We start from the raw sequence: 72,089 nt of genomic DNA on the forward strand, positions 1-72,089 counted from the left end.
CTTGCTCCAGTAGAGCTGCTTCTATCTCGTGTATCTTCAGTTCAGGCACATTCTTTAGTGTTGCTACAATGTTTTCATAATCTCCTTTATCCACACTCTTCAAAAGTACAGCTAATGCTTCATCATCTTCTACCTTTTTGCCAATAGCTGCCAACTGTTGCTTAATGCTTTTATATTTGTTCAAGTGTGTGATTAAGGGTTCACTTTCCTTCATGTCCAATTTGTAAAATTGCATTAATAGATTTATCTTGGAATTTTTTGCTTGTGTACCAAATAATTTATTGAGTTCATCCCATGCATCTTTTGCCCACTGTATCCCTGTGATATGATGGATGATCTCATCATTTAAACTGAGTGCAATAAGCCCCAATGCTTTTTCATTCCTACTCTTCCACTCATTTTCCCCTCTCTCTGGGCATTCATCTCTCCCTTCAACTAATCCCCACAGATTTTTCCTCATCAGCAAATACATGGTTTTTGTTTGCCATGTATAAAACTGTTCTCCATTAAATTTGGCTATTTCCTGTGCTGAATTCATGGTGAAGTGAAGGGGGTCTTACCTCTTGATCCAAATTCAAGATTCAAGGGCAGTGTCTACCCTTTTACAACTCAATCTGGTGTTTAATAGATGATTACAACAATTTTATCAGCATAAAATCACCAGAAATTACATTAAATTGAGAGTAACCAATTTGTACGGGATAGTTGGAGTATCAAACCAACTCCGATTTGCAATCTGAAGCTTTAGGGATCTGTATCAGATACCTAATGGTTAATTTGAATCCTCAATTGCACCAAAGTACAGTGATTAGCACTGATTAATCACTGATTAGCAAATTAATGCTCTGGTTTGTGTGCAGAAAACAGAGTATACGGGGAGCCCAGATCTGATGCCTTCCACTTCAAATGAGCTCAAATGCTTTCAAAGGCATCAATAGCAATGAGTCTAGTAGAGGATTAAGCCAAGAAACACAAGATTTGACCAAATAATGAAAGCTTAATCTCTGTTTTACCAAAGTCACCTGCAGATTTGATGAAGAGCTTGGATCTCTCTGTAGACTTGATAAAATTGATTTCTGTCTTCACCAGCTTGTAGAGCATGCTTGATTACCCTTTGTGCTAAGAGGAATTGAAGACATTTGAACTGAGCAAAGAGCAATCTTCATTCTACTTCAGAAAAACGGCGCCTAGAATTCTGCGAAAATCTGCAGCTGCCGTCGGCGGTTTGATGCGTGGAATAGATAGGCTTGAAGCCAAGGAGCTTAGCTAGCTTAAGCTAGAAGCTCATGACCTAATTTGAACTGTGCTAGATGCTAGAGACCCTCCACTGGCTGGGGGTGAAGGGGAAGAGTGAAAGCTTACTAAAAAATTGATTTTTTGCTAATTATTTTACTAATCCTAATTAATTCACTAATGGGCTCATAAATCTGGTTGATTCTAGGCATGGCTCTGATACCATGTTGAAATTTGAGCTAAATGATGAGCTATGGTGGATCAAACACTAGAATCAGCATAATTAACAAAGTGATTAGCAAGTGATTAAGACGTAATTAGTGAATAATTAGCACATAGATTAATGTAGGCATGGATACTCAAAAACCAGCAAATTCTCATTAGGGCTATGCCTCAATTTATAGTGTTTACATCAAGCATCAAATCCCCTTGATTTCTCCATGATTCACTCCCTGAATATCTCCACCTCTTGCCTGATTCTCTCCACCTCTTCTCTTTTCCCTGAATATCTCCCAGAATATCTCCACACTCCTAAATTCCCTCATGCTACCCATTATTCTCTCCCAGTAGATTCTCCTAACCTTTTCACAGGTTCTTTCACAATTACATCTCCTCTTTTACAGCCTCTATCCAAGAGCTTGTTCCCACACACACCCTTTTCACTTGTATATTTCAACAAGGTGAGCCAGGACTTAGGGTTGATGATTATATCTGCTGTTGAGACTGAATCAAAACTAATTGAAGCAAGAAGTGTTAAGATCTGAAAACGTCCAAAGTAGGGGCTGAAGGATTTAAAGAGTTGTGTGAAACAAAAAGGTAAAGCTGTCAGGATCAAGAGATGTCCGAAGCTGCATTTAAGCAAAGACCATTGAGCAGAAGAGAGGCAATCCAAAGACCTTTAGTGTGTGAGTGTTGTTTGTTGGGTGTTTGGGGGTGGTGTCTTGTATACCTAATCTCATCAAGCCTTCTTATAGTGCTAGCTAGTTATAGATAGTATGGGAGTTGAAAAAGCTCTCATCATCATGAAAAGACTTGATTTGATCCTGATATTTTGACACTTTGGATCTTGCTATTTTGACACTTTGGAAAGCTGAAAAGTTCACTGAATGGTATAACGAGGCAAGGATGTTCAATGTGCAATTTTGTTTGTGTATGCTAGCAGATGTTTTGATGGAGTTATTTGAAGTCTAAAACTACAAGAAGACTTTGTGGACTTAACTTCCATTAGTAGTGCAATTGATGTTACTATTAATAAACTAGCGTGCTCTTTTCTAAGGGGGAAATCGCTAAAGATGCAACATATCTTGCAAAATTCTTGAAATGTGCCACATTTGGATATTTGGAAATCAAAGACAAGGAGGGTCATGTACATCATCATGACTTATGCTCCACAGAGATCCCTAAATTGAGTGAGAAGAAAGATGCAACAAATGAGGGTGATGAAGCCAAAATTGGTAGGCCATACATTAATTGAAGCATTGAGGGTTGCATTGCATTGACCAAGGACTATATTCAAGCACTTTGTGGATGGATTGAATGCTCATTTTCCTTATCTCCCTCTATTTAATGTAGGCAAGCTATTTAGTCCATGTCGTTATGCTCAAGATGAAATGACAAGAGAGGGTAATGCAAAGTGATGGCTTGATAAACTCTTGCAACATCTTTAACCAAGCAAGAAAAACTCTTTTGTGATTGATGAAAAGGCACGTGGACGTGAATTGTACACATTTATTGACACTTTTTATTTAAATTGTGAGGGATTTACTATGCAAGATGCATGGGGAATGTTCTCCAAGATGAGAGATTAGCAGGACAACTTTCCCAATGTGTTGAAACTATGGCAAGCAACCCTTGTTATCCCAACTAGCACAATGGCATGTGAGAGGCCCGGGTTTTCAAAGCAAAACATGTGATGCGAATCAGACTCAAAGTTAAGGCTCTAAATGATCTAATGAGAGTATTATTGATAGGCCCAATGTTGGATGATGTGTAACGGGACAGATAATTATCCTTTTTGCAAGGTACTTCAAGATCTCCATCGATCATAAGCGTAGGTGTGCATTTCATCGATAGCGGACGTGGCTCTAGCACCCTTTCCAAGTATGTTTATAGATTCATGTTCCTGGAGCATGCGAGAGGTGATGAAGATGGCAAAATTGTGAGCATATGTGGCCTTGGATCCGACTTTGCCAGGGTTTATGGAGGTGCTATGGGAGATAGGAGCATTGGAGTGCTGGCACAAGCATGATACCTTCTTGGAGCATCTATCGGATGTGTATCAAATTCTCAAGCTTTGGAGGGCCCTAGACTTTAGCAATGCATAGCAGTGAAGGTATGGTGGCCACCTTCAACACTGAAGGTGTATCTTTGGTCCACTTTCGATATCAAAAGTGTTATTTTGGAAATGGGGGAAGGACACTTTCCCCTATGTTTATTATTTTTTGGTGAGGAATGTGCCAACTCCGCAGCATACTTTATGTATGGTTGTTTTTCCCCCTCACTCACAAACAAGCACAAAAGTCCTATGACTTGACTAATGACATAGAACTCAAATTCAAATGTGGTAATGAATTTATAACGTTTTATCTTACGAGGTACTTTGAGATCTCCGCCAAATACAAGCATAGGCTTGAGGTTCATCAATTGCGGATGTTTCTCTAGAATCCCTTCCAGGTATGCTTTTAAATTCAAGTTTATTCAACCGTTGCAAGATGATGCATGTTCTTTTAAAGCATGTTGAGAATGCATAAGAGCAAGCAATCAAGTGGATAAGGGTACCCAAGAATTCTAGTTCACAAAGCTAGTTCCAAAACTAGTTTCTCGTAGTGCAGATCCACTGCTCTCAAAAAATGGGTCTTCTCCACCGAAGCATGGTCGGAGCTACACCGCTACCACACCGCCGTGCATCACGATCCCATACAAAAAATCTATGACATGCTTCGTCTCCCCTATCTTTCCCACTATCGAGTTGATATTATCTTTTGCCCGCACCACCTTTGTCACCAGCAACGCTACTAACATCCGACACGCATTCATTTGTAACACCTTCACTATAACAAACAGAGGTACAACTTCACAAAGTCTTGCAATATCAACTTCCTCAGTAGCCTCGGAAACCTACTACAGTAATATGGATGAAAGGCACCCTTTATATCCTTCAATCTTGCAATGCTAACATATACCACAAATTCTTATCCATCTTGCAAGACACCACCTCCATCTCATACTCCTCACCTTACATATCATCTCCTTATGCCACACAGGTGGTGGGAAAATCGATGTTGCCACCCCATAAAAGGGTGCATGGATGGAGAGGGAAACGCATCACATCACTTTCGCCCTTCAAAGTTCTCTCCACATACTTAGAGGCCATCACATTGTGCTTCTCCAGCTCAGCTATGGCTTTGTACCTCTTTGTCTCTTAATTATGTAGGAATGAGCTATGGTGAGGACCTACATAAGCAACCACCTAGGGTATCAAGGCTTCATGCCTGAGGCCTTGTTGAAATTAGAGCAATGTGATGAGCTATGGTGGATCAAACACTAGAATCAACATCATTAACAAAGTGATTAGTAAATAATTAAGACATAATTAGTGAGTAACAAATAGCTTAATGTAGGCATGGATAATCAAAAACCAGCAAATTCTCATTAGGCCAATGCCTCAATTTATAGAGTTTATATCCAAGCATCAAATCTCACTGATTTCTCCTTGATTCACTCCACCTCTCCCAGAATATCTCCACCTCTTTTGCTTGATTCTCTCCACCTCTCCACTTTGTTGAAATTTGAGCATAATGATGAGCTATGGTGGATCATGCACTAGAATCAACATCATTAACAAAGTGATTAGCAAATGATTAAGACATAATTAGTGAATAATTAGCACATAGATTAATGTAGGCATGGATACTCAAAAACCAGCAAATTCTCATTAGGGCTATGCCTCAATTTATAGAGTTTACATCAAGCATCAAATCCCATTGATTTCTCCATGATTTACTCCCAGAATATCTCCACCTCTTGCCTGATTCTCTCCACCTCTTCTCTTTTCCCTGATTATCTCCCAGAATAACTCCACACTCCTAAATTCTCTCATGCTACCCTTTATTCTCTCCCAGTAGATTCTTCTCACCTTTTCACAGGTTCTTTCACAATTACATCTCCTCTTTTACAGCCTCTATCCAAGAGCTTGTTCCCACACACACCCTATTCACTTGTATATTTCAACACACTTTTCCCAGAATATCTCTACACTTCCTAAAATCTTCTCATGCTACCCTTTATTTTCTCCCAGTAGATTCTTCTCACCTTTTCACACGTTCTTTCACATTTACACATTCTCTAACCAAGGGCTTGTTCCCACACACACCCTATTCACTTGTATATTTCAACACCTCCCCTCAAGTGAATACTCTCTAGCACACCTGGACCCTATACCAAGTTTCCCTCTTACTTGATAGTCCGCTACCAGTGTCTAGCACACCTCCCCTCTCAAGTTAACTTAGCACACCTGGACCCTGTACCAAGTTTCTCTCTTACTTGATAGCCCGCGACCAGTTCCTCACGTCCCTAAACTCATAGTCCTTGACACTCTCTCTCTCTATGTGTCCAAGGCTTACTATAGTTGCCCGCGACCTTGACTAAAGTGCTCACACATACATCTACCACGTGGCCTACATCATCAGTGGCTCAGAGGTGGTTTTACTTTGTTGGGGCAGGTTACATTGGGTCGTGGGGTCTCTCTTTCTCTCTCTCTCAGAGATTTTCACATGGCTCCTCACTCTTTGGAGCCTCACATCTTCTCTTGTCTTCAGTCTTCTTCTCTCCACGCGTCCGTCTCTTCCTTTTCCTTCAGTCTTCTTGTGGCAGCTTCTCTTCTCGTGTCCATGTCTTCCTTTAGATCTTCTTGTTGTGGATCTTCTTCTTGGAAGGAGATGTTCTTCTTCTTTCATGGCTGGGGCCATGAGCTTGTCCGTCAGCGCTTTTTGCTCCATGTGAGCAACATGTTTAAACATTTTGTTGACAGTTCTTTTGGGCTTTTTCTGTTTATCTTGTGTCATTATGCAATGAAAACCCAAATTTATGCGGGAGGTCTTACCTCTTACCTTATTCTGGACAAGGGCAGTGTCTGTTCCCATATTTACACTGATGTAATGTGCCCAATACATAATGCATATAGCATTCATTCTTATGCACATTCCCAAATGCAACTCTGGCTGTGAATAATCTTGAATTTGAGTGAGATTTACAGGCATTAACCAAGGGTTAAATGCAAAATGATGATTATCACAAATTTATGAGCACAATTTTACCAGAAATTACATTAAATCAAGGGTAACCAATTTGCACGGAATGGTTGGAGTATCAAACCAACTCCGAATTGCAATCTGAAGTTATAGGGATCTGTATCAGATACCTAATGGTTAATTTGAACCCTCAATTACACCAAAATATAGTGATTAGCATTGATTAATCATTGATTAGTAAATTAATCCTCTGTTTTGTGTGCAGAAAACAGAGTATGCGGGGAGTCCAAATCTGGTGCCTTGGACTTTAAATGAGCTCAAATGCTTTCAAATACATCAATAGCAATGAGTCTAGTAGAGGATTAAGCCAAGAAACACAAGATTTGACCAAATATTGAAAGCTTAATCTCTATTTTACCAAAGTCACCTGCTGCTGCTGCAGATTTGATGAAGAGATGGGATCTCACTGTAGACTTGATCAAATTGAATTCTGACTTCACCAGCTTGTAGAGAATGCTTGAAAACCCCCGGGGCTAAGAGGAATTAGACCCACTGTAGCTGAGCAAGGAATTAGACCCACTGTAGAGCTGAGCAAGACAAGATGTCAATTTTCCTCAAAAAAATGGCGCTTGTAAATGTGCGAAAATCGGGAGTTGTAGGCAGCAATTTGCTACGTGGATTCAACTGGCTGGAGCACAAGGATGTTGGTTACCTATGGCTAGAAGGGTTTGGCCTAATGTGACCTATACAAGGAGCTAGAGCTCCTCCACCAACTACGGGTACAGAGGTGAGTTAAAAAAAGAGGAAAATTTATAATTTTTTACTAATCTTAATTAGCAAAATAATTAGCAAGATAATGAGCTCACAAAATGATGGATTCTAGGCATGGCTCTGATACCATGTTGAAATTAGAGCAATGTGATGAGCTATGGTGGATCAAACACTAGAATCAACATCATTAATAAAGTGATTAGCAAATAATTAAGACGTAATTAGTGAGTAATTAGCAAATAATTAAGATGTAATTAGTAATTAGGAAATAGCTTAATGTAGGCATGGATAATCAAAAACCAGCAAATTCTCATTAGGCCAATGCCTCTATTTATAGAGTTTACATCCAAGCATCAAATCCCACTGATTTCTCCTTGATTCACTCCACCTCTCCCAGAATATCTCCACCTCTTTTGCTTGCTTCTCTCCACCTCTCCACTTTTCCCAGAATATCTCCACACTTCCTAAATCTTCTCATGCTACCCTTTATTTTCTCCCAGTAGATTCTTCTCACCTTTTCACACAGGTTCTTTCACATTTACACATTCTCTTTTACAGCCTCTAACCAAGGGCTTGTTCCCGCACACACCCTATTCACTTGTATATTTCAACAGGCCTCTTAGAGGACTTGAGGCCATGAAGATAGAAGGGCTGGCTGAGAATTCCCTACACTTTGCATCTTCTAAATCATCCTTGATGTGGATCACCCACTTCTCCAGTCAGTTGAGAATCCATGGCCAAAAAAGAGCTATTTGATCCCATACTTATAAAGTATCCTTACTAGATGCAAAGGAAAGATTGAGGAAAAATCATGCCAATCTAGATAGTGCCAACAAGAAAGAGATGATAAAAAAGAGAAGGGAGAGAAAATATGATAAAAAAGAGGGAGGAAATGTGCCAAGCTTTATGAAAGTCAATGAAGGAGCCATCATCAAAGGCCTTGATCCATTTATTAGCTTATTAAAAAACAAGGCAACCAAAATAAGTACCACCACCCATTTGTACACTTGCCTCAAATTGCTTACAATGTTAACTTCGAACATTTTAAGAGTGGTTTTCATAAGATCTACCTCACTACCAACCATAAATACCAAATAAATATTTTCCTTCAAGTGAACCGTGATACTTAGCTTCACCACACTGCCACCTTACTTGTCAAATAATAAGCTCTCATATTCTTCAAATCACTCCTCAAGGTAAATGTGACTAGAATGATGAATAATTTAAAGTTTGAAATGGCCTTTTTTAATGCTAAGATTCCGTGGTGTGTGGAGGAATAGTTTTGTTTTGCCTTGGAAAAACTATTCAAAGCAAACATGTAGACAATTTCTTTGCCATTAATTAGCTCACAAAGGATGGCACCCCAAATGTCAAGTGAAGCATCAGTGCAAATGATTAAGGGACCATCTCTTGACAACCTTGAAAAATTTGCATGAATGATCCTTAGGGTCTTTATATATTCTTCTATCCATTTCGGTAGATTTTGTGGCTGACAAGCCTTTGAATAGGTTTCTTAACCTTGGCCAAGCTTGGATAGTCCCCACAGATCCAATTAAGGCAGCCTAGAAATCTTTGTACTTCTACTAAAGTGGTCAGGGGTGGTTTGAATGCTGATATCTTTTGAAGTACATGTTGAAGCCTGATGCTTCCACAAAACAATATTACCCCTAAAACTTAGTTTGATCACGTGCTAACTAGATCTTGGACAATTTTAAACCCACCCTTTTAACAATTTTAAACCCACCCTTTTAACAATTTTCACAAATTCCTTCAAATGTGTAATATGTTCTTCAAAAGAATTGGTCCCTGTCTTATTTAGGTACGACACCCCCCTGGGTAGCTCCGAGAGCTACATATCTCTGATTGAGGAGCTATCTTTGTAGGCTTGGAGGTACCTGTAAGGTGATGTCGTCAATATAGGCAAGAATGAAATTCTAATATTTCCCAAAAATCATGCTAATCTTTTCCTGGAATTCAAAAGGAGCATTTTTCAATCCACAGGGCATACCACACCATTGATATTGGCCTAGTGGAGCCACAAATCCTATTTTATACCTATCTTTTGGGGCAATCTTGAATTACCAAAACCCAGACTTAAGATCACAGATAGTAAACACTCTTGGGTTGATGTACTTTTCTAAGGAAGTCATCCTTATTCAAGATTAGGTGTTTAATATATGTTAGAACTTTATTGAGAGCTTTAAAGTCTATTACTAACCTCTTTTTTTCCCTTTTTTGATCAAAGAATTTTTTGAGTAGATCAACAATTTCATTCTAACAAAGCTTTGTTTATTCAGGTGACATACTCGAGTGTGAAGCCTTTGTTGGATTGGAATGTAGCAACTTAGGTGACATACTCGGGTGTGAAGCCTTTGTTGGATTGGAATGTGGTAACTCTAGGAGCGTAAGTTCGAATTAAAATTGGTTCCAATAGGCCAAGGATGATCATTGCAATTCTCTTTGGGCTCTACTAATATCAAATTCATCTCTCCCTCATACTTTTGCCTTTCTCTTGCAAAACATGTTTTTAATCTCTCATCATCCCTGGGAGGATGATGTGTAGAGAGGACAGAAGAGATGCAAACCTAACCTTAGTGTGTGTGTATTCTAGTTTGTTTCCAAATGACATTCCAATCTGGTCTCATGATCTATTAGAGCTGGATATACATTCTGTAATGTTGATGCTCCCAGGATTATATCATAGCACTACTTGTTATGCTCAAATAGCATGGCTTTAAATGGCTTCTCATTTATTTTTAGCCATATTTAATTGTAGTATCTAGTGAGCTTGGCTTGCTGTCCACACCCATAAGTAATTGGCATTGGTTCCTTTGCTACCTTGCAAAGGTAGGATGGAAAGACTCCCCTTTTAACTAGAGACATGGATGCCCCAATGTCAATCATTGCACATCAACAAAGAATTCTTTAATTCCTTCAAGCTTGCATAAGATGCCAAAATGATGGGGATCTTACCTAAGTCATGGTTTCCATTCATGTATCATAGCACTACTTGTTATGCTCAAATAGCATGGCTTTGAATAACTTCTCATTTATTTTTAGCCATATTTAATTGTATTATCTAATCAGCTTGGCTTGTTGTCCACACCCATAAGTAATTGGCATTGGTTCCTTTGCTACCTTGCAAAGGTAGGATGGAAAGACTCCCCTTTTAATAGAGACATATCAACAAAGAATTCTTTAATTCCTTCAAGCTTGCATAAGATGCCAAAATGATGGGGATCTTACCTAAGTCATGGTTTCCATGCATGTTGTTGCAGCAGCTGGGTTTTGCTAAATCTCCTCCTTTAGAGAATTTGTTAACTGTCGTGGTTAGAGTCTTTAGGGTTTTTTTGAGCTCACGTATTATACTATTAAGATAGTACATCTGGTCTTCAAGACTCTTGATTTTGTTTTCTATCCTACTTGGGACTTGGATTGGTACACTTTCAAAGTATGGGTCGTTGGTTCTTATGGTGGTTGAGGCTCTAGTTTGGGTCTACTTTTGTTTCTTGAGAGGGGTTTATCCTTGGCTAGTTTCTTGTACCTAATTCTCTCTTTTTTGAACTTTGTTTTTAGAAAAACATCTCAAGTTACTGGTAAGGGGTTCCATACGTAGGCAATGTTTCAATATGTTCATTTTTCTTTAAGAAATCCAAAGGGTTGTGAGGCTTACCTTCTCTTTTGAGTAAGTCATCCCAACTTTCTAAGAGTTCTTCTTGAAGTTCCGGCTTGTTCTCCTTCATCGAGTAGGGCTTAAAGACTTCTTCTTTAGTCTTCCTCCATTTTTTCTCATATTCCCTTTGATGTCACTGGATTTCCTTTTCTCTTCTTTGTTCCATGGTTCATGGCTTCTTCTATCTGACCATGATCTCAGGGTTTTCCAATGTAAGAAGGGTAATGGCCTCTTGTTCTTGGGAAGCTTGCTTATGACTTTTTCTGCACTCATCTTCAGTTTCTTCAGAAGGTTTATTCCATCTTCTTCAGTTTCTTCAGAAGGTTTATTCCATCTTCTTCCCCCTCCAATAGAGTGGTGCATGTTTACCTCTCCATGAAATGAGGAAGTGTCTAGGCCAAAATTCAGTGATGTCTAAATCAGAGGAAGAACTTGATAATGACGTTGTGTCTTCAGTTTCCTCGATTAGGTATCCTTTCTATAGTTCATCTGCATTAATGTTAAGTATATCATTAGAGATAGTTTCATCTAACTGAAAAAAATACACTAATCAATATACATCTCTGGTCTAAACGAAGGATCTCACCCATAGCAACCCATTAGTTATTTAGTATCCACATAGGGTAATCTAGAATTAGGATTTCTTATGTTTAGATTGATTTAAATGGTTTATTTAGTATCCACATAGGGTAATCTAGTCTTGGGATTCATCACATTTGCATTATGTTAAGCATTAGGAAGCATTTTAGTGAAAGTTTTACTCTCTTTGGAATTTTTACATAGACTTTAGATGCTAATTTTGCACTTCCAATGAGCTTTTTATGTATTTTGAGTCAATAATATATAATAATAATATAATAGAAGATAAATAGATATGGTTGTAATTTGAAACATTTTCCATCAAACGTAGAGAATACACGTGAACGGTAAAACTCAAATGTCACTTACCATGATGCTACACAACCTTCCAATCAAATAAATAAAGTCTATAACTCGGATTTAATCCCTAGAAACTTAATAAGCCCATATTTGATCCATGAACAGAAAGAAATGTCTCAGAAAGAAAGGAAAAGTGAAACAACATTTTCTTTACATAAAAAACGTGAACGCTTGCATAATAATTGTACACAATTATGATTTCCTGAGACATTCCATCTCGGTTTAATTCTTAATACACTTTTGTGCAAAATTTATGTACATAAAAACCTTCTATTTTGTGCTCTGTCACAGCACGCCCAATTTCTTAACCTTGTGCTGTCCCAAGAGATTATAAAAAAAAAAAGAACAAATCAGCATAGAAGCTCAATTTAAGAAAACATCACCACCTGAATTAATACAATAAACTGCTAAACCCATACATAATTTAAGGCAAATCCATTTGATGGATACCCTTCTTCGACTGCCTTCATGTTCACCATCGCTATCACTCGCACTACTATAATCATCCTCTTCTATACTAATCTTGTTATCTTTTGCAGCTTCAATCTTGTTATCTTTTGCAGCTTCAATCTTGTCCTTGACATCATCAAGCGGGCCTTCATAATTCACTAGGCGCTGGTAATGGCCATAAGGATAAGCTGTCTCGTGGCCAGAAGGGTTGATCTTGAAGCTGTGAGAGGAAGCTCTGGAATTATTATGACTGTTAATCCTACCGCTTCTATAGTGATTATCTTCTTGTTTGAGAAAACCGCCCATCTGAGACTTCTCTTTACAGCTCCGGTACATCAATCTAGCAGCCATGGTGTAGTACACAATGAAAGAAGCGTAGATTTCTACATAAAAGATTAAGAAACGCAAGAATGGAAGTCGGAATACAAAGGGTCTAAAATTAAGAAACGCAAGAATGGAAGTCGGAATACAAAGGGTCTAAAACAATAACAGCACATGCTGATAGAGATTCTAGTGAGTTGATAGAGATTCTAGTGAGTTGCGTGGTGATACGTAGATAATAGTAATCAAAGAAGAAGAAGTGGTGGCAGCATGGCACATATCTCCTCACCCAAATGTGCCATGCAGTTAGCATGCAACGATCCATGCCAACAAAACGAATGAAACAATCCATGTCAACCAAGCAAACGAAACAAACGAAATGAAATGAAATGAATCGAATCGTCAAAAACTCAATTTGAGCGCTCTCATCCTCCAACTTGCCACATTGCTAGAATAGATGTCTCTCGATAGTATGTAGAATAGATGGTAGATCAGAGCACACACTTATGGTCGAGTGATTGTAACACACTTATGTCCGATGATAACACACCCTTATGGTCGAGTGATTGTAAAAAGTTCAAAGTGGGAAGAGTCATGCTTAAATTGGTTAAGACCTCCACATAGCAAAGGAAATCATTAGCCATAGGCCTCCAAATTTCATTTTGTGTAAGTAAGAAATCAAAACAATGAAGCATGTTTTAAGTGCCCACTCTATGGCTCATTACTCTCAAACAACAATCCATGGCAACCAACATGTGGTCACTTGATAGTGATGTCTCACTAATACTTTAACATAGTTGCCAACAAAAAGCTAAAGTGCTCTCTCTCTCTCTCTCTCTCTCTCTCTCTCCACACATATACGCAACAATGAAGATGAAATGTGGACTAAAGAATAAAGAGCTATACCTATAACATAAGTTCTCTCTAGTGCACTTACTGATTTTTCAATCTAGAAAGCCTCTTTTAAAAGGCATGCCTTGTATAAAGGCAAGCCAAACAAGAATACCTTAGAAATGACAAGAAATTCAAAGAGAAAACTTCACCAAAATTAACATGATCATAACAAATACTAATAGACAAGGTTTTGATAATCCAAGAGGATCCACTTTTATACTTCCACTATCTTATTGGCTCTCTTTAACAATTAGTTGACTTCGTCATAGGACTATGCCAATTTTCAAACGAATTTGATAGCCCTGCATTGAGTGTTCCTTATCTATCTAAATTGATTCCACAACATGGATTTCACTTGCTTACAATTAACTTACGTTAAAAAGTAACATGTATTCTTGCATGATATATATATATATATATATATATGTATATATATATATCCTTCCAAGTTAGCAATCAACCTTTGACTTAGCCAAACTAGAAGCTCTCCTATATATTAAAAAAATGACATGTATCCATCTAGCAACCTTGACTTGGCCAAACAATAAAGCCCATTCTGTTACTATAAATACTATTATACCCACTCATGGATTTGGGTACAATTTTCCAAGACCAATAAATTTTTATTACAAAATCAGTGGGCATATCATTATCGAATCATCTAACCAATATAGTTTGATAGGGCACAATCCACGATCAAAACATGGAAACCAAAGTATGAGCTCATGTTCATGACCTTTCATTATCTTAAGCATTGTGTTAAGTTTGAGAAATGTAGCTTTTACATGCTTAAAGGTTTCAAGCCAAATTCCTTTCCATATTTAGCAACTGAAGGAGAGAGCATATTTAGCCAGCAACCTTCAGTTTATTTTACTTGGAAAAGAATCTAAGGGGTATAATGACTTGAAGCCTGACATGGTCCTGAAAATGACAACCCAAAAGCTCCTCCAGTGCAAAGTGAACAGGCACAGAAACCACCACCAGACCTGTGCATTCAGGCAGTCGCCAAGACAATGTCATCAAGACTCATGGGGAGCACCACGAGAGGCCCACAGCTTGACTCTTGTATAGGAAGAGTGTGATCTTCCTCGGACAAAAACTATCACAAAGTCTTCAGAAGAGAAGAAGAGGGGGCCAAAGCCATGGGCTTGCCAATATTGGGCAGCCAGCCATCAATTTTGTCCGGCCGGATCCGCCATCCCACCCACGTCGAGTATTCGAGAAAGGGAAACCTAGGTGCTTCAATGGAGTCCTGGGGTCTCTTCAATGCCGCTTGCACGGGTCACACTGAAGCTGGGCCAGGGCCAGTTCTCTCAAAGCCACAAACACCACGAGGGATCGTCTATGACCTTGCGAGCGGAGCGGTCGATGTGCCATTTTTGCTCATGGAAGTGGAACACTCACACCCACTGTTTTGGGGAAGGGGGCAATCCTCAAATGCATTTTTGTTGTTGTTGTGTGTGTTTTGGTGGTTTGGTATGTGTGTGTGTGTGTGTGTGTGTGTGTGTGTGTTGGGTGTCTGTTATGGGTGACACCGTTCTCTTTGAAATCTTGCTATGGGCCTTCTTTCAGCTTACCCGACAGAGAGCTATAAAGCAAGGCAGGGGGTTCTCTCAAATCTTACCCGTTAGTAAGGTATAAAACACCACAGGACAGACACAGTCCTCAGATGTACGTGCCAAAACCATCTGAGCACATGTACAAAGGTAGACATAGGGAGGAGTAGAGTTAACAGAACACACTGAGCCCTCATTTAGCAGGGATGGGGTCATTGAGTGAACTGTGAGATTAGTCTTTCCACAGGATAGCTTAGGTGCACTCCAAGGATGGGTTAACCAATGCCCAGAGACAACAGGCCTATGAGAATGAGCAGGCCGGGTTCAGAAGGCAAAGGACACAACATCAGCTCTCAATAAAGCAGACTCTAATGCAGAACATCATTAGTTCCAGCTCATGAAGGTAGAGTACACACCCTTCCTTCAGTGAAACCACACCACGTGATTACAGCTTGCCAAGACTGTATTCTCCAATTCTCTATTCAATCATGCACCTCCGATTTGGCTTTCTGCCTGCTTGTAAGTACCAGATCCCTGGGCAAGGACTGATCCACAAATGCCCAGAAGAAAACACGTTACTGCGTTTTCCTACAATGTCCTTTTCCCTTCTTATAATTTACAGATAGCAGGACAATACACTGTGAGGCTTTTCGCCCTGCAAATCATGAGAAGTTTTTCAAGGTGCACTCAGCAAAGTCCAAAGAATAGCTGGACCTTCAAGTAACTGTTCTCTGTATTCCAAAGAGGCAAGATTTGGTGGCGTCAGTCAAGCTCCCATTTTAGGTGTAGGTTCCAAGTTCATCACCGCCGTCAACAGATGCACCATGAAGGATATGTTTTACCTGATTACTTTTGCTTTAACATGGTTTCAATTCAAGGGAAAAAACAATCAGATAAGCGGTCTCACCGCATCAAGGCTCCAAAAGGCTCAAATTAGCCACTAGCCCACCTTCTCTTGCGTGGTGGCCTCTCTTGCCTAGACTCATCCTTGTCCATTAATTGGTGATCTTCGTAATCCAGCTTTTTTAACAACTCTCTGTCTTCAACTGAGACCTTGAAGCGCTCTTTCCTCTTCTCCAGCTTAGCAGCCATATCTGTTCCTGGCAATGCAGGATCGTGCTGATGATATTCCGGAAACTCTACATAGCTTTTGTCTTCTGTGTCAGCATGTAATTCCTTGTTTTGTACAGCAGGATCTCCCTTCTCATCTGTCTCGGGAACCTTCCCATTGACCTGTTCTTCAAACACAGAAGCCTTTGCAGCCTTTCTATCTATTCCAGCCAGCTGTTGGTTCTCCTGATCCGAATCATCATGGGATTTAAAGGAATCATGCCGTTGTTTTTCTTGAGACACTGAACTTTGCCTATGCTTTTGATCCTTTTTAGCCTTGTCATGAAATGGAAGCCTTTCAAAGACATCCAATTTCAAATCCTTGCGACTCGTCCAGCGCTCTAGCTTTGACCGGCCTTTCTGCCATTCATCGTCTTCAGATGACTGTTTTCCTGTTGCTGGGGAGTTTCTTACCTTGTTATTCAGTTTTCCAGTGTTGGAGTCATTTAATTCTTCCTCAGTCTCCTCAGGATGGGCTCTAGTGACAAAAGCCTGACTACCTTTAGCCCTTGATATCAATGGATCTTCCACCCGGTTTCTGATAGCCTGTCAAGCAAAAAGCATCAACATTAGGACTTCATTTCGTCTAAACTACAGGCGTGCACATGCAAAAGCAACTCTCTCTCTCTCTCTCTCTCTCTCTCTCTCTCTCTCTCGTTCACGCATGTATTTACTGAAGCTTCTCGGTCACAGAGAGCTCATGCTTAGGCAGCACTCCATCAGTGAGGCGCCTCCCAGACCTCCATTACATACTTTCAGTCACAGCCATTGACTATCGTGGCCCAACGGGAGCAGCAGGACCAGCCTACACGGACATGTGATCCTCTGGCACCACATACACGGGGTGTCACTACTGAGCATGCGCGGTCATTTCTGACAGCCAGACGCCCCAGATCTCAGAGGCCTCACCCGTCCACCCGGAGCAGATCCAAGATCTCCTTCGATGACATGGTGGGCTCCCATCAGAGACGGGAGAGTTATGGCTGCTTTGCATTCTATTCTGGAGGAGGATGGTATCACTGTATGACCGCACATTGTCACCATGTAGCATCACATGGATACTTTTGCTTATGTAGCTAGTTTCCCAATTTTCATTTACATGGTTCAATATTCATCATGGATACTTTGTACTACCTTTTTGTAAATGCTACGCTTTAACTTGATGTTGCCCAAAACGATGCTGGCCTTCAACCAAATGTTGTCACCTACTGCTAGGGTCCCAGGGCTAGCTGCCGACTGCTGCCCAAGGGCCTGTATGGCTACCGACTGGTAACCTACCTCCTCTAGTACTATAAATGATATTGGTGATGATGTTGTAATGCTACTGCTGACTTAATGCTGACTTTAAAATCAGGAATAATAATGTTCATGCTAAGGTTTAGCCATAGCATGGGTGTGCACATGACATTCCCTTCTCCTAAACTTGATGACGGGGTGGACACTCAGTCATCCTTCCTCCTTGAACTGCTACTGACTTTAAACTGCTATTAACTTAACTTCTACTTAACTGACTTTGACTGATCTTTTTGTCTGAACACCTTCGTTCCTGATCTCCACTTCCAAGTCTTACTAAAGAACCGAGCATCTGTTCACTAATGTCCCCATGCCCGCTTTCCCTCACCCTTGACACAGCGGTGGGTCACCTGCTGGAACTGATCATGCTTGTTGCTAGACCTTTGGAACTGATTCGAGAGCTTCAACCAAATGTTGCCGCCTGCTGTAGGGTCCCAGGGCTGGCTGCCAACTGCTGCCCACGGGCCTGTATGGCTGCCGACTGGTAGCTTACTTCCTCTAGTGTTGTAAATGATATTGGTGATCATGCTCTACTGCTACTGCTAACTTAATGCTGACTTTAACTGATAATTAAATCAGGGATTAATGATGTTCATGCTAAGGTTTAGCCGTGGCACGGACGTGCACGTGACATCTCGGCATTCAATGGTTTAGGGAGTATGCACCCATTCCTGATTGGAGGCAGGACACTTTCACGATTGTTGATGGTGTTCCTGAGCCTATATCTTGATTTACAGGGATATAAGCATTCCCGACATCCCACTCATCTCCCATGTCCAAGCCCAAAGAGCCATCAGAAAAGGAGCCGAATGTGCTTTGATATATGTCCCTAGCAAACACTGTTGTTAAACCAACAACTCTCGTGAAGCAAAGAATAGGTGGTCGCCTCACTTAGTATCAAGATATTATGTTGAAGGATGATCTCCCACTCAGTCATCCTAAGAATCATCGCATTGAGTTGGTCCCTGAGACAAAACCACCCAGTAAGTTTCCCTATCGCCTTTCTAAGACATTGGAGAGCAAACCGGAGCAGCAACTTTTCCAATTACGCCGAGCTAGCTTTATCTGGCCCTCATCCTTGCACCTATTTTGTTTGTGCAAAAGAAAGACGAGTCCGCACGATTATGCATGGACTATAGGGTACTCAATAAACTCACAGTTAAAAACAAGTTTCCAATGCCCAGCATTGAGTATATCCTTGAGCGACTCAATGGTGCTATGTTTTTTTCAAAGATAGATCTCAAAAGTGGCTATCATTAGGTTCGGATCTTTACGGATAACATTCCAAAAACAGCCTTTAGGACTGAACGACGACACTATGAGTTTGTGGTGATGCCATTCGGACTCACCAATGCACCCACCACGTTCAACGAGATGATGTCTAGGGTCTTTGTGGAGCTCATAAGAAAGTTTGTGTTCATCTTTTTAGATGATATACACATCTTTTTTGCCACTATTGAGCAACATGAGCGGAATGTTAAAAAGGTCTTGCAACTATTGTGGGACATTTATCAATTCAAAGAAGAGCAAGTTTGGAGTAGTGGAAATCGATTATCTGGGATATGTCATCAACACAGACAGGATTAGCCTTGATCTTGAAGAGGTACAGGCAATTCTCAAATGGGAAGTTCCCAAGAATGCTCAGAAGATCCGTTGTTTTGTGGGTCTTTGTTAAGCATACAGTTTCCACATGGATTGTAACATGCGGAAGCTTCGCGGGAGATCGGTAACTTCAATACTCAGAAAAAACAGCACACTTGTCGTGACGAAATTAACGCAGGAAACTGAATTTAGATGTGCAAAAAAAAAAATAGAGAGAGAGAGAGGGAGAAGAGGACACAGTATTGGGTCCCGAATACCCTCTATAGGGCCCCCATCACGAATGGTGTATTTGCTTTTATTAGAATGATGCAAAACTAAAATAAAAGACTGAACCTGAACCTTCTTGGCTGAGATAATAGATCTCTGCCATTGACCTTCAATCCTTCACCCCTTCTGTATCATACCAGATACATAGAACCACTGACATCATTCCAGAGGGAGACTCACAACACGGACTGGCACTGTTTCATGTGCAGGACAATGCACACCTGACCTCGGACGACTGGAATGGAACCTTGGCTGACTCGTCCCGGACTGGGCTCACATGGGACCAGTTTTCTATCCCAGGTCCTGTGAAGGAGCTGGGCTGTTAGGGTTAGGGTTTGGAAGGTACTTCAGCAAGAAACGTGAGAAGCAGAGAGAGGAACACGACTGCTCATGTATTCAGTAGTGCTAAAATGAAGTACAATAGCCACATAAAGAAGTGACCTAAAAGATGTGTTCACATGGTCCGGCCATAAAGTGTGCCGGGTGGACCAAATCACTTATAAACTATTATAAGTGAAACTAAGCTAAAACTGGGGGAAAAAACCTCCACTAACTGAAGTAAAAAGTGCCCCAGTAACCTACTGATGATCACTAGCACTCCTCTGGGTGCATACACAACATAAAACCCAACAAACCCCCCTGGAGTGATATGTGATCACTGTACATCATCCACCAAAAGGAAACAAATTCAAAGCAGTGCGGAATGCTTTGAATTTCGGACGTGGTAATGCCTTGGTGAAGATGTCTGCCACATTCTGATCTGTAGGACAGTAGATCAGACTGATATCACCTGCCTAGAGTCTCTCCCGAACAAAATGATAGTGAATCTCAATGTGTTTCGTGCGAGCATGAAACACAGGATTCCTGGCCACGGCAATGGCACTCTGACTATCAGTATAGATAGGTGTAGGCTCCTCCACTGAAATATCCATATCAATCATGAGACGACGCAGCCAGACACACTCAACGGTAGTAGTGTAAGCTGCTCTGTACTCTGCCTCACAAGACGAAGTGGCCACTGTGGTCTGTTTCTTGCTTAGCCAAGAAATACATGAAGAGCCAAGAAAGAAACAATTTCCACTAGTGAAATGTCTGGTATCAAAATCACCAGCCCAATCTGAATCGCTGTAAGCATATAACTGCATGTCACCCCCCTCAGGATAAAGCAATCCAAGAGACAAGGTACCCTGCAAATACCGAAATACACGCTTCACAGCTTGCCAATGTGACAATCGCGGGCTGTGCATGAATCTGCTCAACTGAGATACGGCATACTGAATATCTGGCCGTGTAGTACACAAGTAAATAAGGCACCCAACAGCCTGAGCATATGTAGTGGCATCAAAAGAAATACTGTCATCTTGTAGTGACAGTTTCATCCCAGGCTCCATAAGAGTGCTAATAGGCTTGTAATCCTGAAATTTAAACTTCTCCAGAAGTTTAGCAACATACCGAGATTGCAACAACCCAATGCCTCTGTTATCCTGCACAAACTGTATGCCCAAATAGTAGTGTACAAGCCCCAAATCAGACATGTCAAATGTCTGTTTTGCAGTCTCTCTTTAAAAGCTGCAATTTTGTCATCATTTGATCCCATGAGCAAAGATCATCTACATAAAGACTGATGACCAGCAGATCTTTCTCTTCTTTCTTTACATACAAAGTGGCTTCTGATGGACTGTTCACAAAGCCTTGAGTGAGTAGGAAAGCATCTATTTTTGCATACCAAGCTCGTGGAGCTTGTTTCAAACCATGCAAGGCCTTTTTCAGCCTGCATACTTTCCCTTCATGACCATGTTCTGCAAAACCTATGGGCTGATATACATAAACTTCCTCCTCGAGGTCCCCATGTAGGAAAGCAGTCTTGATGTCCAACTGGTGAACAACCCAACCACGATGTGCAGCCAATGCAATGATACACCTAAGTGTCGACATACGGGATGTAGGAGCAAATGTCTCCTCATAATCAATGCCCTTCTTCTGTGCATAGCCCTTTGCAACTAGACGGGCTTTGTACCTGTCAATGGATCCATCTGCATGTCTTTTCAACTTATAGACCCACTTAGTACCAATGGCTTTCTTGCCTTTGGGCAGATCAACCAAATCCCATGTTTGATTCCTTTTAATAGAATCAAGCTTTCATCCTGCATGGCTTTATTCCAATGCACATTGTCTCGTGCATCCAAAATGAATCAGGCTCATCATCATCCTGTAAACTGGCTGCCATAACCATATTCAAATCCATGATGTGTGCATGCTCATTGGTCCGTGTCTCCCTACGAGTACGACCAGCAAGAGGACCCTCTAGATGGCTGTCCTGTAATGTCCTCAAATACCATCGAGGTATGTGTCTGACTTGTGGAGCCTGCTACTCTCAAGAAAGGAATTCAACATGTGACACATATTCCCCCCCTCGGTCAGAACGGAGAGTCTTAACCTTGCATCCTGACTCTGTTTCAGCAAGTGCTACAAAGGCCAAAAATGCATCATATACCTGTGATTTCTGTGTCAACAGATAGACCCAGCATATACGAGAGAAGTCATCAATAAATGTAGCAAAATAGAAGCAACCTCCTAAAGACTTCGTCTGCATGGGACCACAAAGTTCACTGTGTATAAGCTGCAACTTTGTAGTTGCTCGTAGAGCCTGATTACGTGGAAAGGAAAACCGATGCATTTTTCCCAAAATACATCCTTCACATATGCGATCTGGAGGCTTCTCCATAAGAGGTAGGTCTGTCAACATGTTATGTCGCTGCATAAGCATAAGACTACCAAAATTTACATGCCCCATGCGAGCATGCCATAACTCCGCATCAACCATAGCTGGAGTAAGAGTGAATGCATTATAAGCAGACTGATCCACTGGTTGAAATGCATCCAACTGATAGAGTCCATGACATAATGTACTAGTAAGCATCAAGGTCAAGGCATTAGCTTTGTCATCATCAAAGTGGACTTGCATACCACACTGTGCTAAAGAAGAAATGGACAACAAATTCTTCTTTATCCCTGGTACATATAAGGCATCTGTAAGGCGAAGAATAGAGCCATCAATGGCTGTGAACTGAATCTCCCCAATGCTACGAATTGGATATGAAGCATTATTGGCACACTGAACAGTTTTGCCAACAGGGGCAGGGCCTACATGACAAAACAAATCCCTACGAGATGTAATATGCTTTGAAGCACCACTATCAAAATACCAAGTACATGCATGCTCTGTCACACTAAGTGCCTGTGAAGACCAAGAGGCATCATAGCTGCATGTGTAGAAACAGTAATCCCTGTCCTCAACAAAAGAAGCAGTCTCCGGAGGAGCTTTAGAGGCATCATTTACAGACATCCCAAATTCCTTTGCCTTCTCTTTGGCAATCCTCTTCCTACACTCAATGATGTAGTGACCTGGCTTCTCACAGTAATGGCATTTGCCCTTCTTCTTGGGCTGTCCATCACCTTTCTTGGTATCCTGAGATGAACCACCATCACCTGAATTCTGATTTGAACTCTTTGGCTGAGATTTGCCATAAATGCTTGTTCAGCACTTGTGTTCATATTCATGTTCTTTCTGATTTGCTCTTCTTGTAGCAAGAGAGCAACAAGTTCCTGGTACTTAAGGGGTTCAACAGCATTCCTCATGCTGAGGTTCAAAGAGGTATGAAAAGCCAAGTAAGATCTTGGCAAAGAGTTCAAGATGGTGGACACAAGCTGAGTCTCAGGAATAATCTCATCCACATTGATGAGTTGCTCTCTCAAATCCTGCAGCTTGTTCAAGTGGCTAGACATATCATCTCCTTCATGCATTTTCTGATTTTCCAGCTCTCTTTTCAAAAACGAGATCCGAGCCTCATTACGAGTAGCATACATCTGCACCCATGCATTTCGTGAAGAGCCAGCTGAACGAATATGAGGTATAATAGACCTCTGTACTGACAATGCAATAAGCGACAAGGCTTGTGCATCTCTGGCATCCCATGTCTTCTGAGCATTTGTTCTTTCAACAGGCAATGGCTGACCTAGTGCCTGTACCTGTTGTCCTCGTCCACGAGCACCCCCTTGGGGAGGAGTCTCTGGAGCCAATGGACCTGGACGTGGTTCATCACCACTAACAAAATCCCAAAGACCTTTTGCCACGCGCACATTTCTCAGCATAAAACTCCACAAGGAGTAGTTCATGCCGTCCAACTTGTCTTCCTTAGACAAATACGTGAATACATCACTCTGCTGTTGATTTGCCATTATGCCAATGCACAATGTTGTACCTGTGTATCAAAAAAACCCAAAAGCAACAACCCTGAAAGCAACTGTATTCCACTGAATACAGCTAACCCAAATATGCCTGCACTCTCAATCCTCTGAATGCGCAACACAATGCACCACTGACTGAGTAGAGCAGCAAAAATGGCTTACACAGTGCCAAATTGCCCAAAAATGCCCAAAGTTACTGCACCCAAAACCTTGCAAAAAACCTGTGGAGATTTCTTAAAATGCCCAAATTTCAAAACTTGTAAAGCTTACCACAAATGTGATTTTGCAGGTACAGGCGGCTGTAGACTGTACAGAAGCATGTCGGCTGTACGACGACTGTACGGAGCAGGTACGCGCAGCAGGTGCTGTACGGAAACAGGTACTGTATGCAGTCGACATGTACTCTACGGAGCTGGGCGAGCAGGTACACGACAGCAGGTACTGTACGGAAACATGTACTATATGCAGTTGACTGGTACTGTACGGAGCTGGGCGAGCAGCTGACGGCGAGTGTAGGTCGCCTGCAGGTACTGTACGGGGCTAGGCGACTGTGTGTGCAGTTGACAGGTACAGTACAAAACAGGCTAAGAGCCTGTACGTTTGGTGCAGCTGGAAGACTGCTGTACGGAGCCGTGTACGGAGCAGAAGCGGTTGCTCGTCGACTGCAGGTTGTACAGAACAGCAGTACGGAAACAGTCGGCGCCTGCTACACGGAAACAGTCGGCTGGCTGCGCAGGACTGTACGAGCAGTTGACGGCGAGGGCAGCTGGTGGCATGGAACAGTACGGGCAAGGCAGGCCAACCTGGAGGCTCTGATACCAAATGAAGGAGCTGGGCTGCTAGGGTTAGGGTTTGGAAGGTACTTCAACAAGAAACGTGAGAAGCAGAGAGAGGAACACGACTGCTCATGTATTCAGTAGTGCTAAAATGAAGTACAATAGCCACATAAAGAAGTGACCTAAAAGATGTGTTCACATGGTCCGGCCATAAAGTGTGCCATGTGGACCAAATCACTTATAAACTATTATAAGTGAAACTAAGCTAAAACTGGGGAAAAAAACCTCCACTAACTGAAGTAAAAAGTGCCCCAGTAACCTACTGATGATCACTAGCACTCCTTTGGCTGCATACACAGCATAAAACCCAACATCCTGCACCTTCTTGTACAGATATGTCTACGTCGCATCCAAGTGCAGGATGCACCTGACATCCCCTTCTGCTTAACTTGACGGAAGCTGCATAGCCTCCAAATAATCTGTCAATAACATCGGATAGTCGTCGTTAAAAACTTTTTGTCAAGCCATACCGCTTCGTGGGTCCCTCGGTCCTGACATGTTGTGAGAAACTATCTTTGTCTTCGGCCTAAGCCATGCTTGAAGCGGTGCAAAAGGATCTTTTTTGGAACCATAACTTCAGCTTCATCAATAATATCTGGTTCCGCCTCGTCTTGCATATGGCTTTAACCACCTGACGTGAAACACATCGTGCATACTTGGAGGTAGCTTCAACTTCATTGAAACCTTGTTAATCTTTCTCTGGATGGGAAAAAGTCCGAAGCTCCTGAAAGACAACTTTGGGCTTCCCTTGCCCACCTGCTTCAACCTTTGCTTTATAATCCGAAGATAAACCCAATCCCCTTTCGAAAACTTCATATCCCTTCGGTCTTTATTGGCCTATCGAGTGTAGGCCTCTTCCGCTTTAGCCAACATGTCCTTTACTGACTCCAAAATCTCCTGGTAAGAATTCGTCAATCTGTTCACTTCAGGTACTGAAGACGAAGTCCTGGTCAATAGTGACTGGAATGGTCTTCCAAACGCTGCCTCATATGGAGTCCTACCAATAGCTGAAGAAAAAGAATCATTCAAAACAGCTTGAACTAAAGGCAAATATGATTCCCACTTACCTTGCTGATCGTGGACATAACACTTCAGCACATCAAAGGCCAACTGGTTGTAAATCTCTGTCTGGCCGTCCGTCTATGGGTGAAATGCACTGGAAAAGTTCAATTTAGTACCAAAGTTATCAAACAATGCCCTCCAAAAATGAGGGGTAACCTTGGCGTCTCGGTCTGACACTACGGTCCTAGGAATCCCACCAATCGGGTACCAATGCCAAATGAACAACTGGGCAACATCCTCGATGATCACATTGGCCCTGCATGGAATAAGCATAACAAATTTTCTAAATCTATCGACTATAATTAAGCACTAAGTATTACGCTTACACGGACTGGGAGGCAGATTTGTGACAAAGTCCATCGAAATATCTTGGAAAGGTCCCTCAAGAATTGGCAAGGGCTGTAATAACCCTATCTTCTTTCCACGAGGAGCTTTCACCTTTTGACAAATATCACAGTGTTGTACATATGAAAACACATCTCGCCTCATCTTTGGCCAATAATATTGCCGTTTCAATTTCTCCAGAGTCGAATTCATCCCCTTGTGACCACCAATAATAGCGTCATGGGCGTCATGGAGAAGAGCTGCCCTAAACGACTTCATGACACATAATCGGCCTTTGTAGAAAAGCCAACCATCATGTATCAAAAAGTGGCATGGTCCTATGGCATCCAATGCCTATTCCCACTGTGTACCGAATTCCTCGGAATCCGCGTACGTGTGCTTCATGTCGTCTAGTCCCGTCCCAACAAGGTCGAGTCTAGTAGTCTAAATCAAAGTCACTTCTCCCTTCCTGCTCAAAGCATCAACCACTGGATTGGCCTTTCCTGGAAGGTACTCAATCATACCACCAAATTGCTGGAATATCTAGCTCCAACGGTGCTGTCGGTCACTCCACTGTGCACTTGGCATTGTATGAATCTAGCGTAATGCCTAATGGTTAGTGCGAACCTCAAAGTCACGGCCATAAAGAAAATGTTTCCAATGTTTCAAGGCCTGTATAACTGCAAGGAGTTCACGATCATAGACTGAGTAATTCTTCTGTGCGGGCAAAAACTTACGAGACATGTAAGCTACCAGATGACCATTTTGTTATAATACACCGCCAATTGCGATGTTACTCACATCGGTGATCACCTGAAATGACTCATTCCATGAGGCAAGTGCTAAACAAGGCGCTTCTGATTAAAGTCACCTTGAGGTCCTTGAATGCCTCCAACGCTCGTGGAGTCATTCGAATCCGTTGCCTTCTTGTCTTGACACTCTCTAGCAGATAAAACCGGAAAGGAACCCGGAGCAATGGACAGACACTTCAAATGCCCAACATAGATATAAAAAAACGCAGTGGAAATGACCATAAACTATGCTAAAAGAAACACAATACTGAGCCGGAACGGACGGCCCCCCTTAGGAACTTCTTTATTGATTGAGAAGCTTTACAAAATACCAAGGTGCCAGCGTGAACAACACCATATCTTTCCACAAACTTCCTCAGCAAACACTTGCACAGGAATCAAAGCACAATCTTGTTTCTCCAAAAAGAGTCCCTAATTGGCCCAGCTGCTGTACCACTGTACAACCTGAGCAAAAAGGAAAAGAAGTCCTGCCTGGCCACTGTACCACTGTACGGCCGGCCACAATACTTCGATAAGTCCACGATCTAGAAAGATCCTCCCAAGATCTATGCAAAGGTAGTTCAAAAACAGCCCTCAAAATCTGGTCCAAATCTGCCCTCAAGGCTGGTCGGTTACGCTTCACATGTGCGGCATGTACTATCCCTGTACGATTGTACGGACAGGCCCTGTTGGCAGCTAGATTTCTGTACGACCAGTGTAAAGGGAGAGTGCAGAGCTGTAGACGGTACGCTTCTTCCTGCTGCCCCCTGTGCGGTCAGCAAACAGATTAGCCTACAGCCCTCAGTACGGCCAGCAAACTGACGAGAAAAAGGGGGGAAAACTGCCGCCTGCTGAAGACTGGGTGAAGAGGAGCAAACAGGGCTCGTACGGCCAGCGCGCAGATAAAAGGAGAGGGAACAGGCTGCCCGACTGTTGCACCTGTACGGCCTCCAAAGAGAGAGACAGAGAGAGAGAGAGAGAAAGAGAAAGAGCGCCTGCAGCTGAAGGTCCTGTACGGCCAGCAAACCCTGAGAAAAGCACTGCTGTCCCCTTCTCTATGGATGCGCATACCCCATAGAGATAGAAAAGAGAGAAGCAAAACTGTCCGACTGCTGCTTCTCCTGCACATCACTTGCCCCTTCATAAAGTCGACCCCCTCCTCTATTTCCAGCCTATCTTTGCTTTTCCAACGTTAAAAGTGGCAGACCCTCCAAAAATACCATAAACCTCTCTTTTTGGGAGATAAAAGAGGCGTCCACTTAAAGTGTTCACACTTGTTAAAAAGATTTGGTCCACCTTATATATATATATATATTCTTTGACCAAAACCCCCCATGTCCACCCACTTATAAGTGTGAACATGTATCCTTATAAACCATAAAAGTGAGTAAAATCCTGTAAACTCATGTCCTATAAACCGCCTTCAAATAGAAATATTCCAGATAAGCCGTCACACATGTTCTATGATAAAACTTGGCTTTACACAGGCATCTTCCATTCTGTGGTTTTGCTGCTCCTGTGGAAAAATCCCCATTCACACCTTGGTTCTACCTGGTGTATGAAACACTGATCGAGACGGCAGCCAGAGCAGAAATCAGTTAGATCATTCATAATTCACAAAGGGCTATTGCATTTCAAGGGCCTGGACAGCCAACGTGAGTGCTCCGGCCAAGGTGAAGAGTGCAGGTCAACAACCAGTCTTTATTTACAGATTTACATCATTCTAATAAAACAAATACACCATTTGTGGTGGGGGACCTACAAAGGGTATTCGGGACCCAATACTATGTCCTCTTCTCTCTCTCTCTCTCTCTCTGCATCCCCTGCACACCCAGATGAGCTCCATCCCCTGCACACCCAGATTCAGCTTTTTTTTGTTCAGTACTTTTTCATTTTGTTGGGATGACAGAGGATACCCCATACAGGTACTCCGATTTGTCTCATAGGCCGAGTTCGGTCTTTTGGAAGACGTTAATAAAATCTCTCTCTCTCTCTCTCTCTCTCTCTCTCTCTCTCTCTCTCTCTCTCTCTCTCTCTCTCTCTCTCTCTCTCTTGCTGCACATCTTTCTCTATGTTGTGCGTTATCTTCGTCGTGAACAATTGCTGAATTCTAAGCTTTGCAGTTACCAATTCTTCCATTGAGCTTCCGCATGCTACATTAAACATGATTAAGACAGAGGAGAGAGAAGAAGAGAGAGATCGGTGTCAGGGTTTTCTTGTATTTTAATATTGTACAAAAAGGTTACTAATGAATGTACATGGCTTGGTCCCTTGGTCAGCCCCAAAGGGGTTGACCTCTGGCGTTACATATGCTTAACTGGATGACTAGACTTATAACTGAATGACTGAACTGATGATTACTAAATTATGGACTGAATGCTTATATATATGCTTGGGATGCAGGTTGGCCAGCTACAACTGCTGTCGGCCTGTTGTGTGGACAAATATCCACATAAAATGCTGAACATGCTGTGCTTTTGCCTTCTTGTCTTGCCAAACCTGCTGCCCACTGTATGAGCACCTAGTCGCCTGCAAGACAACAGGCTCTGCTGCCAGTTGACAGGGCATTCCCTGTGCCTTCCCATTGATGCTTAAGATGGTGATGACGATGACGGTGTGCTGCTGAAGCTGATGATGATGCTGCTACTGATGATGATGTTGATGCTAACACTTGATGCTAATGATGTTGATGAGGCTACTGATGCCTGATGCTGACTTAAGTAATACTTAACCACAGATTAAGACTGTTCATGCAAAGGATTAGCCATGGCACGGGCATGCACATGACAACTGCTTTGTGGATTTTTTGATTCAGTCCTTCGATCCCAGCTCATTAGACGCTTGCAAGAGCTCTAGCAACCACATGATGCAATTTGGGTTGTGATGTCACTTTATTAGGTAGTAATGGGCCGAGTTCGCGCAGCTGGCAGTCTCTCGGAAGAGATATGTAGCACTACTGACATTAAGCACGGCTGTCTGCTCTCACTGACACTATTTGGGCTCTGTATTGATGAGATTGCATCCTTTGTAGACAGGTGTGGAGGTGGAGGATCACCTTTGGCCCAAAGAATGGTTCCCATATTGCTATACGCTGATGACATTGTCCTCATCTCAGATTCAGAGGAGGGATTGTAAAAACACCTAGATGCTTTGGACAGATTCTACAAGGACAGAGACCTTACGGTAAATTTGGGCAAAGCCAAATTGATGTTATTTAACACCAACCGCCCAACCACCTCACGGCTATCCTTCCTATTCAGAGGGGTGCGAGTGGAGATCGTGCCAAGATATGTATACCTTGGAGTCACATTTACAGGCCCCGTGTTCAATATGACTACTGCTCCCACCCACAGATTAGCACCAGGGCATGCCTCCCTAGCCCGTTTGGAGAGACAATGCTTCCATACACATTTTCAGGAACCCCACACTAAGTGTTGGCTCTTTGACACCTTAGTGTGCCCAGCAGCTACGTATGGAGCAGCCGTTTGTGGACTAGGATTGCGGGAGGAGTATTGGGGGGCTTCAAGACTCAAGTGCTGATGTTGTCACCCATGGTCAGAAGTAAGTTATCAGTGCCCCATAACATAATACATGCCGATTTTGGGGTAGCCCCACTAGTCACAAATGCTCTCTTCTGGACCATTACTTACATTCCGCATGTATACTACCTGGACAGAGACTGTCTCCCTCACCTAGCACTAGAGTCTTCTATGCAGTTGTATCACGAGAGGGAGAGGGAGCAGAAGAGACAGCCCAGACTGCCCCCCGGATGAAGACAGTGGTGCACAGTGGCGGAAAGCAGCTGGATGCTGCTACATAGGTCTAGACTGTATGCTAGAGGAAGCTAGGAAACAGCAGACAATGAAGGTGGATAACTGGTTAGCGAATGAGTTTGAGCCTGACTCTCTAAATAGGCTCTTTAGACTAGGTTCAGTCCTAAGAACCCTCCATAATCACCATGTGTTGGGTCAATATGACCAATCCACATCCATTTGCCAATAATGAAAGGCATAGGGAATGTTTGACCTTGGTGCAGCTTTTGGGCACATCTCGGAGCCCATTAAGAGCTGCCCTAGCCCCACAATCTGAGGGCACAGTGTCCTGGAGTGAGGTCCATCAACCCCATGTATCAGGCCATACAAACATGTTGCATATTTGACAGTATGCCCAGCCTTCCTAAGTTGTCTACAAGCCATCACCCCCATATACAGGAGTGCCAGATGTCTCGCCTGCACCACCACGGCTGCTCCTCATTGTGGGGGCCTTACACACATGAGCTAGCATGTGCCCAGACATTACAATAAGGGGGGGAAGAGCACTCACTCATATTTCAACATTGCCTGTTTCAAAAAATGAGAGTCCCCATTGAAACTTATGTACATTGACTAACAACTGGAGCAAGATAAAAAGTCCACTGCAAGGGTGGGACTGAGAAGAATGCTTTCAAAGCAAAGCGAGTGCTTTCAAAACGAGTGCTTTCAACAAGTCAGGGTTACCACAACTTATCATTATCAGCAAACATAGATGTCAGGATCTCCAAGATATGAGGAAAATAAAGCAATGCAACAGCTATTGATTAGGGTAAAAATGCACCAAAGCCTGTTGCTTAATGAATACTCTAGGAAAACTAGACATACTTTTTAATAGTGAAGGCTTGAAAGACCCAACTAAATCAACCTCGTCCTGAAAAAAAAAAGGTGAAATTGTATGTATAAAATGCAGCTCATCAAACTCCATCAAGCACAGCCGGGACTAGATACTAGAATATCGAAATATCTTTATCTGCACACTTTAACATGCCCGCAGATTTATTTTTCTTTTGATGCATCCAATGAAACCTACAAAACGCTTGAAAAAAAAGGAAACAAATCGTAAACCTTCAGAAAATATATGCATGATTAAATATTACTAAGCATGCCTTACACCATGTATAGATAGAAAAAGCCTTTCATGAATGCAATCGCTAAGCACACTTTTAACTCCCAGCTCAAACAAATCGTAAACCTTCAGAAAATATATGCATGATTAAATATTACTAAGCATGCCTTACACCATGTATAGATAGAAAAAGCCTTTCATGAATGCAATCGCTAAGCACACTTTTAACTCCCAGCTCAGCCACCCATCACCACCATCCATGTGAGGCATGCACTCTGTGCACATAGAATTGTGGCATAATCATAGTCACCAAAAAACTTGTTTCTAGCTTTCAAAACCTCGAAACTTCGAAACGGTTTTTAAAAACCTCGAAACCTTAGTTTCGTTCTCTCTCTCTCAGTTTCAGGAGCTGAGGACGAAGCTTTCGCTATTTGATACTCTAGTTACACCTGCACTACTGCATGGTGCCCCCATCTGGGGTCCCAGCTTATACCACAGGAGGAGACAAAGGAGAGAGCCGGCTGAGACAAATACAGAGGAGGTATACCGTATATGATGGGTGGAAGCCAATGGAGAGGCCCCTAGTGGCGATGATCTTGCGCATGATTAGGAGTAAGCCATCGCATGATTAGGAGTAAGCCATCAGTGCCACATGAGATTGTGCGAGAAGAGATGGGGGCTACATCAATAGAGACGGGGGCTGCACCGATAGTGACAGAGGCTCTATTCCAGACAGTGACATACTGGCACAGGCTATGGGAGCTTCCACTAGATAGATACCCCCGGCTAGCCCTGGAGTCCTGGAGACAACTGACACTCGAGGGAGATACAGAGTGCTGGTATGCACAGGTCGGCACTTGGTTTGGCATGCACAAGCATGCAGATGGAGGCACTCCCCCCGTTCCAGTACAGCATAGAGGCTCCATCTTTTGCTCTCAGCCGCACAGAGCGGAACAGGGTTATCAGGAAGGACATTGTCAGACTAGATACTCAAAGGACATGGAGTTCACCTAGTCGTCCACTAGGGCCTTCTACAAAGATCGCCTCCTATGTCTGACATAGGATGGCTTCATCATCCGACCACGCTACATGGACACACACCTATCTTTTGGGGTGAGACGTGCGATCAGCCAGATCTGCACCTCGTCCCACCAGCTGAGAGTGGAGACTGCCAAATATAGACCCAAGGCGGCCGCACCAGAGGACAGGATATGCCAGCTCTACCACACAGAGCCCGAGACAGAGGATTATTACATATATGCTGATGCCCTGTATACTATGAGATTCGGGGGAGGTTCCGCTGCCTCTTTCGAGCTGGGTTCGAACCACTTTCCAGGATCATGGACTTCCCAGATCAGAGATGCCTGGGACCTTTTCTTCTAGAGCTCCGCAGACACACGGAGTCCTTAGTGAGATCCAGATCAGCTGTACTTGCTCGAGGACCAGCGCAGAGAGCTCTCACCGACTTCTTCCAGACCAGTGCTCTAGGGGCCAATCCACCCACCATACCCAGACCACAAGCTAGTGCAAGAGCTCGGCCGAGAGGTGTGACACTCGACAGAGCCACTAAGTTATGCAGAGCTTGACGCCTCAGACCCCATGGCCCTCGCCCATGCCCACGCCACCACAGGAGGATCTAGGCCATCATCTCCCATCATCGCAAGACCATCTCGCGCCGGCTCAGTTTTACCACCTTGAGCACCATGTCACAGCAGCCCATGAGGTATGTATTAGGGTGATATGAGAGCTCTCTGCTCATGTACCTAGATCAGATTTTATAGTTCTAGATTTTTGTTATCTTTCTTTATTACTATTTTGTACCCAGGATGATGTACCTCATGGATATGATGTAACCTTTTGGTCTCATAGGTAATTTTGGCCTTTTGAAGTTGAAGACGTTAATACAGCTTTCTCTCGTTATTTATAACGGGATGACTCAATGGCCAGATTCAGGTGGGTTGACTTGCTTTCCAGTGGGAGGCGGCAGTAGTACAGTGGATTATGTGATGGGATCCCGGGAGGCAGCAGATATGGTGTCCCACTTCACCGTACCACCATGCCCCATTGGGGCGGATCATACATACCTATCCCTCACTTTCAGGAGCTTATCGGAGACCCACCCACCCATCATACAGCCACCACGCACTATTTTTCACTTCACTCGGGACCTAGCCGAGGTGTACGACTATCATGTTCATGATCAGCTATTTGCCTTAGATCCATCGGCACCCATGGCCATGCTCACCTCCCAGCTCTCACATGTACTGCACTCCGCAGCCGCGAGGAGTTTCCCATACCACATATAGACAGGACGGCCACCTACATCTGGGAGCATGCCCCAGAACCGATGGTATGATGATGAGTGCAGAAACCTTTACCGCAGTCTCCGAGTGCAGAGGGCTCGCGGGGAGATCACCCAGAGGCACGCAGGCAGGAGGATGCATGCTCTCACCCGCCGTAAGCGGCGAGCTTATGAGGAGGCTCAGTACTTGGACACATATCACATGCTCATGAGCAGAGATGCTGCTGCTGCTTGGAGGAGACTCAGAGAGCCCCGTCCTCCCACACCTATTGCCAATCCTCAGACGTGGCAGACATATGCAGAGAGACTTTATGATGTGCCTGCACAGCCTCCTATACCACAGCCCACAGAGCCATGCTCCACAGTCTCCACCTTCTTCACCCCACCCATGGTTAGGAGGGCCATATGCCGACTCCAACATGGACAGGCGACAGATCATACAGGATTACAGGGAGAGCATCTCATCTATGCTATTGATACATTGGCACCATTTTTTGCTCATCTCTTCAACAGAGCTCTGTCAGAGGGGTTTCCGGTTGAGTGGACGATGCACACTATTGTGCCGATCCATAAAGCGGGAGATGTACTAGACCCCGGGAACTTCAGGACCATCATGATTGGCCATATATTGGCCAAACTATACAGGGCAGTTTTGGAGGCAGAGCTGAGCACTCATGCAGAGGTTGGGGGATTGAGAGCAGAAGGCCAGGCAGGCTTCCGTCGAGCCTTCTCGACCATCGACCACATTTTTACATTGAGGTGCCTGATTGATCAGGCCAAGGCACGGAGGCAACGGCTCTATTGTTGCTTTGTGGATTTCCGCAAGGCATTTGATACTGTGCCCAGAGAGCGCCTCTTTCGGCGACTACAGACACTAGGCATACCTTCAAACATGATGTGGGGCATATACAGGCTATATGAGCAGGTCTTTGGGAGAGTCCGATGCCCAGGAGGCTTGTCCGACACAGTTGCTAGCACCATTGGTGTGAAGCAGGGGTGCCCGCTCTCCCCCACGCTCTTTGGGCTCTATATTGATGAGGTGGTCGATTACATCACACAGGGAGGAGGCTCTGGGGTTGAGCTATCAGGTATTACTGTCCATGTTATGCTTTATGCTGATGACATCGTCTTGGTATCCGACACGCAGGTTGGGCTTCAAAGACACCTTGTGGCTCTTGATGACTTCTGCGCACAGCAGGGGCTCACAGTGAACCTTGGGAAAACCAAGGTTATGATCTTCCACACTTCACCTGCAATCAAGAGCCACACTACTCTCACATTAGCAGGAGGGCGGGTCGAGGTGGTGAGCTCTTATGTTTACCTTGGCATCACATTTACTAGCTCAGCTGGACACTTCTCCATGGCTCAGGCAGTCCGAGACAGAGTGACCCGGGGGTATGTAGCTCTTGCTGGCCTTGAGCGTCAGTGTCATCAGACACATTTTCAGGAACCCCGCACGAAGCGGTGGCTCTTTGATACATTAGTGACACCAGCCTTGACGTATGCAGCAGCGGTTTGGGCACCAGGGCTTGCAGCCTCCACATGGGTACAGCTGGAGAGACCACCGATCTTGATGCTCTCGAGGATGATACGCAGCAAACCATCCGTCCCGCACGACATTGTTCGAGCTGAGTTTGATGCACCACCTATGGTAGTGGAGGCATTGTTCCAGACAATCTCCTTTATATACAGGATGAGGGAGATGCCCACGGAGAGATTATCCCGCCGAGCTTTTGAGGCATCCAGACAGCTGGCCGAGGCTGGACACACTGGATCTTGGTATGCACAGATGCTACAGTGGTTCTCACATCATGGGATAGACATTCAGCGGTTGCCACCTTTTCAGTATGATCAGTCTGCTCCACGGGGTTCTCTCTCTCTCAATGAGAGGAACAGAGTGATGAGACAGGACATATGGCAGCACTACATACAGGAGACATGGACAGCACCAGAGAGCCCACTACCACCGAAGATGCTGTATTACAGAGACCACTTTATGAGCATCTCAGGGGATGGGTTTATACATCGACCGCGGTACATGGATGTATACATGCCACACAACTCTCGCATTGCTATTGGACAGCTACGAGTCTCATCACATCAGCTAGAGATAAGAGGCTGGGAGAGCGGCACGGGTTCCCAGAGCTGAGCGGATATGCAGATTGTGCCGCGAGGAGGTGGAGACTGAGGATCATTTTGTATGTAGATGTAGAGCCCACCAAGGGGTCAGAGATAGATATGCAGGATTGTTTGAGGAGCACTCTTCACTACATCAGTTGATGGAGGCCTCGGACCAGCGACAGCTTGGCAGACTACTACGAGAGCTTCATAGTTCTCGAGAGAGACTCCTCCAGACACCCGCTCCCACTAGGGGTGGGAGACAGTCCCAGCTCACAGATTTCTTCCAGAGAGCTATGCCAGTGCCAACTTGTACCACGTGGGGTGACCGCACATAGAGCAGAGGAATTGAGAGCCAGGAGGAGACCTAGACAGACTGGACATAGAGCACCCCGACTCCGTCACCGAGAGATAGCAGCTATCCGAATGAGACAACAGATGGAGACACAGGAGAGGCTAGCTCGCTTTCATTCAGCTCGCTTTCATTCAGACTCAGGGTACATGTTCATGCCATTCACAGCCTCAGCATCGGCGATGTATGATATCTTATATCCCTCTTATAGCACTGGATGGAGTTAGACATAGATCTGCATAGCATGCTTGTACTACCCCTTCAGCATATAGAGATGCATCTTGCCTTAGCACTCCATCCACATCCCCACCCCCCTTATATTGTTTGTATATGGGCTCCACCGATTCATGATGATTCACAGTTGTATCCAGACACATGCACACTTTTTCTTTTGTTTCTTTTCTTCCGATGACCGGAAGAACACAGTTGTATTATTTTTTGTCTCATAGGCCGACTTTGGCCTCTCGTAGACGTTAATATATCTTTCTTTCTTTCTTTCTTTCTCTCTCTCTCCCCCTCGGCGCCCCAATTTTTTTGGGATTTTTTTATTTTTGTTTTCCTTCCATATCCTCCTCATCACCCTCCTTCCTCTTCTTCCCCTGCCCCCCTCCTTCCCTTTCCATCTTCTTCTACTTCTTTGACCTCTACTCCTCCTTCCTTCATTCTCTTCTTCTTCCTTTCTCTTCTTCTCTCCTCCTCTTCTCCGTTGCTTTTCTTCTCCTTTTCTCTTCTTTTCCCTTTTCTTCATACACCATCCTTCAATGTCTTAAATCTTTCCCAATTTCTACCTTCTCTTCTTCAATTTCTTACAAATCCTTGATTGAACCACTTGTGGCATCTAATCAAGCAAAATTGCCATAATGCCTCACCAAAATAAGGATGGTTTCCCGAGATGTGTGAGAAGACACCATTTATTCACCAGTACACTATGTTTTTAGATGGGTACTATAATTTAAGTATTTATACTTTATAAAATTATTGATTTTTTGAAACCTCGCGGTTTCTTAGCTGAGGGACGAAACCTTTCGAAACAAAACTCGAAACGTTTCTTGTGACTATGGGTGTAATGAAAACAATTTTTCCACCAAAGCCATGCTATCACCACCTTTTACCCATGCCAACCTGTGCCACCACTTTAGTCATAAACTTATGGCTTGCCCTTCAGCAAGCCATAGTCCACTCCTGCTGCACAAGAACCGCCATTGCACCATGGGGTAGAGTTGGTGTATCAAGGCTGTCCTTAAGCAGAACTAGCTGATATACGCTACATACTTCAAAAGAGGTCTAACCGCCGTAACCCTGCTTTCCACATGTTTGGCTTCCTGCAGCAAGTGGAAGTCGGCTTTGCAAACTTGAGGGAGGGAAGCCCACTCAATCATGGCAATTCTGGGGACTCGGGTAGTGGAGTTGTCTCCTAAACTTGCCGAGCATTGTAGATAATCCTAATCAATTATGTAGATGATCATCTTCCTAGAACAAAGGTGTAATTCTTTCAGCTTTGCTCAATGTCATTAGATCATTGAAGATCTCGATATTGATTGACTGCTTTAGGGCTTTTTCATAGAGGGTGAGCCTTGCACAGGCAAAGACATGGAAGGAAAACAGGAGAGTAAAATCGCTTCTTGACTGTTACATAGAATCAGCGATCGCTACAATTACATCTCGATGGTTGTAGGTTTCAAGCCATTGTTAGCCTGTTAAGCTCCGGATGGTAAGGTCCATGGAGATAGCAGCAAGAATGTTGAGGATCGCCATGATCCTAAGTCCTACTGCCAAGGGAAGCAAGAAGATGGTGCTTCAAAAAAGGAGATCTTACGTTGTTAACAGTAATTGCAACAAAGAAGGAACGCGTAAGCTCTAAGGCAGAAGATGTTGCATCATGGAGGGATCTAGATCAAAAGGCTTGTGACCTTGTTCACACATATTTAGCATCCCAACTAGCTTTGTCTAGAAAGCCACTGCCCATGCTTTACCACCACAAGAAAGGCTGCTGAAGCTTGCCTTAGTGAGGACCCTGCTTATTCATGTCAAGTGCCCAACGCCATGTAAGTGTCCAAGGGCACACCACCTTTATCCTAAGTAGTGCTACTATATAGCAAGACATTCACCAGGTCAGTACACAAGACAAAACTCCATAAATGCATGCATTCAGGTATGCAAAACATTTGTAAAGCAATCCTCCACATAGCTCTGCTTCAAAACCTTTCACCACCACATACAGCTCAAGGAAAAATAAATACAAGCTCAACAGCCTCAAACAAGGACCACGACAGTTTATTTTCTTTTCTTTCTTTTTCCAACTGGCCTTGGGCCCAAGATCCTCCCGTAGTTACCATTTTCCACCGCCCATAGGCGCTTTTTTATCGGCCCGTAGGCAATGCCGCCGAGGAAGCACCATGTGGGGTTTTGAACCCAGGACCTCCTGGTCCTAGACAAACACCTCTACCACCCGAGCAATCACAGTTTATTTTCATCTCCTTACAGGTGTCATTTGTAGAACTTGACCGAAGAATTTGTTTACAAGCATAACCTTGCTCCATACTACATTGTGCAATGCAAACCCCAACCCCCCCCCCCCCCTCCCCTCCTCAAAAAAAAAAACCACCAAAGAAAAGACAACGGCTGCCAAAAAGCATACCAAAACCAAAAAGCAGAGAGCGCACCGATAAACCCAGTTATCACCCTAACTCCTAGAACTCAAGCCTCACCATCTCGATCTTGTCACTTGCAGCTTTCCTCTTCCTGCTCGCATCTGAATAAGCTGAGTCATTTGTCTCTTTATCAGATTCTTTGCTTCTTTTGGCATCAGATCTATGCTTATCTGAGTGCAACCTTCTTTCAGATGTCCTAGGGTCATCAGAAAGCCTACCATGCTTGCCAGAATCTCTATCACGATTCTCCAAGAAATGCAAACCTTCTCGATCAGATACAGACCTGGCCCTCCCTTCCTGTGATGACCGGCTTTGGCTGTTGCCATAATCTTTCCTTTTATCTTTTGCATTATTTCGAAGTTCTGAAGACCTTGTGCCCTCACTCACATGACTCTCATCTCTTCCACGCCAAGACCTATCGTCATAATGCCGCCTGCTGCTCCTTCCAACTTGTGCAGCTCTTTCCTCATCCTTGTGGACTATTCCATGCATGTCTTGATACTCTCCATTCCGGTGCCATGAGTCTTCTTTGTCTCTTGATGAATCGTCACGTGCCTTGAATCTGCGATTATCGTCAAGCCTCTCCCTCTTCCAGGATTCCTCCTCCTTTCTCCGGGAATGTTGATCCAAATCACGGCCATGCTTCTCTTTTTCTTTCTTATCATGACCTCCTCCCTCATCCCTTCTCCTGTACTCTTCCTCCCGCTTTCTTCTCTCTAAACTACGCCAATTCAAGGACTCGACTTCTTTCTCCCTGTGCTGATAACCTATATCAAGCCTGTCTCTCCTATCCTCTTCATCCCTCTTTCTCGAATCTTGCCTGCCCCTTCTATCTTCCTCCTCTCTCTTCCTTGATTCTGGTCTATTTCCTCCTCTGTCTCTGTGATATGCTGCCTCTTTCTCTTCTTCATCTTTCTTCCTTGATTCTGGTCGATTTCCTGCTTTTTCCTTGCAATGTACTCCCTCTTTGGCTGAATATTCCCTCCTCCCTGTCTCCTCCTCTTTCTTCTTACTCTGAGCATAAGCGTCTCTTTCTCTGTCTTTCCAGTGACTTGATAACTCTTTCACTGTATCTCTCTCCGTGTTGCCCTGCTTTGATCTCCTTCCAGTTTCCTGTGAATTATCGACATGAGAGTGAATTTCATTTTTGAGGTCATGCCCACTAAGCGTTGAAGCTTTCTTCTTACGGTAGGACTCAGAACCCTCTCTAGAATCCCTGTGCTGTTCCCTCCTGCTCATATCAAAGTAGCTCTTATGCTTCTTCCTGTACTGTGAACCATCTTCCTGCCCATCTCGTGCAGAATCTCCACTGTACCTTGACTCCTTTTTGGACGCAACACTTCTAGTTGATTTTTGTGGGTCATAATCATCCCATGAAGCTGTGTGAGAGCCTTCTGGTGAAACCAATCTCTGTCTTTTTGATGAGCATCCAGGACTATCAGCTTGAACCTCCTCAGGGACATTGCTCTGGATTAAAACCTCCCTTGATGTAGTTGTTTTGACAGCATTCACTCGTTGACCTGTAAAGCGGTCGTTCTGAAGTTTGTCAGGACTAATGCCGTCCCCCACATGACTGCCTTCTTGGCTTTGTAGCTGATCCTCCTTACCTGTGTGATTTTTGACATGGGATTCACCATCATCATTGAGGCTCTTTGGATTGCTTTCAGCATCCTGACAAAGACTGCCGCTCTGGCTAGGAATTCGATCCCAATCTTTTCTTTCCTGTTCTAGCAGTTTGGATGCAGTTTGTGGCCTTGAAGATGTCTCTCTGAAAGTTGCCCACCAAAAAACCAGTTAGCCACATGTTTCATCTTTGATGACATTACAAACTAACTACAATGAAGACTTCCGGCAGAAAACAAAAAGGACATTGCACCCATGCCAGCTAAAGCTAATATACATTGACTGAAAGTTCAATAGGTTACTACATGCAATCTTAACCTCACAAGAACTTTCCCATTTTACATACACCCCTTGAGAGTTTCCCAGGATTGTAAAAGATAAGTATAGGCCTAATAGTAAGCACAACTACCATATCCACTTGTCAATGCCTTGGGTCGATGCATCATGGAGCTATAAATTGACATGCTCACAAGCATCAGAGATCTTTGACCATGTGCATAAGGCACCCTTTTAGTTGGACAAAAAAGATTGCCCATCCATCATGCATGGGCCGGCCCCTGCTGACAGGTGCACCAATGTCTGCAAACAGCCTTAGTAAACCACAAAGGATGCTCTTTTGTGCATTTCTGGAGCCTTCAGATAAAGGTTTGCATTTGATAAACATGGTAATTGATCCTAGCTATTTCATTCATGTGTCATCCAGCACATTGTCAGATTCCCAAAAAGAACCTGCATACCTATGAGTAGCAGAGATAGATTCCCCTGAAAATTTCCCTGATTCAGTAGCAACAACAGGTTTGCTGGTTAGGGGATGTTCTTGAATGTATCCAACAGTAGAAAAGGAACCAGGATCAAACCCAGTTCTAAATCTCCGTTCGATCACTTTCTGAGAGCTCTCCATGGGCACTTCGTTTGCTCCTTTAGGCATATGATTTTTTGAATCAAACACCCGCTCTTCATGCCAGATATGTTGCTGTGACCTTGCCTTAGAGGTGTTCCTAGCATCCACCACCTCTTGTTCTTCCTCCTCTTCCTCCTCCTGTTCCTCCTCCTCCTCCTCCTCCATTTCCTCCTCTTTATCTGCCTCGCCACCTGGTCCCCCTATATTTTCATCTTGTAGTCTTTGACTTTCCAATTCTTCCTCCTCCATCAGATCGATCAGAATTATCTGCTCACCACAAAAGAACTCAATTACTCCAACATAGCATATATTAACTAGCAGCACGTTTAAGATGTCAACTAATCAAAATAGGTTTCAGGCAAGGGATGATACTCTATCAGAGTCACGAATGCGCTGCTTTCTTAGATCTGAAGATGGCCGTCGGTCTCCGAGTCCGCCTTCAACCTGTATAGGCCGCCCTGAAGGCTGCAACAAAAATTAGTGGCCAAATGTCAATGGCAAATGTACTTAAAGGGTCCTAAATTCAGCCTAGAATACCCTAGTTTCTGACAGAAGAAGGCCAAACCGCAAAGAAGATAAGAGCATGCATAGAAACAAGCCTATATAAAGCACGTGATAATAAGCTATAACAGACTAGAGTGTAGCCTCAAACTTACAATCATTGGAGTGTAACCTCGATGTCCCATTGCTGAGGCTGTGGCTTCAGATTCAACCAAACGATGCTGGTTCCTGTCACCTACTTCATGCAAGCCTGCAGCCGCAGCTAGTTCTGGGGGTAGGTCTGGATCATACTCCTAAGGGGAGCTTAGAGTAAGCATTAAAGAGAAGACCACTGTAGACAAGGTGACAAAGTCAAAAATAAATTTTGATGATTCCACACCTGCTCAGACCGCCCACTTTCATACACTCTTATCTTGCTCTGCATGGTAGACTCTAGTCGTAGCTGAGCCTGTCCAAGAAGACTCTTTATATCATATAACCAAACGGCCAGAACTTAAGATTTGAGTTCACAATAGCTATGATCAAACACCTTCTGACTTCTCAAATGATGAAAGAGCAGAAAGACAAAAAGCTACCAACTGCTTGCAGTAATACTTCCAGCTGGTCTCATCAAAGCCAAAGTTGAAAAAATCAGTGACATCGATGGCAGATTGTCGCCAAGGCTTTTCATCAAAAGCTTCCAGGTCAATATCAAACACTGTCCTGCATAGGAGAGCTACGTGAATGTTTTTCAATGACACTAAGCGAACAGCTGCATACAAACCATATAAAGGCAATACGCTCACATTGAAGGTGGGAGAGAATATTCGTAACCAGATTGTGTGGCCCACAATGACAATTGTGATGCAGCTTGAGGGCCGAATAATCCCCTGCCAGATCCCCGCCAATCACCTCTACCATTGACACCTTTCAAGAGACTGACTCTATTGCCTGGAGCCTGCCCCACAGCAGGGGTGACCCCTGTTCCGTACAAAGGAGCAGCACCTGGCCTCACATACTGCATACACACAAAGCAAGCAAAAGAAAAGAGTTAAGACACCTCTAATAAGATATTTCTCGTCATGGCACCATCAGAAAGCGTGTTCATGAGATGAAGACTGAGGAGCATGCCAAGCATACTATGAAATTTGAAGGTATTATCAATCTCTCTCAAGGGAAGGATTTGATCCCTTCTGCAGAGTCATTGTGTATAGAGAACAAAGTTGTGTAGTTCTCAATTTGCATAAAATCAGCAAACATACAATGACAACACAGTAGCAGATATGCAATACAGTCCCCATTAAGACAATATCAGGGCTTTCACGAAGGGAAGCTGCTTAGCTGGCCACACTTTGACTGATTATGACCAGCCCTAAGCTTCCCCTTTGATGCCATTCAGCTTTTGCTCATTAAAACAAAAACTGTTTATAGTGTGATCTCTCTCTCTCTCTCTCTCTGCACTCCATAAGAGCAATTATACTTCATCCCTGTTGTGAGCCTATTCTCAATTTTTCTTTAGGTGGTGAGTGATCATGAGGTACTGTATATTGATTTCGGAGCTTGGACAGCCAGGTATAGAATAAAGAACCTTGGCTGGTGTAACATGGGTGCTTGCAGAAGCATGTTTATGATTGATTGATTGCGGTTAGTGCCTAATCAGAGATTTAAACCAATGCAACAAAATGCTCCTTCTTCATGCTCAATACACAATAGAGTGAGAGAAACTGATCGACCATGTATTATCAACATACAATAGCCCTTACAAACACATGAACCTTGGCCACATACTCGACCTCTAAGTTGACCGATGGGTAGAAGAATTCCATGTCACACTCGGGAGAGTGTGCATGTAACATCCCATCTTGCTTAGCTTGGAGCACCAGTACAAATGATGCTCCACCGCCCCAAACCGGTACGGATCTTCTAGCGAACTCGCGCCCTGCTCCACACACTGGTCCGGACTCCAATAACATGACTACTCGGCCTGTTATCTCCCATGATGTCTCCGCCACTGCCTCCTTGGGAACTACGGGCACTGGAGCTAACCCCTCTGTGTCTAGATGCTCAACTAGGTGGTAGACACCACTACAGAATCACTCTCGTTGTCCTCCACCTGAGACCAGGAGCGTCATTTAGAATGCCGCTCATTGAGACACTCATATGCACAAATTGCTCCACCTATTGCTCAGGGTCGTCCTCCGCAAGCCAAAAATGGCAAGCAGCAATTGAGGCAAAGGCTTGCACCCCAGCTGGACCACAGCTAACTAAGTAAAAACTTCTTGTCTTAGCTCTTGCCAAAGAGTTGCCATCACCACTGCCATATGCTCCGACAGCATTGGGAAAAAGCAGCTATCATATCATCTATAGCCATGGTGAAGGCTTAAAAGCTTGGAAATAAACGTAACTTCCCCCAAATCCTAACTATGCTCTCTTGATTCTATAGTCTAATCCCTAATCAGGAAGACAACACACACAGAATGCTGGAAAATAAAATTTTGCATGATCCCTAGGCTCTGACACCGATTGGTACTATGAAATTGCTAACAAAGAAAGAAATGTGGTGGAAGACTTGCAAGAGCACGATCGTACACAAGTAATCTTCTCTAACTTGTACTAACTCCAAGAGCCCGAGTCCAAATATACGACAAATAGAGGTACATAGGGTTGTTTGGAAGTTGCAAAAGATCAACACTCAGGTGGAAGCCCAGAAAGATGGACACGTTGGCTCCTCCTATCTGATTAATGGCTTGTCAACACACTCTTCTGCAAAGACATAGCAGAAGAGTTTCCCACAAAACAAAAAACTGATGTAATCTAAAATGATAACAACTAAATTACTTCTTGTTGAGATGTATGAAAGAAAACTTAGAAGCTTCAATGTCAAACAGCATAACTCATGCATGCTTACATGAAAAGTGACTGAGAACTAAGAAAAAGATAACAATACAAATGGGCAGAAAACACACATCTTGTTGACTGCTCGATGTTGTATGTTGCAGTAAAAAACACCAGCATTAGTTTAAAATTTACCAAAAAGTGGACAAAAAGGGGGTCAAACAAGGATACGGACCTTATATGGAGAATTATAGTTGTGATAACCATAGCCAACTCGTGAAACAGGTTGACTTAGGGCGGCAACACCTGGTACCACCTTGTCTTGTTGTCCTTTCTCATCTCCACCCCCTGCTTGCTTGTCTCCTGCAGGATGAATGGATCCATCGCCTGGCACTGCTTGAACATCTATGGGCTGAAAGGACTGTTCATCGCCCTCGTCAACAGGGTCCTCCCCAGCAACAATAATCAGATCCTCATCATCTTCATCCTCACTGCCCCCTTCATATATGCCCACCCTCGCCTTGCCACCAGTTGGATAGTGGGGGTACTCAGAATTCAGCACAATCCGCAGGTCATCTTCACTGTCTGTATCCCAATCCTCTGCCCCTTCTGCAGCCACAGCTCTCTCTGTTCCCATATGTGTCTTTCCGCCATTTCTCTGTTCCCAAACATCTTCACCCACATCCCCGTTATCTCCCAAATCAAAAAGAGGGGCATTCATGGTGGTGGAAAGACCTGGAATGGCCAGGGTGTGGTTGGTAAGGTCACCAACATCCGGACTTCCACTGGGATCATCCAAAGGGTTATAAGCTCCTAAATCAGTATCTTCTTTTGGCATATCACCAGGTATGTGTGCTGCTACGGCTCTGCTAGAGCCTGCAGGTGGAGAAATGGCTCCATTCTCAGTGATATTCTGAACCCTAACTGGTTCTGCTAGCTCCAAAAACCCTTCCTGGAGGTTGTCAAGCTCTGCCACCTGTAGGTTGTTGGCGGCCACCATGGGAATTTGTGTTCTGCTGCTTGCCAAACTCGACTTGCAATTGTATCCAAGCAGAAGCATATCATCATCCTCATCAGAATCCCTTTCTGCAAGCCGATTAGGGCGTAGCTGGGCTTTAGGAAGCTTGGATGGGTCATGGGGGTTGGATGGGCCATGAGGCGGACGGCTATGGACAGCAGGAATGACACCAAAACCCTCGTCGTCGTCGTCATCATCATAGAAGGCATAGCCAGAATACGTTTTCTGCAAGCTTCCAGCTCCAATTGACAAAACGCCAGGTGCTTGGTCACCGTAAAGGTCCCCAAAATCGTCTTCCTCCATAGCCAAGTTCTCTCTCTCTCTCTCTCTCTCTCTCTCTCTCTCTCTCTCTGTGTGTGTGTGTGTGTGTGTGCGCGTGTGTGTGCGCGTGCGCGCGCACAGATCAGTGCAATCTCCGGAGCAGTGTCAGAAAAGTACCTTGCGGTGAAATCCTTGAAAAAATACCTCTGTAGAGCAGTTATGGTGGAGAAGTACCTCTGCAGAAGCAGAAACCGCAGCTATCGCGGAGAGAGAGTCTACCACAGGAAAATCCTCGTTAAGAGGCAAGACCTTACGTTGATGGTGTTGGCATTGGCCCTGTTGCTCTACGCTGGATTGATTTGGACAAGGAAAGAGTAAAAGTAGCGAAACTGGGATAAAAGAGTAATGTCTGTTGGGAAACGCGCTTGGGAAAAAGGAAGTGGATTCATAAGGAAAAATGGCCTTGAAGGTTTTTGATGCCTCTAGATGGTGAAATCAACACGACCTTACTAACATGGCCAAAGATTCCCTCAAGAAAAAATGGCCTTGAAGGTTTTTAATGTGTTTTTGGTTTTTAGCAACATATCTAATTATACAGAAACTAAGACGTGACATCTCTTCTTGTCTCTCGCACTCAGCACTTCTCTTTCTCTCTACCTCTCTTGCAGAAAAACAGGCCGAATCTCTTTTATACCAGATGCAAACTCTCTCTTTGCCTTGAAGGTTTTTAATGTGAAATTCTTATATTTTATTTTTAGCAGCATATCTGATTATATAGAAACTAAGACGTGACATCTCATCCTGCCTCTCTCACTCACAGCACTTCTCTTTCTCTCTACCTCTCTTGCAATACTAGATGCAGAAAAACAAGCCGAATCTCTTTTGGTACTAAATGCAAACTCTCTCTCTCTCTCTCTCTCTCTCTCTCTCTCTCTCTCTCTTAGTTGCATGGCACTTTTTGGAGGAACGAAAGGCACCCATACCCATCACTCACCCTCTCATATGGGAGACCTACATAAGCCACCTATATGACATCCCGAATTAGACCCCCTTGGTTTATCCCACATCCCCCACCCTACCTCTGCTAACCTTTTCACCACTACCAATTTTACCAAAGCACTATGAAGCTACACAATGGTAGAACCAACATGACCTCCACACCGATGGATCCACCAAAGCACTATTGAAGCTACAAAATGGTAGAGCCAAGGACCATGAGAACCTGTGCACCGTTGTGTGCACATGGATCTACCATCTTGGCACCTATATTTATGCATATCTTTATACGAAGGCCTTCCCCCCTCTTGGACCACAAACACCATTATCCCAATCCATAAGGTACGGGACCCTATGGACCCCAATAAATAACGGGACTATCTTGATTGGCCACACCTTGGCCAAGATCTACAGGGTTGTATTGGAGGTAGAGGTTGGTACTTTGGTAAAGAGGTAGAGGCAAAGAGCACCGAGTTTAGGAGGAACTATTTGACATTGGATCCCTCAAGGCTCGTTCTTCGCATGCTGTAAGTTTACATAGGCATCCTAGGGAAGTGTGAATTCAAACTAATTTTTTTTTTTAATCATGGATTTTCTACACAGTAGGAGCAGCATTTGGTGTGCATATATGCCCGTCGTGATCTTTAATAAAATGAGCATTATTCCTCATATTCGCTCATGTAAACTGTAAAGCATGCTTGGGATGCATTTAATACGTTTTACCGAGTACGTAACAAGGCATGAGTGGCCTATTTGTAAAGCAATTAGAGTCCAAGCATAAGAATAAAGGAGATTTAATAGATGAGTTCCTCAAAGGGATTGAAGATCTCAGGGAGGAGGTTGCATGTATTGATGAGGCATATCCGGATAATTCTTTGGCATCTACTGTTCTCACAGCTCTATCGAATTCATACCAAGGTTTTGCATCTACACTTTGGCTCATGATTGAAGGGTAACCCCAATGCCCTTACTTTTGATGAATTGGTTGCATTGCTTTTGGAATAAGAAGAGCAATCTTGGCAAAACCAAACTAGTATGCATGTGGAAGATTGGAAATTTGCTACCAGTCAAAAAGGTAAATGCAAAGCCTTTTCTTAGGGTGACAATAAGCAAAAGGCAAAATCAGTCTAGTCTTTTGGAAAGGATGTCGAGAAGGGGGGTAATAAGCCTAAGAAGAAAGATAAATGCAACTATTATCAGAAACTAGGCAATTACATCAATGAATGCAAAAAAAAGGCTGGAGAAGGAGAAGAAGAAAGATCTTATCTTATCTTTTGTCCTTTGTTGACAATTGACAATTACTTGGAAAACATGGAGCTACAGCTCCACCTCAAAACTGCACCACATTTACGACCCTTTGCCCAATGATGACACTTTACCGAGGTAATCAAAACACTAAGCGATCAAAACCCAACGAGACTAAAAACCAAGAAACTATGGGAGAAATTTATAGCTTTGTTACATGAAAGTCTCTTTCCAAGGAAGTCTTTCCTCTGGAACTCTTACTCTTTTCCTTACTCTTATCCAGAACAATTATTTCTCTCTTTAACCTTGGGAATTTTGTACAATATGATGGAAACCTTGGCTTGCAAGAAAGCCTCTTGGACATTTTCATTACATGGACCCAAACTAACTTAAAACCATGGATGTATATACATAGATTACAAAGAATTTAAAAAAGCCACTTGTGACGATAGGAAAAGACCCCACTATCAAGCAATAAAGTTTAATTAGAGTGAATTAAAATGCAATAGCCAGCCATTTCCTATAGTCCATAGGTCACAAAGACTAGGAGTTGCAACACTATGGTGAAGTGAGCTTCGCATGCCACGTATCCATAAAAGAATGTTTTATTTGATCAATGGCAAAGAGTGAAACAACTTAGTATTACTTGTCTAGCAAGGAAGCACATTACTTTTAAAGATCCTAATCCTATCAATAAATAGTGAACATTTTAAACTTCATGGCCTCGTAAGCTATCTTATTTTGGGCAATTTGTAACTATGTTGTGGCAGCAAAGGTAGGTAGTAGAGAAAATGCACCGATAAAGTCTTTGCCTCCCCCCTTGTAAGCCAAAAGTTGATACCAAGAATTGTAAATGAGGTCGTAACTAGGGGATGGTAGTATGTCCCCCCCATAGTTTGTATCAGTATAGTGTGTAACTGTCATACACATGAAACTCCCAAAAGATATAATTTTCATCTATTTTTTCTCATCATCGCTTAGATCTATGCCATTGAACCCTTTCCAATAGTGATGGGACATTCTCACCACTTCTACCCAGTCACGTAGTGGTTCCGAGAGCAATGGAGCTAGAAGGTGAGGGATGGTGCAGGTGCAGTTCCCAAACTACAAAACTCGCAAAACTATGCCACAGCTAGAAGCACCCATCCATTGTGTTTGAGAAGGATGTGCCCATTTTTAAAGTAACAGAATCTTCTCATTCCTAATGTAACAAGATGTGCATAAAATTGACTCCATTCATCCAAGTCAACACTGTAGGCAAACACTATGCGCATATCATCCATGTACTGAAGCAAGTCTACCCTTTACCAGGGAAGTAACATCATTGGGATTGCAGAAAGACACGATAAGAGCTACAGGTGACATGAGAGTGTTTGAGGTGAGGGTGAGAGGTTGTGGGAGTAGGTGGAGGAGGTTAAGGATGAGTATTGAAGTTGTGGCCGTTAGGGTCTCCAAGGTGTTTGACCAAGTGGTGGTACTAAAGGGGATGTGCAAGAAGAAAATGAGGCCTCTTGCACCATTGTCCAGCCAATGAGTTCAGGCAGGCAATGAAGGTCCAAGTTCCTAAAAGGATTGGCTAGACAGTAGAAGGAGGCCCCCCCCCCAATCGACAGGAGAGATAGGAGTCACGATGTGAGGAAAGGAAGCAAGATCTAGGTGCCCATGGTGGGTAGCATCGTAGGCAATCAACTCTCGAGTTGCATGACACCTTTCTCACCATCACCAGCCTTCCATCGTTGTCATCTCGTCTAAGTAGTAGAAGACCAAGATTAAAGAAATGACGAGTGCAATAGGGAGTTCCAAGAATTTCCCATGCATAGCTCACATAGCTTGCGGAAAGTCAACCACCTCTACATCTACATTCACATCTCTTCAACCACCTCTACATCTACATTCACATCTCTTCAACCACCTCTACATCTACATTCACATCTCTTCAACCACCTCTGCCCCCTCTTCTTCATCCCTTGTGAAATTTCCATTCACAAAAGAGAGCAAGAAAGTCTTTTTCTTGGAAAGAGGACGCATCAACGTGGGTCTCTTAGGCATTTTTTAATTTGATCAAATTTAAGGTCACTCGATTTTTTCCTCGCTCTAAAAAGTTTGCTCGGAGAACGGGAGGACTCATATGTGTCATGCTCCTCCAAGTCTGTTTGCTGCATCCTTTGCCTTTACAGAGTCTACCCAGTGTACTGTCTCACAGAGATAAATTCAAATCTATGATTGCAATTAGCAGCATTTTCCTCTTCTCCTTGGTGAAGAGGTATCTTTTCTCGAATAGTCTTCTGCTCCCTCTTAAATTGAATCCTATCTATAAACATTAGAGTTCCCATGGTGAAGAAGTGGCAAGTGACAAGCTAGTCTTCTGTGCCACCTAAACAAAGTCTTATCTATTACATTTAAAGATCAAATCCACTACTAATGTATTTTCCCTCCATGAAAGCTAGTTGTTGAGCATATTGCAAGATTGCATCAATCATATCGATGACACAAGCATCATAGAGGTAAATTTTGTGCTTATAACCCTCTCTTGGTAGCCAAATCCCATGCTTTGATTTAGATAGATTAGTCCTAGGCACCAACGCATTAATTGTGGGATGCTGACCTTGCACACACACATGACTCTTAGGTCTTGACACAATCTTATTTTGAGAAGAAAACAAAAAACAAAGAACCTTTATGCACCTGTGCAAGGAAGTATCCCTAGTGGCTTGTTGTAAAATGCCACAAACTGAGCCGTAATCAAGTTTTGCAATGCTTTTCATCTTCTTCCTTGAATTCACATGTGGGTATTGTGTGAACGTGATAAAGCAAATCCAAGAGTGTTACAAATAACTAGTGTTGTCAGCATCCATTCGATCCACAATGTCCACCCTTAAGCCTAGACTTATTGTTGACATCTTGAATATGAAACATCTTTCATGTGAGTTCTAAGATTGTAAGGGGAAACGACTAGCATGGAAGAACTCAAAACGACTTTTTCTCTACAATTTCAACATTGCTTCTATCCCTTCACCCTCTATGGTGGTCGATTAACCTTTTGACTCTACGTGACCATTTTATTTAGTCTGCACAAATGTTTATATCCATAAACATCAAATTTTGAAATATCTTACTACACTACATAGAAGTACTAGGAATCACTTTGTAATAAAGCAACACCTTTAGTTTAGGTCTAGAACTGTTATGGGCTACCACACCTCCAAGAGGGAACTCAATGCATTCACCTAAAGGATGAGCAATAGATCACAACCATCATGGGGTACTTACTAATGCTTCGAACTTGAGTCCCTTGAGGCCTCCAAGCTCACTTGTTAAGCTCTAAACCTCCAAGCTCCACCTCCATGTTGTCACCGTAGAGTCGCTCGCACTGTCGCATCAGGCAATCACTCTCTCTCACTCCCCCACATAAGCATGAATCATAAAAGCATAGAAGAAGCACAATGCTAGAATGCTCTCTCTCTCTCTCTCAATCTCTCTCAAGACAAAGAAGAGCTTTCTATAGCACAAAAGGGGATTGTGTCTTTTCATTTTATGAGAAAATGTCTTATATACATTTGGCCCTTATTCACACTTGGGCGCCAAAAACTTACTTAACTAGGCCTTGGGTGGCCAATATCTCATAATGTATAACTTTTATAGTGCTGTTTCATGACACTTATTAATGTCCTCAATTGGAGATGCGACTCATCTGTGTGACAATGGTGGCATAGCCGCCTCTTGTGTGTGTACGGGTGAGTCTTCCTCCACCTGCGGAAGCAGTAGTTGAGCATGAAGGTGATGATCCTGATTTCCAGCATGTCAGCTAATTGGGGATTGGCCAATTTTGTGTGCTTTTCCACATTTGCCCATACTGTGCCCTCTCCAACCAAGGGAAGTAATTCTTCTAAATCAGGGTGAGGTGCTCATAGAGGGTATGGCACACATAGTGCTGCTTTGTTGGTGTGACCTCGGTGCATGCTGCTCAAGAGAGTGATGAAGTTCTTCCCTAACAATACATAAAGAATCTACAACCCATTGAGCATGAGGATGTTTTTCGTGCTCTTTCTGTAAGGCAGCCAGTCTACGTCTAATAGTCCTTTCTAAATCCAAGGCCTCTTGCCTCTTAGACATGGCACATGTATGATAAAAGTCACTAATATCACAGAGAGCAGAGGCCAGGCTTTGAGAGGCTCGTGAGAAATCATGAGGTCTCCAAATATCAAGCATACAATGTGATAGCTCTGCATTTGGAAACAAACGATCAGGGATGCATACATGGGGTGCCGATCCATGGCAATTCGCATCTCTAATACATAAAACCACTAGGCAATGATCCGATTTAGAGGTCAAGAATGCATACATGGGGTGCCGATCCATGGCAATTCGCATCTCTAATACATAAAACCACTAGGCAATGATCCGATTTAGAGGTGCCTGTAGCAATAAAAGTATGCCCGCTCTGTCAAGCACCTAATCATCCACATAAAATCTGTCTAACCATGCCTAAATACATCTTGCATCCCTTCTCCTATTAGACCATGAATAAAGAAGAGTGGATGGTCTCCTTGAAATGTCATCCTCATGCCAACAATCCTTGCCATGAATGGAGAGTATAAACCTCTCCCAAGACGCTCTTTCAAGAGGATGCACCAAGCCCTCATGTCCACCTCTTTTATCCATTGGCATCTCAACCATGTTAAAATCCCCACCAATAATCCAATGGTCGGCAAGAGGCATCAGTGTAGTGAGAGATTTCCAAAAGACAATCCTCTCACCTCTATGGTTAGGAGCATAGAGGTTGAGAATACCAATGCGTGCAGTACCCTGCATAAGAAGGATCCACTGTGCTCTCACAGCAAAATGACACCATGTCCAATGATGCAAGGCAAGATCAGTAGGCTTCTGGGGCATAATCCGTTGAGTTGGCTTAAATGGAGTTTCTTGCATGAGCACCTTGAACATCAACTTAGGCTTTAAGAGAGGATTGGCAGCAGGAATGAAGCCCTCGTATTCTACACCAGATAATGATTCCAAAATTGTGTAGTCAATGAAGGATTCAATATTGTCATGGGGAATAGGATAGCGTACCTCTTGAGGGTGCCGTTGTTGGGGAGACAGGTGAGGTGCCAGTAGGGCGAGAGGGTTAGTGGGAAAATCTATCTGCTGAGGAGTGAAAGTAGAGAATATGCAGTCGGCCTAAGATGTGTTAGTAGGTGGTGTATTAGGATAGGGGTTAAGGAGCTTACTGATGACATTAGAATAGACGGGGTTAGTGGACTTTGAAGATGAAGACAAGGTTTCTTCCTGACCATGACCTATGCTAGGGGGTGGGTGGCTAGGCTTGTGAGATTTTATAAACTCTTGTAAGTCAGGGATTTTATAAACTCTTGTAAGTAAGGGATTTCCTCGGGATTTATAGTAGGATATTCAATATGGGTGGCATCAAAATTGTAATGTACATTGGTTAACATGGATTCTAAGTGTTTGTAGATATTAGAGTATAGCTTTAGAATTCCAAAAGGATGATACAAAGTAGACTCACATAAGTTAAGATGTTGATGAGTATTATAAACTTCGAGCCACCCATGACTTATAATCCACTGATAGCTATGTGCTACTACCTCATTGGCTAGTGTCTTGGGAATGTCATTTGGAACAAACAGATCTCATTTTTCGGCACTGTTGTCTATAATTTCAAAATTTTGGAGCTCCCGACACCAACTACGAAGGTTTAACACAATAGGATGTAATGGGTAAAAGAAGATATCTTATAGATTAGTTAAGACTATGTCCCCCTATAAAATTCCCATTAAAATTGTAGGGTCAGCATCGCGTTCAGTATTCTGCTTAATAAGGGTTAGTTCACCTAGGCCTAGGTCTTCAGATAGATTTATATCATACTGAAGTAAAGAGAGGGTTAGTGTAGACAAAAATAGAGTGAGTGTTGAGGCGGGGCCCGAGGAGTTACTGGCAAACTGACCCAACTCCGAGGCACGCTCAAGGAGTAGGTGTAGGTCATTTGTAGGCTCTGGCTGCTGACTTCTGTCTTGGATCGCCAATTGGCATTCTAGCTCTTATAAGCGAGAGTCATTGTTGTTGAGGAGGTTTGATATTGCAGTTTCATGAACCATCCTTGTAACATCCAATTCCTCGAATCTCCGGGTTGCTTCCTCTTGGGCACACCTGGTTGTTTCTTTGCTTTCTTGAGCTTATGTGATTCTTTGGAGCCTCTGACTATCTTGTAGTTACTGTGTAAGTTGTGCCATTGCTTCTTGGTGGGCCAATTCTTTCCTTTTCATTTCAACTTGACTTGCACTTATGGTGTCGTTAAGTGTTCTTATTTTTTCTGCATGTGCCTTGTTCCATTGTTCTCTCTCTTGCTGCTGTAAGTGAGTGGCTTTGTCCTCCGCTGCTTTTAGATTGGAGGATAGTTGTTGGATCTGTCATTGCAGCTCCATTTCTTTGGCCTCGAAATTGTGTTGGAGCTCTTGTACTTGTTGGTGGGCATGAAGTGTTGTGGCTCATGGGTGTGGGTGACCTCCTTTTGAAGTTACTCTTTAGCTTGTTCTAACTTTGCCTTCTTGCGGTCTGTATTTTCTTTGATCCTTTGTACAATGGTTTGGCTTTCCACATTATTGCTCTCTAGCACTTTATATATGTTCTCTTTCTCCTCTGTGGCCTTCGAGCTTATTATGACATCCCTATGTGTGGCTTCAGCTGCTGCCAAGTGGTCCTTTAAGGTTTGCACTTGTGTGTTTGACTTGTTAACTTGCGCAGCGTTATGATCATGGAGCATGTGTGTTGTGAGAGGAGGTGGCAATGCTAGACTTTTTGCTCCTGCTCCCATAGTGCACTTGTGCTTCCACCTTCTTTGATTCCAGCCTATGGTTGGTTCAACAACTCATCCAAACCTTCCATTGTTTCTTGCATGAATTGTTGATAGTCGACTTTTTGTAGTGAGGCCAGCTGGGCTATTCTTTCCTCATCTTCCAAACTCCTTCTTTTGCTTGGGCTTGATGGTTTTGCACTTCTTGGTCTTTTTCTTGTATCATTATGGGTTGCTGGTTCATGCACTTGAGCTGTTGTTGCCTCAATACCTTGTGTTTTCTCGGCCTATACTGGAATTGATGCTGCTTGTTCGGGCTCTATCTCTGTCGGTGTGTCTACCAAAGCTGAATCCTTAAGTGGGGATAGGTCCGTGAAAATCAGCTGTGTTGGGCTTGTCGGGGGAGTAACTTGCTGCATGGGCTCTTGTGTGTGGTGCAGCTGACTGTGGCCTCTTGCATTGTCAATGCAAGAGGCCACAGTCAATGTTGGGCTTGTCGGGGGAGTAACTTGCTGCATGGGCTCTTGTGTGTGGTGTAGCTGACTGTGGCCTCTTGCATTGTCAATCCTTAAGTGGGGATAGGTCCGTGAAAATCAGCTGTGTTGGGCTTGTCGGGGGAGTAACTTGCTGCATGGGCTCTTGTGTGTGGTGTAGCTGACTGTGGCCTCTTGCATTGTCAATGCTTCTTGGTATGTTCTGATTTCCTATGCCACCTCAGCCTCTAGTCTTTGTGATTCTGGAGCTATGTTTGGGATGATGCCCCTCATTTTCTTTTTTGTCTTCTTCTTTCTCCCTTTCTTTATCTCCTTCATAATGGCCTGGGTCTCCACTAGGACAGCTTGCCCCTCTTGCATTTCTTTAGCTCTGTTAGTGTTGGTTGCTCTAGCAGCAGTGCCAGTTGTAGTTGCTCTGCTGGTTCGGGCTCTAGGAGAGGCCTTTTTGCCACATGATTAAGGAGTTGGGTTAGCAGCTATGGGTTGCAAATTTTTGACCTGTGAGCCTTCAGATAGTTCTCCATCTCTCTATGAATATAATAGGCCCAGTCCTCCTCCTTCTCTTTATGTACCTTAGCGATTTTGTTCAAAGGCACCCTATTGTATCTATCCACCGGCTTGACTTGCATTATCACTGACATGGCCCTGTATGCTTTCTCTGTAGCCTCACCCCAGATATTCTCGTACTCTGCCCAATTGGAGTTATGAGAACTCTTCTTTAGCATTGCGTCCAGAGGCATTTTGTCGAATGCATGGGCATGGAATGGTGGGAGCTATAGGAGCATCATGTATGAGTTCTTTCGTGATCAGGAGCTGCTCTGTAGTGCCGTCAGCCTTCGAAATAGTGCCCCGTTTGGTGCCTTTGTCATAGGTCTTTATATATTTGGCACAGAGCTCCGTGTCGATGCTCCTTGGAAGTATTTGTGCCATTCTCCCCAAGCCCACCTTCTCTAGCTTCGCCTTGACTTTTGCCTCTTCCAGAACTTGGAGGCACTCTTGGCTGTGGTAATTTACGCAAGCTTTCCATGGTTCGTAAGGGCTTCTTTGCTGATGATGGCCCCATGGAAGGCTTGGGCATATGGGCCCAAAAAAATTAGTTTGGGTACCCGCACTGGTTTCTTCTTTTGACTTGCTGGGGAGCCTGTAGCGCTGGCTTGAGTGGCAGCTGGGTTCTCTATAGCTTCTGATTCCGAGGTCGACATCTGTACATGAAAAGTACATTAGTCTCTTGACTGGTGGGGTAGGTACCATTTCTCTTTTAAAAAATAAATAAATTTGGTTAATGGTTTAACTAGTTAGTTGAAATGAGAAATGTGTTAGTGTAGAAGTAATCACACGGTGTGTTAATTGATAGGTGAAAGCTGTGGCGTGAAGGTGTAGGGTCCGAGTAGTTTCGTGAACCTGTAGGTCGTGGGAAGTTGTCCCATGAAAGGTGGTTTCGTGAGATGAGATTTCGTGAAAAGTGGTAATGTGAAAGGTGGTTTCGTGAAAAGTGGTTATGTGAACTGAGGTTCCGTGAAAAGAGGTGAGATTAGGTTCCGTGAAACTATAGTTATACAGTTACGTGAAGTGAGGTTCCGTGAACTCAAGTTCCGTGAAACTATAGTTACGTGAATTGTGGTTTTGTGAGTTCAGGTTTCGTGAGCATAAGTCCCATGAAAATGTGGTTACATGAGATCAGGTTCCGTGAACTCAGGATCCGTGAAACTATAGTTATGTGAAATGAGGTTCTGTGAACTCAGGTTCCGTGAAACTATAGTTAAGTGAAGTGAGGTTCTGTGAACTCAGGTTTTGTGAAACTATAGTTACGTGAACTGTGGTTTCGTGAGATCAGGTTTCGTGAACTGGAGTCCCGTGAAAGTGAGATCAGGTTTTGTGAGACTATAGTTTCGTGAACTTAGGTTCTGTGAACACTGAAGTCCGGTGAACTGAAGTCCCATGATGAGACTATAGTTACGTGAACTCAGGTTCTGTGAGACTACAGGTATGGTAGTCTCATGAAACTTTAGTGAAGCGTGAAGGTGTAGATTATTGTTATTGTATCGGTTTTCCATTTTTTCATTATTAAAGATTGTGATGCATGCAAGTGATGATACCGCAAGGAAATGGTAAGAATAACCACCGAATCGGGTGTTATTTATGTACAACAATTGTTATCAAGAAGATATTAATCATAAACATGAAAATCAAAATAAAAAAGGAAAAAGAATATAAAAAGGAAGTGGATTAAGTTCCCACCTTAATAGATGACAGTCGATTATAGCTGGAAAATCTGGGAAGGACGATGCACGATGATCGAAAGCGGGAGCTCAAGCGAGTAGTGATGGACACGATGCAAAATGACGAGAAAGGAAAGAATTTTGATTTTATAATGCAGCCATCGGCGGATAGAGCGGCTGCCTTAATGAAGAAAGCCACGTGGCGTCTTTCGATTGGCCTGTGAGAAATGACCGTTTCATGGTGTGAACCTTTTTGAACCAATTCACAGCATTAACTTTTTAGGGTTGGCTCTCACGACGTGAACCTTTTTGAACTAGTTCATAGCGTGAACATTTTTGGATCAGTTCATGGCGTGAACTTTTTTGGATCAGTTCACGACGTGAACATTTTTTGGATCAGTTCACGGCGTGAACTTTTTTGGATTATGAATGCGCAAGATTGATACCTTCTATTTTTTTTCTTCATGCTCAGTCATCCAAACACGCACATAATCAGTGAATGATACCCAGTTTACCTTGTACCCATTGTGCAACAATTGGATACCTTCATTTTTTATTGCCATGAAAACCAAGGTGAGACCTTGGCACTTCTGGGTAGTTGTTGATTCAATCGTTTTAGCTCCATGTGGGAGTTTTTGATCCTTCCTTCCACCCAACTGAACAATGTTGTTACTGGGTCCTGTGGTTGGGAGCTTTTATCCATGTCCCTTTGCTGAACTTCTTTGTTTCTACCTTTAGGGTCCTTGTTCAGTTCTGTGACCAAAGTGGTTACTGACTTTGCTTTGGCAATTCCCAACCCATTTTGTTGAGTTGTCTTTTTCCTCCACACCAAGGTTGGCGCAGTTCCCGCATTGGTTGGGAGTTGATGCTGTATGCTTTTACTACTCTTTCCTTTGTTACCAAAACTGCTTGTGGTGGTGGCCACTACATGGGGTTTGGGTATCCATATTGCCCATACTGCCTTGGTAGTATCCTTGTGCTCATAGTAAGTCTTTTCGGACTAATTGCTTATGGAAACATTGTATGGCCTTTAGCTGTGTAGTAAGTGTTAAAATGCAAGTAAAGTGATGAGCTATGGTGGATCAAATGCAAGAATCAACATCATTAGCAAGTGATTAGATGATGATTAAGATGAGATTAGTGAGAGCAATTAACTGACAGCTTAATGTAGGCATAGATACTGAAAAACAAGCAAATACTCATTAGGCCAATGCCTCAAGTTATAGTGTTTACATCCACAAGAGGGCAAGCATCTAATCCCACTGATCTCTCCTTGATTTGTGCCACCTACCCTACATGTGGGGGGACACCTTTTGCTTGATTCTCTCCACCTCTTCTTTTTTCCTAGAATATCTCCACACGTCCTAAATCTTCTCATGCTACCCTTTATTCTCTCACAGTAGATTTCCCAGTAGATTCCACTCACCTTTTTACTGTTACTCACTCATTTACAGACTCTCTTTTACAGCCTCTTGCTAAGGGCTTGTTTTCGCACACACCCATTCACTTGTATATTTTAACACTAAGTTCCACCTTGAGTTGTGCTGGCCCAATGTTCAATTCTTCTTCGTCCGAGAGAGTCAAGGAGGCCATGTTGACATGTAACAGTGTCTTCTTAGAGTAATTATTTAGCTTTGGCCTCCCTTGCCTTAGCCTCTTCTTGAGCTTGTTGGATTTTTTCCTTTGCGAGCTGTTTTTGTTGTTTTAGGAGAAGTTCTTGCAAGAGCATCTCTTGGGTCAGTGGTCCAAAATATTTTTTGAGTTTGCTTCCATTGACATAACCCTCCATCTGTATGCCATCAATTATCTCAATTCTAACTGACCCCTAAGGTGTGATCTCAGACACTCGGAAGGGTCCTAGGCCTCTGTATTTGAGTTTCTTTTTCCTAGTGCTTCCTACACCATACATGAGGACAAGGTCCCCCGTTTCCAATTTTTTTTGTTTCAAATTTTTGTCGAACCAATGCTTCCTATGTAGTTTCTCGACCATGAGTCCATGCGATGCCATTAGCCTGGTCTCATCAAGCTTCTCTAAGTCAATTAGCCTTTCAACTAATGCAGTCTTCATAAGACGTTCTTGCACTACAATCCTTAAGCTCGGAACTAGGTATTCCATAGGCATTATTGCCTCAACACCATAAGCTAGACGGAAGGGAGTGTATCCCATCACTACCTTATATGATGTTTGATATGCCCATAGGGGCTGCTGTTAGCTTATGTTCCTAGTCCATTCGACTTGCTTCCAAGGTTTTTGTCAAGATAGTACACAAAATTTTGTTTGTACTCTCTGCTTGACCATTAGCCTATGGATAATAAGGTGATGATTTTCGATGGGCCACTAAGAATCCCGCAAATGATCAATCACCTCATTAATAAAATGTAAGCCGCGATCACTAACTAATTCTAATGGGCAGCCGAACCTCGAGATAATTTGCTCGTATAAGAATTTTTCTATTGTTCGTGCATCAACTCGCTTCAAGGCTCTGGCTTCTACCCATTTTATGAAGTAGTCCGTGGCCACACGATCACATATCGAGCTTGTGATGGATGTGCCACGAGACTAATAGGTTCAACAAAATCTACTCCCCATTTTTTGAAGGGTTGTCTTACAATAATAGGGGTGAGCAGCATCTTGTCCTTTTGTTGTGGGATAGAGAAACACTGACATTCTTCGCACCTTTTGACAAATTCTATGGTGTCTCCAAATAATGTAGGCCACCATAATCCTGCTTGAAGTACCTTGCGAGCCGTGATCTCTCTAGCAAAATGCCGGCCTGTTATCCTCCCTGAATGAGCTCCATCCAATATCGTGATGAATTCATCTTCTCTCACACATCTTCTTAGCACATTATCTTTTCCTAGCTTATATAGTTCTCCGTAGTCAGTTGTTGATAATGTACACTATGCTTGATACGCTACCGCATTTTATCTTTGTTCAAAGGTATTTCTTGCGAAAAACCATGAGCTAGATAATCCAATATTTCCTCGCTCCATTTCGATACCATGTCCAGTTTGAACAAACAAGCATCAGGGAGATCATCTTTGACACCAGTTTACTTGTTTCCCATTTGGAATTCTTTGCATATGATCGGCTAACATATGCTGTATTTCTTTTCTTACCATGATTGTAAAGTCGAATTCCAACAATAGTAGCAACCATCGTGTGATTCTTCCCGTGGTGCAAGGCTTACACTAAGTCCAATAAGGCTTGATGGTCCACAAAGAATTCGAATTTGTTAGCCAATAGGTAATGTCGATACTTCTTGACAATGTAAACCATGGGCGATCCTTCTCTCTTTGTGGTGGTGTAGTTCACCTCTACATTATTTAAACGACTAGCAAAGCAGACTGGATAGTCCAATTTGATCTCACCAGGCTGGGCTAGTACGCATCCAATAGCAAATTTTGATGCATCAATATGCACATGAAATATGAGGTCCCAATTTGGGGGTCGTAGAATTGGCACACTAGCTAATGCCTGCTTTAGTTGATCATATGCTTCCTGACATTCCTCAGTCCATTGAAAGACAATGAGTAGCTTGTATAATGGCCTGGCGATTTCACCATAGAAAATTATGAAGCAACGGTAACACCCTACATGGCCCATAAATCTTTGCACACCTTTGTAATTAGTGGGTGGTGGCAGCTCCAATATCAACTTGACCTTGCTATCATCCATGGATATACCGTTCTTTGAGACAATGTGTCCCAATATCACACCATGTTTGACCTAAAATTGACACTTTAAAGGGTTCAAGGATATACAATATCACACCATGTTTGACCTAAAATTGACACTTTAAAGGGTTCAGGGATATACAATATAATCGACATCGCTGCTCGAACACTTTTCTTAAGCAAGCCAAATGGTCCGCCCATCGAGAGTGTACACACAGATCATCAATGAATACCTCTAATCACTTCTGTAAGTAGTCTTTGAAGGCTATGCACATCAATTGTTGGAATGTTGCTGGGGCATTGGTGAGACCGAAGGGCTATCTTATGTTGGTCTTCTGTGTTGAAATTTGAGCAAAATGATGAGCTATGGTGGATCATACACTAGAATCAACATGATTAACAAAGTGATTAGCAAGTGATTAAGATGTAATTAGTGAATAATTAGCACATAGATTAATGTAGGCATGGATACTCAAAAAAACCAGCAAATTCTCATTAGGGCTATGCCTCAATTTATAGAGTTTACATCAAGTATCAAATCCCATTGATTTCTCCATGATTCACTCCCAGAATATCTCCACCTTTTGCCTGATTCTCTCCACCTCTTCTCTTTTCCCTGAATATCTCCCAGAATATCTCCACACTCCTAAATTCCCTCATGCTACCCATTATTCTCTCCCAGTAGATTCTCCTAACCTTTTCACAGGTTCTTTCACAATTACATCTCCTCTTTTACAGCCTCTATCCAAGAGCTTGTTCCCACACACACCTTATTCACTTGTATTTTTCAACACCTCCCCTCAAGTGAATAATCCTAGTACACCTAGACCCTATACCAAGTTTGCCTCCCCTTACTTGGTAGTCCACGACCAGTGTCGACTCCTCCCCTCAAGTTATCTCAGCACACCTAGACCCTGTATCAAGTTTCTTTCTTACTTGACAGTCCGCGACCAGTGCCTCAAGTCCCTAAACTCCATAGTCCTTGACACTCTCTCTCTCTATGTGTCCAAGGCTACTATAAGTGCCCGCGACCTTGACTAAAGTGCTCACACATACAACTACCACGTGGCCTACATCATCGGTGGCTCAGAGGTGGTTTTACTTTATTGGGGCAGGTTACATTGGGTTGTGGGCTCTCTCTCTCTCTCTCTCTCAGAGATTTTCACATGGCTCCTCACTCTTTGGAGCCTCACATCTTCTCTTTTCTTCAGTCTTCTTCTCGTGGGGCAGCATCTCTCCACGCGTCCGTCTCTTCTTCCAGTCTTCTCGGGGTAGCTTCTCTTCTTGTGGCAGCTTCTCTTCTCGTGTCCATGTCTTCCTTCAGGTCTTCTTCTCAGTGTGGATCCTCTTCTTGGGAAGAGATATTCTTCTGCTTCCATGGCTGGGGCCATGAGCTCGTCCGTCAGGTCATTTTGCTCCATGTGAGCAACATGTTTCAATGTTTTGCTGACAGTTCCTTTGGGCTTTTTACGTTTATTTTGTATCATTATGCAATGCAAACCCAAATTTATGCGGGAGGTCTTACCTCTTGCCTTAATCTGGACAAGGGCAGTGTCTGTTCCCATTTTTACACTGATAAAATGTGCCCAATACATAATGCGTATAGCATTCATTCTCATGCACATTCCAAATGCAACTCTGGCTGTGAATAATCTTGTATTTGAATGAGATTTACAGGCATTAACCAAGGGTTAAATGTAAAATGATGATTTTCACAATTTTATCAGCACAATTTTACCAGAAATTACATTAAATTAAGGGTAACCAATTTGTACGGGATGGTTGGAGTATCAAACCAACTCCGATTTGAAATCTGAAGTTATAGGGATCTGTATCAGATACCTAATGGTTAATTTGAACCCTCAATTGCACCAAAGTACAGTGATTAGCACTGATTAATCACTGATTAGCAAATTAATGCTCTGGTTTGTGTGCAAAAAATAGAGTATGCGGGGAGCCCAGATCTGGTGCCTTCCACTTCAAATGAGCTCAAATGCTTTCAAAGGCATCAATAGCAATGAGTCTAGTAGAGGATTAAGCCAAGAAACACAAGATTTGACCAAATAATGAAAGCTTAATATCTATTTTACCAAAGTCACCTGCAGATTTGATGAAGAGCTTGGATCTCAATGTAGACTTGATGAAACTCAATTCTGTCTTCACCAGCTTGTAGAGCATGCTTGATTACCCCTTGGGCTAGAATTAGCTCAATTTGATTTGATGAGCTCAAGATCTGCAAATTACTCAGAAAATTCAGCGCTGGAAAAAACGTGAAGATCTCCTGAACCCGCCGGCGGTTTGCTGCGTTTTCTTGATGGGCTTGAAGCCAAGGAGCTTAGCTAGCTATGGTTAGAAGCTTTTGCCCTAATTTGATGTGTGCTAGATGCTAGAGACCCTCCACTGGCTGGGGGTGAAGGGGAAGATGAAAAACTCACTAAAAACTGATTTTTTTTTGCTAATTACTTACTAATCCTGATAAATTCACTAATGGGCTCATAAATCTGGTTGATTCTAGGCATGGCTCTGATACCATGTTGAAATTTGAGCAAAATGATGAGCTATGGTGGATCATACACTAGAATCAACATGATTAACAAAGTGATTAGCAAGTGATTAAGACATAATTAGTGAATAATTAGCACATAGATTAATGTAGGCATGGATACTCAAAAAACCAGCAAATTCTCATTAGGGCTATGCCTCAATTTATAGAGTTTACATCAAGTATCAAATCCCATTGATTTCTCCATGATTCACTCCCAGAATATCTCCACCTTTTGCCTGATTCTCTCCACCTCTTCTCTTTTCCCTGAATATCTCCCAGAATATCTCCACACTCCTAAATTCCCTCATGCTACCCATTATTCTCTCCCAGTAGATTCTCCTAACCTTTTCACAGGTTCTTTCACAATTACATCTCCTCTTTTACAGCCTCTATCCAAGAGCTTGTTCCCACACACACCCTATTCACTTGTATTTTTCAACATTCTGGTACTATAGACACCTGATGGTAGCCGGAGAATCCATCCAAGAAGTTGTAAGCTTCTTCACCAACCACTCTCTCCACCAAAACATGTTCCGTATATAAGATAATGGATAATGGTCTTTCCTAGTAGTAGCTACATTGACCTTTTTAAGATCTACACATACCCTAAGTTTTCCATTCTTTTTTGGCACTATTATGATTGGTGACAACCAATCCATATGTTCTATCTCATAGATGAAATCCCCAACAATGAGCTTGTCTATTTCCTCCTTTACAATTGCCACATACTTAGATTCATCTGGTATGGTTTCTGCTTGGTTGGCCTTGACCCTTCCATGATTGGAATCGTATGCTGCACTACCTCAGGTGGTACCCCCTTCATCTCCTTGTAATTCCAAGCGAAATAGTCCTTAAATTTCTTAAGGAGGGCAACGAGCTAATCTTCTTCAGCCAAAGTCAAGTTCTTAGCAATGTATATAGGTCTAGCTTCCTCCCTTGGTCCCGCAATATCAACTTTCTTGACTTCCATCGGGCCATCGTATGATGTGGATAGCCCATCCTCCTTAACCCTTGTTGCCATCAGTCGTGGAACACTTTTTGTTCGTCATCACAAACAGTGTAGGTTTTAAAGTGGTCGAGTAGTGAGAGCAAGTTTGGTTTGTCCTCATTTTCACTTTTTGTTTTAGTCATGATCTTTCTAGCCTCATGTTCTGCTTCTGCCAAAGCTTTATTGTGTTTTCGACGCCCAGCTTTTGTGTACCTTAGTGGCTTGGGTTCGCCCCAGGTGTGTGTCTCGCATTCATCCATAGGGAAGGAATGGATGGACTCACCCAGCACATTTTCCTCAAACATTCTAGACATTGTGTTTGCTTGAGATCCATCTTCTGTTTCTTCTAGAATTGGAGTAGGTGCATCCAATTCCCTTTCCCTTGTTGGCTCGTTTTGTGGATACATTGTATCCCTGACCCAGTTAGCCCTTAGCTTGGCTTCATGAAGCCGTTGGAATTCTTCTACTAAGGCCTTGGTGTCTTCGAGCTTTCATATTTCCTCATTGGCATTGGGGTACTCAGCGACTCCTTTAGCATTGGGGTACTCAGCGACTCCTTTAGGAGTTGTTGGTTACTCCATTTGCTCCTCTAGGTCCGGCCCTTTGTGGTTGATCCTTTGATCCCTCTCTTCTCTCGATTGGGTGGATCCGATGTCGATCGTATCTTCTTCGGATCCATCTTGGATTGTGACCCTTGTGTCACCCTTACTCACTTTTTTCACTCTTCTCCTGTGGCCAATTCTAGAAATAGTCGCATCTGCTCGGTTCTTTCCCTTGTCTCCTAATTGAGCTTGGGCTTGTGTTAGGACATTGAGTGGTGTGATATTTCCAGGCTGCACACTAATGGTTCGATTTGCTGGCTTGATTAGCAGTGGAAGTCAAACCCTTTGTTTGGTATGGACGATCCTTAATCAAATGATCAATACCACATTTAGTACAAGTGAGTACTGGCATGCCATTGGGGGTGTAGTAGTCACTTGTTGGGGTTGGTGCATATGAACCATATTCTTATTTGGGCACTCAACAATTCGATGCGGCCCTCCACCATAGCTAAAAAATTGTAGTGGTCCTCTCCTCATGTTTGAGTTCGTCCTTGCACTTCCACTGTACTGTTGAAATATGCAAGTGAATGGGTGTGTGCGGGAACAAGCCCTTAGCAAGAGGCTGTAAAAGAGAGTATGTAATTGAGTGGGTAGCAGTGAAAAGGTGAGAGGTATCTACTGATGATGAGAGAATCAAGGGTAGCATGAGTGAATATAGGGGTATGGAAAGATTCTAGGAAAAAGGTGCTCCCAAATGTAGGGGAGGTGGCACAAATCAAGGAGAAATCAATGGGATTAGATGCTTGGCATCTTGTGGATGTAAACCCTATAAATTGAGGCATTGGCCTAATGAGTATTTGCTGGTTTTTGAGTATCCATGCCTACATTATTGTATTAGATTCATTGCTCACTAACTTCATCTTAATCTTCATCTTAATCATCATCTTAATTACATGCTAATGATGTTAATTCTTGTATTTGATCCACCATAGCTCATCACATTGCTGCAAATTTAACATGTACCATGGTTTGAAACACAGGTAGTACTGGCATGCTATTTTATAGGATGTAGAATTCAGGCGTGAACTTCGCAATTTCCTCATAGTACTCTCCGCTAAGTTCTACTTCACGTACCACATCAACATCTTCAGACGGCTCTTCAATCAATACTTGGTTGATTTTAGCCTACGGTGGTTGTGGTGGTAGATTTGGTGGTGGTAGAGGTGAAGCGTCTTGTTCCCGGAACATCCCCCTAGGTAAATAGGAAGAGCTGGGTTGTCCTGCACAACAGCAGTGATCTATCCAGGTGGTGCTGGTAAAGCCAATGGAGCTCTAGGTGCCAGCAATTGTGCAACATTTTGGAATCTTGGATATCTGCACACTGAAGTGTCATGATTCCCTAATTTTACATAGTGTGCACAATAGAGTAATGGCCTTGCTCTTAATTGTGGACATTCGGTGGTAGTGTGATTCAATCTGCACATAGAGTACCACACCAATTCCTTGTAAGGGTAAAGATGGTTATGCCTATGCCTAGATGTTTCTCTTCCCTCCTTTATCTTCAATTTCTCTAGTATTACATTACTAAGCTCCTCCACAGTCATGTTTTCGACTTGCTTGCTCTGAGTTCCAATTTCTTAGTGACTCGAGACACAAGAAGTCGTAGTTATTTAAGATATTCTGACATCTTCTGGTTGTGGCAATTCCAACATATTATCTTCATATTCAATTGCTAGTTTGCAACATGGATCAAGAGTGGCTGGTCGGATAATCATGCATCTTATGGTCTCTAACCCCTCTCTGGATGTGAGGTAATAATTGATCATCAATTAACCTCTCCCGTAGTTTGCACCTTGAAATTTAAGTGCTTAAGTCGAGACACATAGTCTCTCATCGACTCCATTTCCTTTTGTTTGATATTATGCAGGCTCCATTTGTCACCACTTCTAGCAAAGCTAGGCACAAACACATTCTTGAGTTATGTGTGAAATTAACCTTATCCTCGGGTTTGAGGGTTTGGAACCACTGATGCGTTTTCCCTTCCAGGGTCAGTGTGAGAAAGCATGAATCATTATCACATCATTGACAGGCCCACAGGTTTCACGTGTGGATTCAAAAATCTCTACATGTTGGGTAGGATCTTCGTCCCCAGAGAATTTTTGGACGAGTTTGGAAATGATATGTGGCTTTATCTGGGAGGGTCGGGATTCTAGAGCAGTGCCTAGTTCTCTGACCATTCCTCGGACCATCTCTGTCGCCATATTTAACAGATATGTCCTTGTGGCTGTATTAAGGTCAATGGTTGGATCCATCCTTGGTCTTTGAGGAATTGTTCCCCCCCTTCCTAGACCTCGTCCTCTTCTTATGGTGGCTCTTCTAGGTATCTCCGGTCCATGGGATGGTCCTGCAACTGTACCTTGGAGTGTCTCATCATTTGTTGCCTTTGTACGCCTTTGCAGAATTAAAAGTTCCATGTCCTGTAGGAACATAGGATGATTGATCATCTGCTCAATATCTTTTTTGGTGTACAGACGGGTCTCCACTTCACCCGCCACTCTTGCTAGATTATCCTCTTCTTCTAGGGTTACAAACCCTTCCTCAGCTCTGGGCTCCTCTTTTATGTATTCTTAGTTTGGAATTTCTTCCTCACTTCTTCCTATGACTAATTTCGGCTCTTTACCTCATGATTGGAGTAGGTTTAAACTTTCCATCTCCTTTTGTTCAGCTCTCTCCCTTTGAGTTTTTATCGAGCTCTTGTTTCCTTAAAATCAACTCTCGTAGCTGTCGTTCCACCTCGCTCCTTCTGAGATCTAACTCTACTTCCTCTGAGGTGGGGAAGAATACTTGATCCGTCTTGGTCGCACTTTCCATGTCCCATCTCATTCGGGGTGGTGCCAGTGTTCGACACCCTTGAATTTGACATTTGGATGGGAACTTCTTATCTTGGGGGCCAAGTCTAGTGCTAGTTGACAGACCCATGCCCGTCTCGCAGATCACGCTTCTTTGTCATGACTAGTTTGGAGACCAAAAAATCCATGGGCGATATCAATGATACCACTGGATCTGGTTGGGGAGGGTGGTTTTTCCTCTTCCCCAAACCCAGAGTACCTCAACCCTTCTTCCATGGACTCTTCACTACTAGTTTCAATGGTGGTCAGGTTCCTATTAAGACACTCATGTGAGTGCTTACTGAGTGACCTGAACCCACACTTTTTTGATAGGAAGATCTTGGGTGATTTAACGCACTATTGTCAGGTGTAAGATCGTCTTTGATGAGCTTTCCATATCTTAAGTGCATGTATGTATGATTTGATAAGCTACTTTGATGACCCAATTTAGTTTTGATTAGATTTTGTCGATCTGTTTCTAAGGCCGTGAGATTGTAGAGAACAGTTCACGGCGTGAAGTGTCAGAAAACAGTTCACATCATGAATGTTTTTTTGCACTTTCACGTGTTCAAAATTTTTGCTCTTGGGGTCAGAATCCCTCGTCTTTGTTGTAGGCGTCACTCCTTTCCCAACCTTCGTAACCTTAACTTGACTATACTAAACTCGTGTGTTGGATTGGACTAAATTGTGAGTTTGCAAGAAAAAGTTCACGTTGTGAACAAAAAAGGGTTCACGCCGTGAAGGTCTCTAAAATGGCTCACGTTGTGAATGAATTGGTTCATTCCATGAAGAGTTCTGAAAAAGTTCACAGCGTGAACGAATTTCTGCACTTTCACGATTCTTAATCTTGTCAGATCTTGTGGCGTCAGAGGTGTCAGGATAAGGTTACCTATTTTTGGCAAGGAAATCTCGAGATTTACGGTGTTAATCCTCGCGACACTGATGTCGGGAGCGGCTCACGGCCTGTTGTAGAAAACGGCTCACGGCATGAATGTTTTTTTACAGTTTCACGGACGTGGAAAGTTCTTGCAAAATAGACTATTATGATTTTGGGTGTAAAATACTTATCCAATCGTTCCCAAAATGATTGTGTCACATTTAAGGAGTGGAATACAAACAAGTTCAAGGCACAGTTAATCCTTATTTTTTTATTTTTTACAAATTTTTGGAAAAGAAGAAAAACAGAATGCTAACTTGCTCATTCACGTTGATGCTTCCAATGATGCAAATATCAAAATTAACTAGAAAAAATAATGAAGCTCTATTCTAAGACCACTCCACCACACACATACACAATAACCACAACTAATTTTACACGATTTCTTACTTCCACACAAATCTTATCCATTCATTTTCTACACAATGCACTACCAGAATGCAAGGGCAATCATGAATCTTATGCAATGGGAGCTAAAACTCCAAGAGGAAGGAAGAAATAAAGGTGTTTCCCTAGTAGCGGCACCAAAAATGTTATGGGCTACCACACCTCCAAGAGGGAACTCAATGCAATCACCTAAAGGATGAGCAATAGATCACAACCGTCGTAGGGCACTTACCAATGCTTTAAACTTGAGTCCCTTGAGGCCTCCAAGCTTACTTGTTAAGCTCCAAACCTCCAACCTCCACTTCCACGTTGTCACCATAGAGTCGCTCGTATCATCGCATCAGGAAATCAATCTCTCTCACTCCCCCACATAAGCATGAATCATACAAACATAAAAGAGGCAAAATACTAGAATGCTCTATCTCTCTCAATCTCTCTCAAGACACAAAGAAGAGCTCTCTATAGCACAAAAGGGGATTGTGTCTTTTCATTTTATGAGAAATTGCCTTATATACATTTGGCCCTTATTCACACTCGGGTGCCCAAAACTTACTTAACTAGGCCCTTATTCACACTCGGGTGCCCAAAATTTACTTAACTAGGCCCTTATTCACACTCGGGTGTCCAAAATTTACTTAACTAGGCCTTAGGTGGCTAATATCTTATAATGTAGAACTTTTATAGTGCCGTTTCATGACACTTATTAATGTCCTCAATTGGAGGAGCATGCTTGTTAATCCAAAATGGGATTAACAAGAACCTTAGTCATGGGATCAAGTATAAAAGGAGGCTTTATGAGTATCAACAAAAAATTGTAGCAAATTTTTGTTCAATAGTGCATTCATACATCATTTCTTTCCTTGTATACAACATTTCTAACATGCATACATCAACTTTCTACAGATTTGTCAACTTCAAACCATGGATGCCTTACTTGCATTAATATTCAGTTGCATACATCAAGATTTATATCAAACTGTCTAATCTGTCAAGAATCTTGCTATCTTGCAAGATTTGGACTTGCACTTTCTTGCACTTTAATACACCAAGATTCACTTTTGCTCTATTTCTTTGTGCATTTGTGCTAAATAAAATTGGATATTTACGTTTTCTTACACAGAATATTTAGATGTTGAAGTTTTCTTACACAGAATGTAAAGATCTTGTAAAAATTCTAAGAAAATCAACTTTAGGGCAAGATTAAAGTTTAGAGTAACTCACTGGCACCATTTCTTGAACTAAATTTGAAAAGATTTAAATTTTTGCACTTTCTTGAAAATCTGCACCAATTGTACTAAACTGCATAGAAAATCTTATAATTCTACAATTGGTACAACAGTTTTGCACTGCACTTTGCATAGTTTCCCAAAAGAATACAAAGATTTTAAATATGCAAGAAAATCTTGAAAATCTACGACAACTGGTACAACAATTGTGCACTGCACTCTACACAGTTTTCCCAAAAAGACTGCAAAGATTTCAAAACTACAAGAAAATCTGCATTTTTTGCACTTTCTTGGATTTCTGCAACTTCTTGAAATTTTCTACATAGCAACAAACCCTAAATCTCTCCCTAGATTCAGAACTAAGGAAAAATCTAAAGGCTCCTACTAAACAATGAAAAAGTCCACTATATTTTTTTCCAAAATTAAGAAAATCTAAGAAAATCAGATTTCTGAAATTTAGGGTTAATGAAGTGGTGAGTGAAAATGATTCAATGGACCAAAACCTAGGCTAGGATCAAAAGCCAAGCCCTGATACCAATTGAAATGGGGTGATCATAAAGCTTAGAATAGGGACAAATCATTATGGATTAATATAAGATTCATCATACAAGATTAAGAATAATCTCTTACAATGGCCATGATGCCTAAGTGAGTTAACCTCCCACACCAAGAGGATGGCTATCAATATTGCCATGAGCCCTAGACCATGAAAGTCCATCTCTAAGAAAGGAGCCAAGATGTCAAAAGGTTTCAAAAGGTAGAAATGTAAAAAGTACAATGATAGTCCATGAGTCCCCTTTTATACTTGAGCCCATGACCAAGGTTCTAGACCTAAACTAAAGGTATTTCTTCATTACAAAATTGAAATGGGGTGATCATAAATATTAGATTAGAGATAAATCATTATGGATTAATACAAGATTAAGGATAATCTCATACAATGGCCATGATGCCTAAGTGAGTTAACCTCTCACCAAGAGGATGGCTATCAAGCTTGCCATGAGCCCTAGACCATGAAAGGCTATCTCCAAGAAAGGAGCAAAGATGTCAAAAGGTTTCAAAAGGTAGATATGTAAAAAATACAATGATAGTCCATGA

General features: G+C 42.8%; 1 protein-coding gene across 7 annotated transcripts; it reads right to left on the reverse strand.

Moving 5' to 3' along the window:
* Positions 1–13,718: 13,718 nt before the first annotated feature.
* On the reverse strand, positions 13,719–46,463 carry LOC147617157 (uncharacterized). 7 transcript variants are annotated; one of them, XR_015262385.1, is made up of 10 exons: positions 44,995–46,463; positions 42,731–42,942; positions 42,521–42,647; positions 42,325–42,393; positions 42,101–42,238; positions 41,817–41,909; positions 41,281–41,711; positions 38,908–40,688; positions 31,257–31,302; positions 14,139–16,742 (listed from the first exon to the last, which is right to left on the reverse strand). XR_015262385.1 is itself a non-coding variant. In XM_086776759.1 (10 exons), exons 1-10 carry the CDS (start codon positions 46,078–46,080, stop codon positions 16,699–16,701), a joined length of 3,957 nt encoding a protein of 1,318 aa, XP_086632885.1. In that variant the 5' UTR covers positions 46,081–46,463; the 3' UTR covers positions 16,556–16,698. The 7 variants fall into 7 exon arrangements, 4 of the variants coding, with proteins under 4 accessions (XP_086632886.1, XP_086632884.1, XP_086632885.1 ...); XM_086776759.1 differs by having other exon boundaries at positions 16,556–16,742; positions 38,978–40,688; XR_015262386.1 differs by having other exon boundaries at positions 16,652–16,742; positions 38,933–40,688.
* Between the last annotated feature and the right edge of the window lie 25,626 nt (positions 46,464–72,089).

This window comes from Cibotium barometz, chromosome 37 (assembly GCF_041138505.1).
Source record: "Cibotium barometz isolate CiBa-2024 chromosome 37, ASM4113850v1, whole genome shotgun sequence".
NCBI lineage: Eukaryota > Viridiplantae > Streptophyta > Polypodiopsida > Cyatheales > Cibotiaceae > Cibotium > Cibotium barometz.

Bases quoted from the DNA above. Each gene is read 5' to 3' on its own strand.
- LOC147617157 (XM_086776758.1), bottom strand. From the start codon at position 46,080: ATGGAGGAAGACGATTTTGGGGACCTTTACGGTGACCAAGCACCTGGC. The intron at 42,943-44,994 runs GTCCGTATCCTT...GTGTGTATGCAG, and splicing joins ACTATAATTCTCCATATAAG to TATGTGAGGCCAGGTGCTGC. The intron at 41,712-41,816 runs GTATCATCCCTT...TGTGGTGAGCAG, and splicing joins GCATTCGTGACTCTGATAGA to ATAATTCTGATCGATCTGAT.